Genomic DNA, 72,089 nt, shown 5'->3' on the forward strand with positions numbered 1-72,089 from the left:
TCATCATCCTATTTGTAAGTGAACTTTGGGAACCGGTAGCAAATTCCAGACTTCCACACGACACTAGTTTTAGTCGCCACCACAATCAGACAACGGCGCCGCCACCGTCGCCCGCCAAGTTCCCTTGCCGCAATCCTCGCTACAACTTCTACGGCATGAAAATCTAAGAAAAAAATCACTCATTCAACTACCATCAGAGAAGCTTTAAAGTGTTCAAGATTGGCGCATATATCAAATTAAAATGAAAGGGAAAAAAAGAATTTTGACCAATATATTTTCATAGGAAAAATGTGAAGAATAATTTCGTCACTGCAGCCCTTCTCTCTCTCTAGGAAAACCCTCCCCCTTCTCTCTAAAGTTCCCAAAGCTCCAGATCTGTTGAAAGGGGGTAGGAGCTTCGGCTCCTTGCCCCCCCTGCCCTCTTCCTCTTCTTCTCTGTCTTTTGATTTATGTGTAGTGTTTTTTATTTTGTTTTTGTGTTTTTAAGCCGAATAAGTGAGGATCGCCGTTCGAGTCTTTCCAGCCATCACATCTCTACACGCGCCCTGCCGGCATGACGCCCAGCCCCAATCTTCAAGACCTCCAAATCTGGCTTCCATCGGAGTGGAGCGTAGCCCTCACGCGCGGGACGAAGTTTCAGACAACGTTGGCGCGTGGCCTTCACGCGCCACCGAGGTGCCCTCTCTCAACGCCACGCTCGGTTTCTATGGAACCTCTGACTCCGGAACTTCTAAGTCTGACCGTCGGCTTTCCTCCCAGCATGAACAGTTTCTACACGAGCCAATGTCGATCATTGTGTACTGTTCATCCGTTTTTATTTTTTTGTTTCTTTCTTGTTGTCTGTTTCAATGCCCTGTGTTTGTTTTGTTTTTGTTTTTGGTGTTGTTTTTTGTTGACCCGAGTGAGGTTTGGGCCTTTGGATCTGACGTAATCCGGGGCAAGAGCTTTTTGAGAGTGGTGGACGATGCTACGGCCGGTGATTGTACGGCCGGGCTATTGTGGTCCGTACAAAAGCTGGGTGCTCATTCCACTAGGACTCGAGATGACGATGCTTGCGGTGGGCGTGTCGTCTGGGGCCTCACCAGTGCTTGTGGTCTTATAGTTGTTTAGTGGTTATTTGTAGTTGTTTGTTAGTTTTAGTTTTTAATAAATAGGATTAGGCTATTGGATTTGATGTCCATAGTAGTGTCCCGTACTCTTCTCCCCTGGGAGGATAAAGAGGGCCTTTAAGTTCTGTTTTTACAGAGCACTTTCTCTTATATGAGAGAGTTTGATTAAAAATTAAGACAATGTCTGCTACAAAAGAATTTATGTGTGGGGAAGCTCTAGAGCTGTTACGTTAGTTGGCTTATAGACTGGATTTTCCATGTATTAGATTTTCTTGTATTAATAGGTTACATTTGTAACTTCGATTCTTTAATGAAATGAGTATGTTTCTATATAAAAAAAAAATATTCGTCACTGATTGCCCGCTTTCTTTTATTCTCTCTCTCAAACAAGAAAAATTGATCTTTTACCAATCTGGCCTCATACGTGAATCTGCAAACTTAAACCTCTAAAAATTTCCCTCCTCGCGAAATATCATGAGCATTCACCATCGAATAGGTCCGGTTGCTTTCATAGCCCTAGTCTCCAAATAAAAGATGCTAAACATACTTTCTCATTGAAATTAATTAGCAAACCACAAAACACACATAAATTCTTTTTGAGTAGAAATTGCAATGAGGGAACTTGGGACAAAGAGGGAACTTGGTTGAGAAGAATTGAGGGTCTTGGGAATTTTTGGAAGAGAAACTCAATTCTCGAGATGATACAGTAGTGGTATACAAGTCTAGCGCACTCTTCTAAAAAATATGGTTCACTTTTAAAAATAATTTTTTCATAATGTGAGTACTTGGTTTGTCTTTTTTTTTTTTTTTTCAAACGGAGAATTGTAAGAAACTTACACACTTTAAAACTATATAAATACTTTATCTTTCATAAATAAGCAGATTCTCTTATCATTTTCATGCTCATCGTGACAAAATACTCTTGGTGATGCTTTGTTCATTAAACAGTTGAAACTTATGATATAAGCAAAATTATATCTACATATAGGAGTATAAATACGTGACACGACTCATGAACTTGACACGAAATTAATAAGTTTGAGTTTGATTTAAATGTGTTTGAGTCAAAATGAGTTGACTCGTTAAGACATGATTAATGGGTCAACCCACTTAATCAGATATCATCATTCAATAATCGGTTTTAATTTTATTTCAAAATTACAATTTTATTATTGTTTGATCGTAATATTTGTATTTTTTAATATGTTTATATTTTTATTGATGAGATTATAATTCTTCTAAATCCATGCTCATATTTGTTATTGTTGGATTTTTATTATTGGTTTATTATAGATTAAAATTTGAAAGATATTGATACTTTTTGTTTGTAGATAGTTTTTTTTAAGATATTGTAGCTACTAATAAATATAGATTTTAACTTTTATATGAAATTATATTAATTAGATCTAATGAGTTATGCATGTAGTTCAACTTATTTACGGGAAACGGATTGAAATGAGTCATGTCATATTGATCTATTTCTAATTAATTATTAAATGGATCAAAACAGGTAACAATACGATTCATTATTTAAATGAGTAATGCTATACACCATACTCTCATTCTATTTTAATCATTCTAATTGATATGTGGCACATTCATCACTATTAAATAATAAAGAAGTATGCAATAAATTATCATTTAATAGTGATAAATGTGTCACATCATACATAATGGGATGAAAATAAGATGATAGTATGGTGTATAGAAATTTTCTATTTAAATAAATCGCATTAAGGTTTGAAAGTATGATCAATTCAAATAATGTTTAGATTAATCCATATAATCAAATATCCATCACACAACGTGACCCAAACACGAATTGCCACCCATTCCAACATGCTAACCGCCTCTCTTATCCCAATGGTTCAACTTTAACTTTATTTAATCTACTGCTAACCGCTCTTATTATGTCTCGACCCTCACAAAACGAATTAAATGTATGAATTTGGATCCAATTGTGCTGTACTTAATCATAGTGCGATACCGCGCGCCTCGCCTTTAACCGTTAGATTATCTTTTATTTTCAAAATATATATTTAAATGATTCATGGATAATAACACATTTCGGTATAGGAATGAAATACGAGAAGTGGCAAAGATCTATACGCACGCTATGGTGCTAAAGCCCACAAGAGTACACTAACTTAAACCCCATTTTTTTTTAAACCCATTTAATTATGCAGTTCAGATGAGATAAGTTATTTTGAATAATAATAAAATTTTTGAGATAAAATAATTTATAAAAAAATATATATATATTTAAATAATGAGATGAGATGAGATAATTTTTAATTTTTAGAATTTGAAAAAGGTGTGGGTCCTAGTGTGTGTTAGAGAGTTGAAAAGTGTACTCTTTACACACTTTTCACTATCAATTTTCACTATTCACATAATATTCATATCTATTTTATACTACTCATACACAGTATTCACTTCTCATTATTCTTCATTTAAGTGGACCTTTTAAAATTTAGATACGAAATATAGTGTGTTTGGATAAAGAAAACTACTATACAGTACATATGTTTTCTGTATTGTGTAATCAAATCGAGCCTAAATCTTAATTTTTTTTAATATCTGTCTATTACTTAAAAGTGCCTATAATGTTACTGTTCAATATTGTTCATCGTGAATAGTAAATCTAAATCAGCTACTTTTTTTTTTCATATCTTATTACTGTTCATCGACAGTATGATGAACAGTAAATATATATATTTTTTTTGTCCGTGTGAATGCCAATGTGCGACATAATACCGCAATCGTAAATAGGGAATGAAAGAGTGGAAGAAAGAAAAAGTGAAAAAAATATTGATTTTTGAGTTTTAAATGATCACCAAAGAAGCTGTTTTTTTTTTCTTCGCATGTTTTTTTCGCATATCCTATTACTGTTTATTATATCATACACTAAAAATCAACTTTAATTTATAAAATACTAATTTTTTATCATTAAATAAATAATGAAATTTTACTGTACATTTTTAAGAAAAAAACTATCTAATTAATTTAAATTTTTAATATAATTTAAATTTCATAATAAATGATGAACATAAATAAATAATAATTTTATTCTTATACATTAGACTATTTTAATATTTGAAATTATACTTTTTTTTTCTTCAATTTGACAAATGTGGCAAACGTGCTTTTTTTTATCAATTAGAAAATCTTATGCCATACAGGATTTTACACAAGTACCACTAATTTCAAAATAACCAAGCCATTTATAAAATACTAATATTTCATCATTAAATAAATAATAAAATTTTGTTAAATATTTTTTAAAAAGTATAACTATATAAATAATTAGAGTTTTAACATAATTTAAATATGATAATATTCTTAATTAACTAAAGAGAACTGCTACAACTAATAAAAAAGTAACCTGAAAATATGTCATGAATGTGTATTTCATTTTTTTATTTTTATTTTCTTTTTTTCATGTATTTTTTTAATCATCATAAACATTTTTAAAAAAATAAAAAATTTACAACATCATTGGGTTAGGAGGGAATTGACAATGAGCAATGCTAGGTACAGTCCCCACTTGGGGACTGCATGTGCAGGCCTAGGCTATTTTAACTTTAAAATTTTATAAAATTACAAAATTATCCCTCCTAAAATAATGTTTTCTCTTATTTAAGCATGTGTTTGCACATGCAGTCCCCACTTCAGGACTGCAAATAGAATTTCTCATTGACAATCTATCTCTTCCCCAACAAAATTATTGAGTTCGAGGAAGAGATTAATAGATTTTTAGGTTTTCAGAAACTTTTATATATTTTTTAAAATATTATTTAAATATAAAATATTTTTTAATTTGTTAATCTAATCATTACAATTTTCTTAAATATAAATTTTTTAAATTTTAAAACAAAAACTACATTAAAAAATTATATTCCAATAATATTTTAACTTTTATAATATTTTTATTTTAACTTTTTTTCTCTCATTTTCTAAAATCAAATAAAACATCTTAATCCAAATAATTTTATATATTACTATTCACAAATCATGTCACTACTATTAATACATCATTCCAAATCATATCTAAGGATATGATGTCTACGTGTGTTATTTTTTGAAAGACGAGGCTGCTGCTGGTAAATTAAAATTTTTAAGATTTAAATTCAACCCTTCATTTTACCATTTCTCATTTTTTTTCTTCGGTTGGATTGCTTCGATTTATGCAGTGAAGTACTATCACTATCACAAAAATTCTCCACATCTCTTTTCACTTGTTAGGTGTAAAAATTGAGTTTATAAAAAATTCTCTATATACTACTTATTTTACTTATGATTATGTTTTTTTTTTAACCCAAAACATATTTATATTTTACAAAATAAATTATTTTTCAACCGGGCAAATTGCCCAACTGCTAGTGTGTATATATATATATATATCTATATGATCACTCTTACAATTTTCCAACACCACAAAATTAGATGAAAAACGATATTTAAAATCTTAGGATGTGCATATATCACTCACTCCATTTAAAAAAAGTAGGTAAATCTAGAACACACATAAGAAAATCATTTTTAAATGATGAATCACATTTTTTTTTTCAACATAACTACGCAAGACTTGCACACTTCAAAACTATATCAAGCATTACTCAAACTAAATATATGAGTTTAAATAATGTTAGATATAATTATTAGTTGTGCAAGTGCCGCATACTCATTTTGAAAAAGAGTGAAATCCACCATTAAAAACATAGTTTTTTTCATGTGGATCTCATATTTACTTACTTTTTTCAAAAGGATTGCATGACACTTGTATACTCTATGACTGCAAGTATCTTGAATTCTAATTTATGGAGGAATTAAGTATTCTCTGCCGAGTATGTGTTATTTGAAGACGTTTTCAGTACTACACATCATCCACGTTGTATAATTTGATTTGTAAGATTCAAATTTTAAAAATTTTCTTTCAAATCAAATTATACCACATAAATGGTGTGTGACGTAAATGCATTCAAATAAACTTATTCATTTCCTATCTAAGGAGTATCATTTTTTTCAGCTCTTGGTGCAAGTGCGAGAGTCATGAAATGAATAGACTTAGGTTATGTTTGATTGTTGAAACAAACTCAACTTATCTCAAACTAATCATTAATGGAATTTCCTACTTTTTCAACTTTCTATAAAAAGGTTAAACTCATCTCAACCTAAAAAAAGTTACACTCATCTCAATGGGACCTACAAATTGTTACTATTTACAACTCAACTCAACTCAACTCATCTCAATATCAAAATGTAGCCTAATAGTCATATTACAGTTTCCATCCTCCAATTAAGAAACTCATGATGTGTCATGCATGCGGGGAGAATGTAGCAAGTCTCTTAGTGTAGACCAAATATAAATATGTATTTGTTTAAATGAAATATTATAGGTGATAGATAAGGATAAACAATCCATCAAAAAATGTATCTATTGATGATATATAGTAATTAAGTATTGCTTCCTTGTAGAAAGATATATATCAACATCAATATATGGACTAGCTAGTCATAGTCCTACGACTATCATGCACCAGTCAGAAGAGTGAGAGAGAAAAAAAAAATCCTATCTCAAAATGCTTAAAATGCAAAAACATCATTATAATCTTCTTTCCTAAAATTAAGGAAATATAAAATATGGAGCACCAAAAAAGATTAAGATTGTTTTATTAATAAACTCCTCTGTAACAAAGATTGAATGCATGGAGGACTAACCTCCATATCCACAATTACATCAGAAATATTCGAAGCATTTTTGGCCAGGACATGGGCTATCTCAGCAGCTCCTCTTCTAACATGGTGTACTGACCAAGATGTAAAACTTTGGAGTTTGCTTCTAATGTCACTAACAAGCATCCCAGTACTGGTCCAAGACTCTCCAGCATTAGTGATGGCTTGATTACTTTAAGAGAGTCTCCCTCGAGTTTGATGTTTGTCAGCCCAGTTCAATTCCAAAGATGCTTGCTTGGGGAGCACCAAAAGCTTCTTCAAGGAATGGATCAAGAAATAAGCTTCTATTCATTCTCATAATGGCAACGACTTTACCTTCCCAGTCTCTAGCTATACTCTCAATTTCAATCTTGCATTTAGCTTTGTCAATTATAGCATCCCAATTGAGCTTAATGATACTATGGAGGAGGAGTCTAGGACTTAGGTTGATTTCTATTAGTTTATGATGAGCTTGTTCTCTCTGCCTGGACTTTCTTCATCTCCTGCAATATTTGTTTTGAACGCAACACCTTGGATCGTTTAAATTTGAATTAAAAACAAAACCATTGATTCTCAACCATATTCTTCTAGCAACCATAGCTGCTTCCTCAATTTGTTCCTTCTCAAAAGTTTTGTGGAAGTTTTCCATCAACTCCATAAAGCTCCTCTTAGGATTATTGCTTTTCATATTTGCTTGGAACATTGACTCCAGACATCTCGAGCTGCAATGCATCCCCACAAGGCATGATTCATAGACTCTTCAACCTCTAAACAGATAGGGCAATTTGAGTTATTAACAAATTCTTTATGAATAGATTCAAACTTGTAGGAATAGCTTCTAAGAATGCTCGCCACAGGAAGACTTTGTCTGCATTTCGTATGTTCAGCTTCCAGACTTTTTGCCACACTCTTCTCTATCTATTACTGCTAGATGGCTGCACTTTAGTATTTCTTTTTGCAGATGATAAACACTCCTTACTGATAAGCACTCCTTTCTTGTATTTCAACTGATTTTTCCTATTGGCTTTACAGAGCTGTTGTTAGGAATCCAGTGGTTAAGTACTCTAGGTCCTATTCTGTGGGACTTCTCAGTTTTCACAATGGCACTTTGGATCAAAGATTGATAATTTTAAGGGGCTGAATTCTAGGGGTTCAAAATGGATGGAAGGAAAAGACAGTTATTCATGGTCCAATTCTACAGTAAGGCCTACCAAATTTATTTCCAAAGATAGTCCATTCACATTACTAATGACACCTATACAGCCCCATTCACATTGCTAGCCCATGTAGATTACAACGCACGTGTTCTTCCCACATAATTTATACAATTTGATAAGAAAAATATCGAGCTTTGTCTTATAGAAATTTTCCTCACCGTCCTTCCACATCCCTAACCAAAACCCTCAGGCAGCATTATGAACTTAAAAAGCACATGGCTGTTCCATTAGCTCTTAGATCACCCATAAAAAAATAGTATCTTCCTACTTAAGAGAATTCTTGGACTTAATAGAAAAGAGAATTCTTGGTCTACAAAGAAACCTTACGAAAGCAAATTTACAAACTGACGTAATTTGATGTAATATGTTAAATTGTAAAAATATTTTTTATTATAAAGTTGATATGACGTATTACATCAAACCACATTATTATCAAAATTTACTATTGTAAGATTTATTTATAAATCTAGCCCTTCTCATGATTAGAAAAATCATTTTCCATGGTGGGAAAAATATTTTGTTAACATTATCGACTATCAGCATTGATTGAATAGAGGTCCTGGGCAGAAGTAGAAGAAGTTCCGGTCTAGTTCGGATCTGATGACGAATGAATAAGGTTCTTAGCTCCACTTAAGCTCTTCCTTACTGGTTGGATCTGATCAAACTGGCCTCTTAAAGCTTCAAACCTATATTCATCACCATATATACTTGGATCCATGATGTCTTCATTAACAACAGTTCGGCCTTCGAGCATGCTTACTACTGCAGACATGGTGGGTCTAAGCGCTGGAGATGGATTGGTGCAAAGTAGAGCTACTTTGATCATTCTAATAGCCTCCTCCTTGTTGAAATCGGAGCCTAGCTTTGGGTCTACTAGCTCCATTAGATCACCCTTTCTTTGTAGAACAAGGCCCTGAAATAAATAAGCATGCATGAAAGAATGGAAATGAAAAGTAGCGAATCAGATCGAAGAGAAAGACGTGAACTCATGCCTGATGTCAATGAGTTGAATAATATCAACCTAGTTTAGTATACTTTGTAGCTTGACTCTAGAGTAGCAGATCATGCCGACCAGATTGGGCGGAAAGGCACAAAGAAGAAAAATAACTCATGCCTGTGTTTTTAAATGCATGTAATTAAGGGTATAGATCAATCTTACCCAATCTAGAAGGCAAACATAATTCTCATTTGGTCGATATTTCATGTTGTTTTTCCCTGCGACAATTTCCAACGCAACTACTCCAAAACTGTAGACATCTGCCTTGTAGGTTAAATAACCCCATAATGCATATTCGGGTGCCATGTATCCTCTACAAAATGAGCGTTGCATATGACATGTAGTTCATTAGAATGAAGCTCTTATCGTTAATATTGGAAAAAATCTAGCATCTATGGAAACATAGTTACGGGGTCATGTTTCCTTCCCATTTACTCGTGTTCCATGAATAAAAAGCCAACATCTATAGAAACCTAGTAACGGGGTCATGTATCTTTTGCAAAATGAACATTGTATTATGACTTGTAGCTCACTAGTACGAAGCTCTGATCGCTCATATTGAAAAACAAATCCAAAAAATCCAACATCTATAGAAACATAGTCACGGGATCTGTTTCCTACCCATTTAGCATGCAATTATAAGGCATATGATTGAGCGGAATCTTCATGCCATGAAAGATAAAATAAATATAAATAAATAATAAATAAAATAAATAAATAAATTATCAGCAAGGAAGAACATTTTACATAGATGAGATGAGATAAAATGAGCGGAATCTTCATTTCCTTCCCAAACATTATTCAAACACAAACACTTTCAAACTGATCATTACAATTTTTTCAAACTAATCATAACTTTTTCAAATTTTCAAACAATTCAATTTTTTCAAATCCCAAAATAAAAATGATATTAAAAAATTATATATTCTAACAATATTTTGAACTTTATAATATTTTTATTTAACTTTTTCTCTCTCGTTTCTCAAAACCCAATAAATACTTAACTCAATATATTTTACTATTATTTACAAAACATTTAACTACTATTCACAAAATTCTCATCTTATCTCATTCCCCAAGCATCCCCCTTAGTGAGATAAGTTGTCAGGGCATCGAGCTCAAGTGTAATTTGCTTTTTTTGGGGGGTGGGGAAGGGCGGCTGCTTATGATTCTGCTAGATTTCAAGTACTAATTCCTTTTTTTTCCCTTTTGGTTACACGAGAGAATTTTGAAACTATCTTAAATGGTAACAACAGCTCAAGAAATTATCAATCAACGGCTAAAAGATAAGGCAAATTCCAACCAAGCAATGGCTAAAATATTCTTAAGGATATAAATGCGTATTATTTTCTTCTGTATAATCCATAACCACTTGTATAAAAAAACAAATTCTTCTCAGTAACTGTTTCTATACTTGTCTCGATAAAAACAGAATATTTGACACAAGTTTTACATGCTATGGTTTTTTCAATTTAAGAATAGGGAGAGGTTCCAGGAGTAGGATTTATGTTAATGGTTGAATACAAATCTCTCTCTCTCTCTCTCTCTCTCTCACAAAATGGGGCTGATTGTTTGTTGCATCAAAAGTCTGGGCATAAAAAAAACACAAGCAAATTATAGCTACATGCTTAATGTTTGCACTCTTTTGTAAATACTGAACACTGATTGGTAAATGAAAATAGAGTCTCTCCTCTCTCCTACGGAATGGGAGCTTGAGGTGGAGTAGTGGGGTCCACTAGATTCTAACAGAATTCAGGTGGTGTGTGTGAGTGCGAGGTGGTGGTGAGTGAGTGAAAAAGTGACAGAGAGTGAGTGGAGTACGGTGAAGTACGGTGGAGGGAGTTTTTTCTGAGGGTGTCTGCTGCCTGGAGGAGGTAGGAAAATACAAAAAATTTCAAAAGGGAAAGATCGAAGAATGGATGATTTAGAAAAGAAATGGAATAATCTACATCTACTGGAAGAAGAGGAAGCTGCTATAGTCTTTAATGAAGCTGTTGGAAAGGAGATTTCATACAAAGGGGAATGAAGCCTGGTGGGGAAAGTGTGCATGGACAGAAGAATTAGCAAGGAGGTGGTGGACAATACGATGAAGAGAGTATGGAAAATAAGTAAGCCTGCAAAGTTTCTAGAAGTAGATAATAATGTATTTACCATCACATTTGCAAATCAAGCAGACAAATATCGAGTATGGAGTGGAAGACCATGGTCTTTTGACTACCATCTACTTGCGCTGAAACCCTTTGAGGAGGATACACCACCACAGAAGCTGAGTTTCATGCAGGAACAATTCTGGATTCAATTTCATAAGCTACCTCTATATTGCATGAATGAAGATAGGGGAAGACAGTTGGGTAACACCATTAGTGTGGTGGAGGAGGTGGATGTGAAAGAGGATGGGAGTAGATGGGGAAGATACCTGAGGGTCCTAGTTGTGATAGATATTCAAAAACCACTAGCTAGAGGCAGAACCATCAATGTGAGAGGAGAGAGGCTATGGATTCCTATAAGGTATGAAAAGCTACCTAGATTCTGTTTCTCTTGTGGTTGCTTAATTCATGGAAAAGGGGTTTGTTTAAGCAAAAGTGATGGGGTTGAACAGTATGGGGTATGGCTTAGAGAAGATATGAAAAAAGGAGAAAAAACAAAAAGAGAGAGGGATTATGGTAATCTAAAAAAGAGTGATGCAGGAGAAGAGGGTTGTAATGTACATATGGAGAAAGATGAAGTAGGAAAAAAAGAAATAGGAAATGAGGGGTTAGCTGGGGAAAAAACTTCTGAGATGGAAAATAGTTTGTGTGAGTCTGAGTTTGAGGAAATAAGTGGTAAGGAAAAAGATGAGGAAGGCAGGTCTAATGAGGAAGTGCTGAATAAGGAGAAAATAGATGAAGCAGAGATATTAATAAATGGGGAGGGAGTAGTGAGGGAAGGGATAAGAAGTGAAGAGGATGCTAGAAATGAGGTGGAGGAGCAAAGGGGAGACCAGAATGAAACGATACAGGCTTTGATTATCAAGAAGGGTGAATGGAAGAGAAGGGCTAGAGAAAAAGGGAAAAAAGTAATTAGAATTGGTGAATGTTATGGCAAAAAAAGAAGTTATGAAGGTGAGGAGGGAAGAGAAACAAAAAGGCTGAAAGTTAAGAAACTAAGTAGAGATGGTGATGAGAAAGACAACAATTCCTCAGAAAGCATGGTGGTGGCTGTTCAATAGCCCCACCATTCCCAATGAAAATCCTTAGTTGGAACTGCCGAGGGTTTGGGAACCCTCAGACAGTTCAAGACCTTTGCCTTATGGTGAAGGAAAAGGACCCAGATGTGATATTTCTTATGGAAACTAAGCTGAGAAGTGAGCAGTGTGTGAGAATGAAGAAGAGACTTGGCTGTGTGGGTTGTTTTGTGGTGGAACCAATGGGGAAGAAGGGTGGATTAACTCTATGGTGGAATAACAGAGTTGAGGTAGAGATATTAAACTTCACACAACGGCATATTAGTGCCTGGATTTCAGGAGAAGGTGTTAAGGAAAGATGGCTGATGACTGGATTTTATGGTCACCCTGAAACTAGCAGAAGAAATGAAGCTTGGAACTTGGAACTTGTTAAAATCCTTAAAACCTAGGCCCAATCAAGGATGGTGTGTTTTAGGGGATTTTAATGAAATTACTTCAAATGATGAGAAGATGGGAGGTAGGCCAAGATCAGAGAGACAAATGGAAGGGTTTAGAGCTGCTCTAGAAGAGGGGAAGTTATTTGATCTTGGATGGAGAGAGAATAAGTTTACATGGAGTAATAAGCACGAAGATGAGACATTTACAAAAGAAAGGCTAGATAGGGCAGTAGCCAATTCAAGGTGGTCACAAATGTTCAATGATCATTGGGTGGAAGTGCTGCCAGGTAGAAGCTCAGATCATAGGCCAATCTTATTGACAATGAAGAAGCAAGGTGAAAAGGCTTGGAGGAAGATGAGAGTTTTTAGATATGAGGCTAGTTGGGCCAAGGAGGAGGGCTGTGAGGAAGTTATTAGAGGGGTTTGGCATTCAATGCAAAGGGATATGCAGCACCAAAAGATACAGGCTAAGCTAGAGTCATGTAAGGTAGGCCTTCAAAGGTGGAGCAGACAGATCAAGTCAAAAAGAACAAAAGATATTAAAGAGAAATCTGAATTACTAAAACAGCTTCAAGACTCAGAGAGCAGTCATAATGTTGAAGATATTAAAAGGGTTCAGAGGGAGTTGGGGGCACTACTTGAGAAGGAGGATCTTAAATGGAAACAAAGGGCCAAGAGAAACTGGTATGTGATGGGGATAGGAATACTAAATTTTTTCATGCGTGCATCTCAGAGAAGAAGGAAAAACGTTATCAAAAAAGTTATGGATGAGCAAAAACAAACTTTCAATAACCAAGAAGACATTGAAGGGGCTTTCAATAATTTTTTTTAAGAATCTGTTTACCTCGACAAGGCCAAGTGCAGAAGACATAGCAGTGTGTGTGCAGCAGGTGGAGTCTAGAGTTACAAGTGAGATGAATGGAAGATTGATCAGGCCTTTTAGTAGATTGGAAATTGAGGATGCTATCCAACAAATGGGTCCTTTGAAGTCACCTGGCCCTGATGGTTTTGGTGCTTGTTTCTACCAAAACCATTGGGACACTATAGGTGAGGATGTCTGCAAGGCAGTGTTAAGTTTTCTCAATGGTAATTCTCTGATCTCTTCTATCAACTTCACTTACATAGCACTAATCCCCAAAATAAAGAGCCCTTTATATGTTACTGAATTTAGGCCTATCAGCCTTTGTAATGTCATTTATAAAATTGTTTCAAAAGTGCTGGTAAATAGGCTGAAAAGAGTTCTATCGAATATCATCTCATCCAACCAGAGTGCTTTCATACCTGGTAGGATTAACACTGATAATATTATGGTTGCATATGAGGTTCTGCATACTATGAAGGTGAGAAAGAAAGGCAAGAAGGGAAGCATGGCCATCAAACTCGATATGTCAAAGGCCTATGACAGAATTGAGTGGGTCTATTTGGAGGCTATAATGGAAAAACTGGGTTTTTGCAGTGAGTGGATACAACTGATTATGAGATGTGTTTCATCTGTCAGTTACTCAGTTTTGGTTAATGGAGAGCCAGGTGAAAAAATCTATCCTTCAAGGGGCCTAAGGCAAGGGGATCCACTTTCCTCTTACTTGTTTATCATGTGTGCAGAAGGGCTTAGTGCTTTACTTAATAATTCTGATCAACAAGGTGTTACTAGAGGAGTTTCAGTTGTAAGAGGGGGGCTGAGAATCAATCATCTGCAGATGATTGTGTTCTATTTGGTAGGGCCAATGTGGAAGAATGGAGAAAATTGAAAGGGATACTCAGCACATATGAAAAAGCTTCTGGTCAATTTCTTAATAAGGATAAAACAACCATGTTCTTTAGTTCTAATACTGATACAGAGACTAGAAGACAGGTCTTGAGGGAAGGTGGGGATATGGTGAAAGGGAGTTATGAGAAATATTTGGGGCTTCCTAATCTGGTGGGTAGTTCTAAGTATAACACATTTAGGTGCTTAAAAGAGAGGATCTGGCAGAAGATAAACAATTGGAAGAACTCCTTTCTTTCATGTGCAGGGAAAGAAATCATGATTAAAGCTGTTTTACAGGCTGTTCCTTCCTATACTATGAGTGTCTTTAGGCTGCCAAAGAAGCTTTGTACAGAATTGAATGGTATGCTAGCTAAGTTTTGGTGGGGCAATCAGCAAAGAGAAAGCTATATTCAATGGAGGAGTTGGAAGAATATGAGGCAGTCAAAAGGAAAGGGGGGACTGGGATTCAGAGACATAGAGATCTTTAATACAGACTTGTTGGCAAAAAAAGGTTGGAGAATGTTGCAGAGTCCTCTTTCTCTAACTGCTAAGATCTATAAGGATAAATACTTTAGACATTCCTCTCTGTTGGAGGCAAAGTTGGGCCACTCACCTTCACTGATATGGAGGAGTGTATGGGGTTCTCTAGGCTTATTGAAAGAGGGATTAAGGTGGAGGGTGCGAGATGGTAACAGGATTAAGATATGGGGTCATAGATGGTTACCCACCCCTTCTTCCTTCTGTGTGCAGTCAGCAATTACTATTTTGAATGAAGATGCAAAAGTCAAGGAGCTTATGGTTGAAGGTGAGAAGAGATGGGATGAGAACTTAGTGAGATCTATATTCACAAGAGAAGAGGCAGATCATATCTGCTGCATTCCCTTGTGTAGAAAGGAAGGGGAGGACAAGCTGTTTTAGGGGCCTAATAGTAAAGGTTTGTTCAGTGTGAAAAGTGCTTATTATTTAGAATAAGGTAGATTAAAAAGGGCACAAGGGGAGGCCTCAAAAGAGGCATATTTAGATGGTCGATGGAACCATATGTGGAAACTGAACTTACCTGGGAAGTTGAAATTGTTTATGTGGAGGGCAGGTAATGATTTGTTGGCTACAAAAAAGAATTTATTTGTTAGAAAAATCAGTGATGATTCAAAGTGTCCCATATGCCTCCAAGAGGATGAGTCTGTTATGCATGTTCTTTGACAATGCCCTGCTGCAAATGATGTATGGGCGGGGTCTCTAAAGATTTTGCAGAAATGGAAGAGAGAAGATGAAGTAGATCTACTGAGTTTATAGGGGAGATTGTTACAAAAGCTCTGCAATACTGAAATGGAGGAAATAGCTGCCATAATGAGAAGCCTATGGATCAGAAGAAATGTTTTTATTTTCGAGAAGAAGTTCACAAGTCCAAGTTGTGTTATCAGATCAGCAAAGGATGCTTTGAATGAGTTTCATCAAGCTCAGTTTCAATTAGAGGGTCATGAGGGGAATAGAAGTGCAACAAGAGAGAAGAAAATATGGCTTCCACCAGAACAGAATATGGTCAAGGCTAATTGGGATGCTGCATTGGATGTTAAAGCAAGGAAGATGGGAGCTGGGGTTATAATCAGAAATGAAAAGGGAGAGGTCATGGCAACTTGTCTTGATCAGAAACAGAATGTTTTTGAACCAGCTCCAACTGAATGTTATGCTTTGAGAAAAGCAATGGATTTTTGCAAGGACCTTAATTTTGAGAAAGTAACATTTGAAGGTGATGCACAGGTTGTTATAAACGCTGTGAATGACCCAGTTGAAGATCTATCTTTAAATGGCAGTATCATTGAAGAACTGAAGACGATACTTAGAGGTTGGCAAGGATGGAAAGTCCAATTTTCACATAGAGACACTAATACAGTAGCTCACAAGTTAGCAAAAGCTGCTCTAAATTCAGAAGAGGAGAAAGTGTGGATAGAAGAAGCTCCAGTTTTTGTTTTAAATAGTTTACATTTTGACAAACACTGTATGGATCAGCAGTTTATATAAATGAATGAAGAATGGTTTATTTCAAAAAAAAAAAAAAAAAACATTGATTGGTAAATTAGAAAGGAATGAATTTCTCTACAAGCATGGTGGTGTTGCGAATATAGACAACCAACGTATGAAAATTCCTACCAACTACTGAATCCAAGAGTTTTCTACTGTACCTTCCATCTATGAATGTTAATAATATGCTAACACTTTAAATGCTACCCTTTCCGGCTTAGTTTTCTGGTACCATCTCAAAGTGAGATAAGCATCAATGTCTGCTCTGGATTATCTCCTAGCCAACAGCTAAGGAGGGAAAATAGAAAAGGAAGAATACAATTACAAGTGGGCTCCAAAGAAAGGATAGAGGGAAAGATTTAGCTTACATTGTTCCAGCAACTCTGGTGCTGATATGGGTGTTTTCCTCTTCATCGAGCTTGGCCAAACCAAAGTCAGAAATCTTTGGGTTAAGCTCTCCATCCAGTAGCACATTTGTAGTTTTTATGTCCCTATGAACAATTTTTATTGTTGATTCCTCATGCAAGTAAGCCAAACCTCTTGCAATCCCAACACATATTTTCCGCCTCGTAGGCCATTCCAAGTTTAATTGGTATTCCTCTGGACCTGCAGTTTTCATAACAACTCCAATGTGGAGTTCATCAACTTGGTTCTTAATATAAACAATATGTAGTTTTTGGTTCCCATGCTTTTGAAAGTCAACATAAAATAAGAAAGTCTAAGCAATAAACTTACCAAACAAAGCACGTGCTAAGCTATTGTTTTCCATATATTCATATACCAAGAATAGTTGACTTCCTTCAACACAACATCCATACAATCTAACAAGATTTGGGTGTTTTAAACCAGATATCATGCCTATTTCGTTCACAAATTCACGATTTCCTTGATTTGATCTCGAAGAAAGTTTCTTAACTGCAATGATAGTACAATCTAACAGTACACCCTGTATTCAAAATAGAAAAGTATCATCGGGCCTGTTTTCCAACATGTACTGAGAGATCAGTTGATATGATGAACAAGAAGGATATGAAAAATGGAAATCCTAAAAGCTCAGTGGGAATAACGTTAGATACCTTGTAGACAGATCCAAAACCTCCTTCCCCAATCTTGTTTGCAGGATCGAAGTTATTAGTGGCAGTTTTGATTTGCCTATAAGTGAAAAAACCAGTTTGCAAATCTAATCCTCTCAGTTCTGTAAAAGGAACAAAAGGATAGGGGAAGATGTCAGATTGCATCTTATAAATGATGAGATTACTCTTTTATTGCTATTTTGCATTCTTGACTAATCAGATGACTTTAGGGAAAATGAGACCACTAAAATGCAGTGAGAAGGAACAAAAATCTAGTCAATCAGCTACTTAACCCAAGCTGTTACAAGACAGTCTCATTTCATTTTCTATGTCTGCTAAACAATCACAGGTGTATTGGGAATCAAAAGCCAAACTAAAAAGAGATATATTTGATTGGTACATCCCTTAAGCATGATATGTGCCTTTTGGCTCTTCTTAGCATTTAAAATAAGATCATTTTACTGCTATATAAGAATATTCAACAGAAAAACTAATTCTCAAGTGACTTTGGGGCCATTTCGAAATGACTTCACTTAGATTTCACACAGAAGGAATGAGCTAAGACACGATTTGATATTTTTATGATCATAAATGGAAGTGGCTCCAATATATGAAGACCGCTTCTTACGCTCTGCAATGCAGCAATCCTATAGTTGCCTTCCACATTGTACTTTGGATTGCTGAGGCATGTAGGGTGATTGCAGTACATAGTTGGAGAAGATATTAAAAAAATTTATACCATCTAAATCATAATTTTCGCAGTGTTGAGTACCTTTGTCCCTTGATATCCTGCCTCCTATGCATCCTTTCCACCAAAGAAAGCCTAGAATCATAAGAATGAGGAATAGCACTGATACTACAGCTCCAATCACTATAAATATCTCAACCTTCACAGGGGGACTGAAATCTGAAGAAAGAAAAGGAGCCGAGTAAAGCGATTTTGAAGCTCCATACACAAAACTGATTTTCTGTATACTTTTGTTGTTCGCCAATCTAAGAAGTGTGAAACAATTTGGAAAGGATAGAAGAATTCTCATATTCCAGGAAACGGTTACCAGATTCCACAGAGATGGTTGATATGAGAGGACCATACGTTCCTCTCTTTGGAGCAGCTGTCGTCCCTTTCCCAGCCCAGTGGAAGCGGATCTGTAAAACTTTATTGCTCACAACTGCTTTATATGTCCTAGACACACTTTTATCAACCCCTTGTGCGGCATTTTCAATATCAAAATCCATTAACACCGGTTTTTCCTGTGACAAATTAACTAATTAAAATCCTGTTCTACATATAAAGAGAAACAAATAACTTTGTACGTACCTGGATATAAACATCAAATATCCGTCTTCCAAGACTGTAAAAGGATCTATTCTCCCTGAAAACTATCTCTGCAAAGGATAGTGTCACGCGATAATTCCCATTTGCCAAGCAACGCACATAATAGGTGAGAGAAAGGGGAGAGAGGCGTGCACTCGTGTATAATTCAGAACTGTTCATTCTGAGTGTTGATACATTGTTCGCTATGTATACATTTGAGGTTCTGTTGATATCCCAAAATTGTCCACTTGAACTTATTCCCCAGTTCTCACTCCCGAGAACAAATTTTGCCGGACCTGCTGGATCCAGATCCTCTTCATACTTTATGTTTCCACTGGTGATAGCTTTTCCGCCACAATTTATATGCACTGAATAACGCTCTACACAAACAACAGCTTGTGCAAGTAAGCATTATAGGTCAAAAAGGAAGAATTATTAGTTTTGTCTTCTTGGTTCATTTTCTTAAATATTTCACTGTATTTTGTTTTCTTATTTCTGAAAGCAGGCTGTATCAAAATGGAAGCCTCACAGCACAAATAAGGCATAGGCCTCAAAGTTCTATTTGAAGGTATGTAATTACCTTTTGTGCAACGAATGTTCTTTTGGCATGCTGCAGTATTTCTAGATTAGCGTAATACAAGAAGAAGCATGAGCTTATGCAAAATTATAGTTGAAAAGGAAAAGCTTTGGCAAAATCAAAGTGAGAGAGAAAAATTTTGGTTGTTCTTAAAAGTAAAAGAGAGAGAACTTACGAGTTGTCCCGTCCAAGAGAGCTTTCAAACACATTTCTGATGAAACGAGAAACTCATTATTTTTTGAAAAACTATAAAGCTTAAGTTTTTGGAGAGAAGTGTATGCAAAGGCCAGGTCCTACGATATTAAGGCTAAGAGTGACAAAGAAATGTCCTTACAGGGTTTCTCGACAAGTAGGTCCCACAGAGCTCTTTGAAAATTTATTGTAAGAAAGATCTAGTTGGCTACACATGAACATAATTTTCATTAAGAACTCATTATATATCCCAAAAGAAATAAAAAATGACTAGAGTTACAGGTTGTAAAACCAAACTATTTCATTAACTGAAACAGCCAGGAAGATGGCCCTTGAGGAAGTAGCATGATTGACCTCATCTAACATTGTAATCTAAATCAGCTGTGCTATGTATCTACCATATTGCATTTCCCTAAATCTATGCTTGGTTTTTGTTGATGTTAATCCAATATCATTCCGGTTCAGACTATCAAACATCTCTGGCCAACTTGACATAACTGTCAATATACTATTCAACTGATAACAGACTTAGCTACATAACAATGTAAAACAAGTTCATCTATTACTCCTTTCTACTGGTGACACATGGTGTATGATGCAAATTAAATTCTCCAGAAAAATTTCTTTAATCCACCCATTGCATATGATGAGTGAATAAGACCTATAGCTAACCATATCATAAGATGAATCAGCTTCCAAAGTGATTTATATTTCAACATTATGCATATTTGTAAAAACTATATATCCACCGGACCCTAATAAATTACAAAAAAATATTATCATGCAAATCTGGTGTATAATTTAAAATGAACTACATACTCGCGAGGATCTCTGTCTAGGACCCACTTCGGAATAGCCCCTGTGAGCAAGTTGCTTGTCAGAAACCTGTTCGAAGAGCAAAATAATCACATTCTGGTTAAACACACACTCATATCATTACTAAAGGAAGAAAACTGAGGAAAATTTAAGGTACTAATTTTGTATTCATCCTTACACACTCATATTAGAAGAGGGTGGGACATTTATGCAGCACATATTAGCTTCAAAGTCGGAAACAGAGTGAAGGTAAAATTTTGGCATGATTCATGGTGCGGCGATCGGGCACTCAAGGATGTCTTTCCACAAGTTTATAGCTTAGCAAGAAGGAAGGAAGCATTAATAGCAGATTTAGTCATCTTTTCCAATGGCCTTTCCCAATGGAACCTCACTTTCCATAGAGAAGCCCAAGATTGGGAGATGGATGACTTTTCAGCTCTTTTTGACCTTGTGTCCATTCGTGTGTCGGGGGAAGGTGAAGATAAGATATATTGGTGACCCTCTAAGAAGGGAGTTTTTACGGCCTACTCTTACTATCATTCCTTGAACATGCACAACTCAACCCCGTTCCCATGGAAGAGCATCTAGAAGACAAAGGCACCTCTAAAAGCAGCTTTTTTTGTATGGACAACCACTTTGGGAAAGATTCTTATTATAGATAACTTAAGGAAACGTGGCATTATAGCTATGAATTAGTGTTACATGTGTAAAAAGAGTGGTGAGTCCGTTGACCATCTATTACTACATTGTGAGATTGCTATGTCCTTGTGGACCGATGTCTTAGCATGAGTGGGACCAGCGTGGGTAATGCCGAAAAGGGTACGTGATTTTCTAGCCTTATGGAGAGGTATTAGGGGCAACTCTCAAATTGCATCCATATGGAAGATGCTACCTATTTGTCTATGGTGGTGCATTTGGAGGGAGCGGACCGCAAGATGCTTTGAAGATCAAGAGAGATCAATGGAAGAGCTTAGAATTTTGTTTTTCAATACTTTACTCCATTGGTCAATTGTAATTGATTTTCATGGCAGGACTTTTCATGATTTCCTTGTATCTCTAAACTAGACATAAACTTGCTCATGTATATGTCCCGTATACTTGGTCATTTTTTGTCTCTCTTTTGATCAATAAAAATTTATTTACCGATCAAAAAAAATATATTGTTCTTCAATCCAGTGGATTGGCACCACAGATGCAATTGTCCCGCATGAGTACACAGGGGAGTCAATATGCCAAGCTCCCAATCATGACTACATAGATGCAATTGTCCTATCTGACCCAACCATGTAAGGATGGGCATAGGACTTGCCGAACCATCTCACTTGTCATGGTGCGCTTTGAGCTGCTTCTTAATTGTTTATTTGAATATCATCAAAAAATAAATATATTTAGGGTTTTGATTCAACACATACATGTATTCCATCTTTGCTAGATCTTTAAAATCTGGAACATTTCCTTCTAATCTATTGAAGCTGAGATCTCTGCACAGATAAAAGGATAAAGTAGCTATATAATACTACATAAGAATAATAAAGCTGCATAAAAGTGAATATGGTAAACCTTATAAACAACATGTTCAGTTTTTAGAGCGAAGATAGAATCAAGAAGATATAATACACAGGAGAAACAAATTGAAAGAGATCCCTTGTCCATGTAAGGGTGGAGATAGCTCAAAAAAGTTTCTATAAAAAAGTTAATGTTTCTCTTATTTTCAGTCCAGTGAAAGAAATGTTGCATAGATATCTTGACAAAATTCTTCCTATTCATAGATATCTTGGGGCATCTGCAAGAATGGACCTAAGCAACATGACGTGTAGATCATTGCTGCTGTGCATTAATGTCCATGGGAAGAAAATTGACAACCGGACATAGCTGATTTCTAAAAGATGGTCTGTAAAGATTGAAAGCAATTATAATGTGTTTACCAGGCTAAAGTGGGAAAACAAATATTATTACATATTCATAAGCAGAACAATATTTCCCACTCCTGTTTCAATCCAATGTTGCTATAAAAGTAAAGTACCTCATAGTTAATGGTTTCAACATACGATCTTAATTCTACTAGAGAACTAGAAAAAAAAAATCCATATTGAAACAATACAACAACACATCTATCTATATTTATCAGTAATGAACAGGGTCTGTGCCAATTATCTGGAGTTTTCAGTTCTTCGGTTTTTTAGTAAATGAAAATAGAAAATAGAAAAAAACAGAAAGGATGAAGAACTACAAAATTTGGAGTTCTGGCATTTGTGATATATATGCAGGGATTGTTCCAGAGAGATTGCAGCTCCTTAACATTCTGCAACATTAACCAACATCGCCTAAGAAACAACTCTAGAAGTTTGTATCATTCAAGCTCCTAACATTTTGCAATTAAACAATGACTTACAATCTTGTCATTCCCCTCATGTTACTCAATGGTGGAAATTTAGAACCCTCACCATGTAGGTCACTAATTCTTCTGCACAAAATTGCATCATCAATGACAGTTCGTATCTTAATCAAATAAATCTTGTTAATTAGAGTACAAAGGAAGATATCGCAGAGAATTTACAACAGGAATCCTGAGAAGAGCAGAACTTACAGCTCAGTTAAATTACTATGAGAAATACTAGAAGGAATGGGCCCAGAGAGACCACTAGCTTGGATCTCCCTGTGAAGAAGATAAATATAATGAGTTAGGTTACACCTGAGTATTCTGCTAGAAGAGATTCAGGCAACATCATTAGGGTAAAAACACATACAATTTCTGAAGGTTTTTCCAACTACGGAAAAAGTCAGGTATTTTTCCGGTGAAGCTGTTACTGCTAATCTTACTGCACCAACTCAAAATAGAAACATTGAAACATGAGTTTTCTCAGGTAGGAATGTAAAATTAATATTCTAATAGAAATGGCTTAAAAGTTACAACCACTTACAGTTCCGTTAATTTGGTCAGATTAGTGAGAGCGAGTGGCAACTCCCCCGTGAGATTATTAGCACTAAGAATACTGCAGTCAACAAATGGCCGGAAGTTCAACATATTGGGAATTGTGAAATGAATCATCAAATGTGATTTCAGAACTAAAGGACAGGATGGTAGGAAATACTGACAGATTCTCCAAGTGAACCAAATTTCCAAGCTCACGGGGAACGCTTCCAGAAAACAGATTGGTCTCTAAGCTCCTGATATTACGACGGTCTTCGTCAATGTTAAAGCAAGATTTAAACAAAACAAACTATGAAACAATGTTACAGATGAAAATGGTGAGTAAAAAAGATAAAAGAAGAGCTTACAAATATACAAGCGTGGTCATGCTTCCCAGGGAGCTTGGGATCGATCCTGATAACTTATTTACACTAACCGACCTGTAGCGAATTATTATAATCACCATAGATATTAATGTAATATAATTAGTAGTCTAAACCCTTGAGCTTTATGATTTTGATTAAGGAATATCTCTGCAATGAGTAGTAACTCACAGATATGTCAAGTTTGCAGAAGCCCATTCGGAAGGTATTGTACCAGAAAGATAGTTTCGAGTGAGATCACTACAAACAACAAGAAAGAATTAGAAGCTTAAATCAATTTTCAAATACTAATAATTACAAAAAAGAATTAGTTGGGTTGATCTTCTTACAGCTTTTGTAGGAAAGGCAGCTTTACCAGAGATTTTGGAAGCTCACCAGAAAGATTCTGCCCTTTAAGAAATCTGTATGACAAGGATAATTGTACAACCTTTTATGTTAGAATTTCTTGGTGCATTATCTAAACACAACTCTATTGGTTTTTTTTTTTTAATAAGCGGGGGGTAAGTTTGACCTGAGGAGTGGACGATATTTCTTTAGAGTACTGATTGTCATTTAAAAATGATATAATGGGATAGTTGACTATGTAGCCTATAAGACTAAAGTTCTAATATTTGAGAATTTAAAAAAAAAAAAAAATTGTGCAAGTCACATAAAAAAGTACTCTAAAGTTTTAATATTTGAGAATTTCAAAAAAACAAGTTCCGCCCATTTTGAAAATAGAAAATATATTTATAATTATGAATTGTGTAATTGTCGCATAATCGTTTTGAAAAGAATGAATAAAACATGAGATTCATATGAAAAAAATTAATTTTTTATGTTTAGTTGTTAAACTAAAATCAACTCATTTCAACTCATCTCAACTAATCCTTGATTGGATCCACTAACTTTTCAACTTCCCATAAAAAAGTTAAACTCATCATAACCTACTTCATACATTTCAACTTAAAAAGTTAAATCTATCTCAACCTAAAAAAGTTAAATCCATCTCAATGAGACTCACAAAATATTATTATTTACAACTCAATTCAACTTAACTCATCTCAATATACAAACTTAGTTAAACGTGCATCTATGGATTGTGCGCATGTGTGGGAGAAAGAAATATTCTTTCTTCGTTTTTTGAATTTTATCATCCCATTCACATGACCAACTTATTTTGTTTTTGCAGTTGATCTATAAAATTATTTAAAATACGATAGTTATGTACAAGTCATATAATGAAAGACGATGATAAAGTTAAAAATGAAAAGTAACCAGCTATATATATATATATATATCCATACATACATACATATGTATACATCACCTTGTATATATGTACTTTGCAGCTGAAGCTTGAATAGTTTTCTAGCTTTGGTGGAATTAAGGAGGAAAATCTGGGTATAATTTGAAGGAAAAGGAGGAAGGGTACGTACAGTGAAACCACGTGACAGACAGTACCAGCTGCCGTAGGGAAGGAACAATTGCAGATTAGAGAATTGTTGTACAGTGCTGGCTTGGAACTGTAATCTGCTTCTGCTGTGAACCAACTTGATTCATTGCCGCATGGGTCCACTCTGAAATTCCAATCATCTTTCCCCAGTTGTGTAGCTATTTCCCTCAGGGCACCAACTGCATCATAATACATCGTCCCAACTACTCCTTTTTAAATTTTAAGAGTTTTTAATATTATTTTCTAAACTCTTGGGCACTGATCACGCCAAGAGTTACAAGAAAATCAAAACATTTTCGAAACTCTTCAAGGAAATTAAGCTAGACTTTCTAAAGTAAAGAACAGTACTACTGCAATTTTGAATAATTCTTAACTCGAAGATGCGAGTATTTTTATAAATTATTTTATAAAAATATTTTTCATTAATTGAAATATAGTTATGTAAAATATTGTGAAAAGTGTAATGGATAAATCATTTTCTTTATTCCAATCATGATCTGAATCTTGATCATAAAGATAAAAACACTCAATATTTTATTAGATTCTTCTAATTTTTGTGAAATTATTATTTATCTTAAAAGTTTGAGTAGACAGGAAGAGAAAAATTATTTATTTATATTATATTTTTAATACTCTCTCACGAGTAGATTCAACACGTGAAATATTTAATTAAATTTTGTAGAGCATAAAGTTAATATTTGAATCCAGGACCTCTATTCTGATATTATGTTAAATTACCACTAACTCGTCTAAAAAATTTAGACCGATAAAAAGAAGTAGATTTAATTATTTATATTATATTCTTAATAACCTATTAATCTTTGTTAACTTTGATAGTTGGAATACACTGATTCATGTTGTTTTCTTAGGCTATGGACCTATTCCTCACAAGAATATATTAAAGTTGATTTTTTTTTTTCGTAAGTGAGGGTACGTACACTTAATTACTATTACCAAGATTTCTCAAAAACTATTACCAAGTGATACAATTCTTTATTACTTCCTATCCTTATCCATTACCCATGATGTTACATTAAACAGATAATTATGTTAAATGTGGGCCCCATGAAGTCATATAAGAAACATGTCTTTAATTCTCCAATCGACACGCATGACATACTCGAATTTCTTAGCAATAGGATTAGGAAGGAAATCTCAATATGACTGTAAGGCCCGTTTGTATATTGAAATTCAAAATGATTTCAATTCTTTATTAATAGTAATAAGTTTAATTAATGGTAGAGTGAATTTTGTAGAGCTCACTTAAGATAAGTTTAAATGTGTTTGAGTGTTAAGATGAGTTTATATATATTTATGAAAAATTTAAAAAAATTGTAAATTCTGAGTGTAAAGAGCTGTTAAATTGAAAAAAAAAATTATAGGTCTTACATGTAAAGAGATTTTAAATTTAAATAAATTTAATAATTTGAGAGTTGGATATTTAAATATTAAACTTAATTTAAATTTAGATTGTCCAAATTTCAAATGGACCCTAAGTCTATTCCTTTTGCAGTATTCTCGCTTACGCAAAGAGTTCAAATGCAATAATTATGATGATAATATTCTTACAACGAATATAGCTTTTTTATTTATTAAGAAGCATTAAATTTAAATAATACTGCATACAGTCGTGGAGTATGTAAGTATCGTATAATTATTTTGAAAAAGAGTGAGGTCTATTATTAAAAAATTAATTTCTTTTCATGTGAATACAGTATTTATTCATTTTTTTCAAAGTGATTACATAGCACCACTCATAACTGTAATTATCATTTTTTATTAAATTTATACGCAAATTTTATATAAAAAAATTTATATATTAATGTGATTTAATATAATATGTTAAATCTATTTTATATAAAAAAAAATTACAATACGATGAATCACATTAGATATTTTTGTTTGCATATTATTTTAAGTAAAAATTTTCATTTCTATTTATTCGAGTCTCCGTTTATGACTTACGTGACATTTGTATTTAAAGAGGAAAAAAAAAAATCTTTACAACTTCCTAACACTCCACACTTCATTTTTTTTATTAAATATTTATTATATAAATAATGAATAGAAAATTTGAAATAATTTAAAAAGAATAAACTCAAAAAATAATTAAAAAAATATGGAGTGTAGAATGTAGAGTGTAATAGAAGTTGTGTAGCAAAATTCTTTTGATTTTGAGTTGACTCATCTCGTCCGAATCAACATATCATCATCTCCTCCCCTTCTTTTCTAGGAGGGAAAAGAGAGAGATATAAGTCCAAAACCTGGATTTAAAGCTAGGGTCCAGGGAAGGGTCATGGGTCGTCGAGAAAATCGACATCTTTTTCAAACAAAATAACGAATCAATGACCTTGAAAAAAGAAAACAAAACATTAATCATGACCCACGAATCAATAATCAATTGCATGCGATTCAGTACGTACTTTCAATACTGGAAAATTATCATCCACATGAACTCAATCAATAATGATCAGTTCATGAAAGAGAAGAAATTAGTAGAAATTAGAGTAGGTTTTAATTACCTTCATCATCAGGAAGACGCCCTGCTACTCCACCTTGTGCCTTCGCTAATTTGAATACTCCCACCAAAACAATTAGCAATACGAGCGTACCTTTAAGACTCAAGCCAATCGTCATTGCTACTTTCTGAGCTTGTATCGCCATTTTCCCCAGCTCCAACGCCTTGAGGTGATGATGATCTGCAGCTTCCAAACATGTGCTATATAGTACGCGGTATGGACAAGATGATACATACACATATATACACACACAGACAGCAGTACTGCTATAATAGTACGTGGCCGCCCTCTTAATCAGTTTGACTTTGTATGAAAAGGTGATACAATAATTAGAAATCTCCATTATTTTTTTTTTGTCTCCCATCCCCTAAATGAGATCTACAACCGCCGATATTTAAATGCTTTAAATATTTATTATCTGCTGCATGCAGTCGTTGTCTGTAAGAACGTCGTAGCTTATAAATTCTCTGCAACAAAAATTAATTGGGTTACCGGTAGGGGTGTAATCGGTCCGGTCCGGTTCAGTTTTGGATAAAATCTAGGACCGAACCGGTATGTACCGGTTTTATATTTTTCAAAATCGATTACGCACCGGTTACCCTCCTAAACCGGTACTTCCGGTTTTACCGGTTTTCGGTCTGGTCCGGTCCGGTTTTCCGGTTTTTTAAAAATATAAATTTCACAATTTGTCATTAAAAATTTGTTTATAAAAAAAAAAAAATTGATTTAAAAAAAACTGTTTTATACTTTTATTAATATATTAGACTATATAATAGTATTAATATTAGACTATTGGTATAGTTATAAGTTATATATTAGTATTAGTTATAAACTTTTAGTGATTTAGTATTAACATTTTATGTAATAATTTATAAATTATAATAAGAAATTATTTCATATATGAATATATATGTTATATATAAAATTTCACATAAAAATTTATAATTATACATTATATATAAAACTTATATATATTAATATTTAATATATATAAAATATTTTGTATAAAACTTATATATAAAAATATTATTTTTTATTTTTTTTAATCAACCGGTCCGGTCCGGTCCAAAAAATTCCGGAACCGGAACCAGACCGGAACCGGCCGGTTTTTACGTTTTAAAAACCGGTTCCAGACCGGTCCGGTCCGGTCCGGTTTTCCGGTTTGAGTTTACACCCCTAGTTACCGGCCTGCTTCGTTTGAATTGAAAATTAACTTTAACTAATCATTTTATTATTATAATTATTTTAAATTTTTATATAAAATATAATAAATAATTTAATTTTTTTTAATTGTAAAATAATTTTTTAAATTTTTACATAAAATATAATAAATAATTTAATTTTTATTTTACTATTTACAAAATACCTCAACTTATATATACATGAATCCAAACCTTAATTAACCCTGCCTTTTCAGCTAACAAAATTTAATTGGGTAACCCAGCTTATTTTCTTCTAACTAATTCCTCGTTTCTACCATGAGTTTTACTCGGATGTGAAGAAAATAAGGGAAAGTTTGAAAGTGATTTAAGGAAGAATTAGGCTGCATTTAGATGTCGAGATGTATTAAGTAGATTTGAATTTTTTATGAATAATAATGAGTTGATGGTTGGGTGAGTTTTATTTTATGAATAATAGTGGTTGAGTGAATTTTATGAGACATTTAAATGAATTTAAAATATATTTAAATATTTAGATGAATTTATATATATTTATGGAGTGTTGTAAAATCTGTAAGACCCACCACTGTTTTTTTTTTTTTTAAATCAAAGAACAGATATCTGTATATACTTTGAAAAGTGTCATCAATACAATGCTTTTCCTTTTCTAAAAGCCCTCTTAGCTAACATGTGAGCCACCTCATTTGATGTCAACAAACTGCACCTTCCATTGCTGCTGCTGCAACATCTTCTTTGCATCTTCAACGTACTCCCATAAATCGAGTAGTCTGTATTTTCTTCGTTAACAGCTTTCGCATCACCCTAAAAAACTACTGTGAAAAATCGAAGGTCTCTACAAAGCTTCAAGGGACCCACCACTGTTCATTTGCAGTGATTGTCCCCCTACACACGCCAGCTTGCTGTGAAAATTTGAAAAAAAAAAAAAAAAAAACGGTGTTGTGTAACGGCATCCGGAACCGTCAAGTAACGGAATTCCGCTCGACACGGCGCTCGAGCAGGACTTTTAAAACCTTCGAGCGACGTTTAATTACAAAAGAAAACCCTGCGCCGCTCGAGCGACTGCATTTCCTCCCAAACATCCATTGTTCTCTCCCCTTTCTATTCACTCGAGTGGGCTTTTTACACCATTTCTGTTCACAAATCGTCTTCAATCAACGGTAAGTTCATTAGCTCCAAAAAAAGAGGTGTTGAAGCTGTCGGCTGCAGCAGGTGGTTCCCGATTTGGAGATGGGCACCGGCGATTCAAGATACATAGAAGGGAAGGAAGCTTGCAGCTGGATGGAGTCGCAGGGGATTTTGTTCTCCTTAGCAAGAAGGGGGCTCAAAGGATACCTCACCCTGAGGAAGAAGAAACACGAGAGAGAGAGAGAGAGAGAGAGAGAGACGGAAGGCAATTCACCCAACGGAAAGAAGAAGCAGACGTGTGAAGAGTAACGAAGAATCTGCTTTAACTGCAAAAAGCAGTCAGGAGCTCAAGTCACGGCAAAGCACAGTAACGAGTCCAGCAAATTCGGAGTGAGCAGTCATAGGTGTTTGGATGGTTGAAGGAGTTTGGGAATACTCGTTGGCCCGTTGGGTTTGGGAATCAAACGTGGCCTTAAACAAATGTTACGAGCTGTTGGTCTTTTTTTTTTAAGAGTTTTTTAATTGTATAGATAGTTGGATATTGAAAATGAAAATAAAAATAATTGTTAGAAGTTGTTAGAAATTATAAAAGAGTTCATCTATACAACAGCCCACTGTTCATCCATCCTCCACACTCCATCCGACGTGTATATATATATATATATTTTAAATGAAAACGTGCGTCTTCTTCTTTAGTTTTATTTCAATTTCCCCCCGCTCCCCCGCCCCCCCACATTCTGCTTCGGCTCAGAAATCATTCCCCCTCCTCTTTCCCCTGCGAGAACCGTTCTCTCATCCACTCCCCCAGCTCGTGTCGCCGCCGGCCTGACCCTCTGCCAGCCCCATGCGTCTCCATCACTCCGGAAGTGCGTGGCTCCATCACGGCGGCACCGAGTGGCAAATATTCTCCACTGGGTTTTGAATTTTTGTACGGGTTGTTCAACTTCGCCATTTCCGCACGCTTCAGTCATCCACTGGTTTGCTGCTGCTGAGAGCCACCGTAGGTCGTCTTGCAAGGGTAAGAAATTAAAGAAAATGAATTTATATTTTTCTCTTTTCGTTGCATCTCCGATCGTCTTGAATATCCATTCCTATTTGTTTAATCTGTGTTTTGTGGGTTGTTGATGTTGTATGTTTTTTTGGTTGTTGATAACATCTGAAATGAGCCGATTTGATGTTGTTTGATCTGTGTTTTGTGGAGGTTTTGGGTTGTTGATAACATCCGAAAATATTTATGGAGACACCTACGGTATTGCAAGCAGTGGTCAACTGGTTGTGAATGCTAAATATTTGGCCCTTATTTTGTCTAGTAGAAATAAATTATCTTTAGAAGTTCTGGAATTTTTTACTTATAAGAAAAAGAAAAGAAAAGTTTTGGAAACAATTTGGTCCCATTAAGCCATCCTTATTGCTATGTATGAGGCTATATGTTGACCATTCATTTTATAATCTGTGCGCTTTGTATGTTGACCATTCATTTCAACTTCATTCATCACTTCCAAAATCTGAAAGTTTCCCACTTTGTTTGCCCTGCCATAACCTCCAATAGGTTGATTCTGCCAAAACTTATATATACATGTCAGAATAGTTGATAAGAACCAAACGGCATCACCCATTTGCTTCTGCAAGATTATCAACAAGATAGGAAATGCAAAAAGAAACATGTACATATTCCTATACATATATAATGAATCGGACTCAGATATTTAGAATACATTCACAAATATTTAAAGCACAGTGGGATGCGAACGCAAGCTTCTAAATCCCAATAAATAAAATATCTCCAAATATTGGCATGTTATGCTTGACTTCAAATGTAATTTCTGTGTGATGGGAAGCTAGCTCATTGTTAGTGCAGTTGTTTAGATTAGATAAAGGGCTATACTATATATACCCAGCTCCTATAGGACTGGAAGACACAACTGGGATCCGATGTTCAGTTGCATGTGGTAGACATCTGTTAATGTTAAAATATTTAAATGTCTCTGCAAATTTAGTTAATGACGTGATGATCCATTAAGTTATAAAACTCTTTTTATAATAAAGTAGATCTGACTTATTACATTAAACTAAATTAGTACATATACTTCATATAAGATTTATGTGTAAATCTATCCTCAATATATAAAAGGAACTGCCCGAGATCGGAATCCATATCCCATGCAACAAAAAGGCCATTAAATTTGAATCTCAGTTACTTTGGACCTAGTCTTAACTTCTTGAACCAATCAAAATCAAATCAGGAAAATGAAGTAAAGAAAAAGAAAAAGAAAAAGCAAGGAACAAAGATGGCTTCTTCCTTTTTTTCACTTTACAAGAAGTTCTATTTATACTGGAGGTATGAGAACTAGATGTCCATATATTATATATACATACATGTATTATGTATATAAAATGTATATATGGGCTGTGTTTATCATTACTTGTCATTGGTTAAATCCCATTACGTTTCTTAGTTCTAAATGCACATTTAATCATACAAGGAACATAAAAAGTAACTAAAAAGTATGCATTTTTTGGTTAAATACAGCCCATTGTACGTTGTTCATTGAGTTCTGCAATATGTTGGTCTGTGTCTCCTTTCGTTTTTTGGGCAAGGGATTGTTATATTTAAAAAAAAAAGAAGCTATTAGAATATTGAGACTCCTACAATCATCCTGTAGAGTAAAAATTGCCAGGAAAAGAAAAACACTCAATCAGATGGAAATGTTTCTTCTTTCAGGTATCAATTAGTAGTCTTTTGTTAAATTGCTTGATATAACATTTAATAGAAGAAGAGTTATACTTGTAAGGGGTGTAGATTGAATTCTAAATACAATGAAAAAACCAAAATATCTTAGAAGTTCTTGAAAATGCTCAAGAAAGATGATACCTCATCATTTATTGAATTAAATAAATGAATGAAAAATAATGCTGAGAAACTCTATACTGGCGAAAATTATCCCGTTGGGAATACATTAAGGCAACAATAAATAATAAGTTGGAAAAAAAACTCCTCAATTGCGGTGATTTCAAGTGACTACCTATCAACCAAATAATTGTAGAAAATATCATGAGCATTATGTCGATCTAGAAAGAGTAACGATGGACGTATGCAGGTTTTTTTTCCAGCCCTTAGCTTCTATACCTTGTGAATGCAGGTTGTGGGATTTCTTATGTTGATATAATATTGTTTCATCAATAGATATTGAATAAATTACGTGATGGGCGAAGAGGAAGATGGAAGGCCACCCAGGCCTTCTACATCGATTTCAGGAACCCAGGTATGCTACACATTGATTATTTATAAATATCGCAGCCTGGGATATTGTTAGCATTTACTTAATCCATTGTTTATTGATATATTATAGGAATATTATGGAAATGTAAATCCATATAACCTGCCATATATGATGCCTCCAAATCCATATCCACATCCAAATCCGTACGCTTGGGGTAGTCAGGTAAAGCTATTTTAGTATATTGATTTTTTTTTTATTGCATGGGTTTGAGTCATTCTAACAATAGCTTTTTTTGCAGCATTTGCCACTGCCACCATTTGGAACAACCATGTCATCCCCTCTGTCGAGTAATCCAGAGGAGTTGAGACGAGATGAAGATACAACCCAGGTAGTTCATTTGAGTCTCATTGTTGATTGTTTCATGTACCTTCGTATGTTGTACATCTTATAACGTGCATTATGAAAAAATGCAGAAGTCGGCGATGCCACCATGTGTGCCAACTATGCCCTACCCATCTTGCCCTAGTGAATCATCAACTATGCCATCATCCTCTGTAGCTGAAAAGAATTTAGGAGGTACACTTTTAACCATATCAGTTAACATCCACTAAATATATTAAAAATACATATATTGTTCCTAACCATGCAATCTTCCTTCTCAGGAACATATCCACATCCATATCCATATCCATATGCTTGGCCTAGCCAGGTAAAGTGTACAATGGATATTGATTTTGTTTAATGTGTGGGTTTGAGTCATTGTAACAAAGTAGATTTTTTGCAGCATCTGGCACCGCCATCCCCTTTGTCGAGTATTCCGGAAGAGTTGAGACGAGGTGAAGATACAACCCATGTAGTTTATGTGAGTCTATTTTTATGCTTGTTTCTTGTACCTCTGTATTTTTGGGTACTGAATAGCGTGCATTTCGAAATATGCAGCATTCAGCGATGCCACCACGTGTGCCAACTATGCCATCCAATTCTGTACCCGATCAGAATTTAGAAGGTCTAAATTTACATGCATATCAGTTAACATCCACTAATTACAGTAAAAATGCAATTTTTCTAACTATGCAATTTTTCTTGTCAGAAATTTCATCCGACATAAATATAGAGCCAGATGCGGAGGGGATGAATGAAGTATCAGATGATAATAATAGAGTTGAGCCTCCAAACGTTGGTATGCACTTTGCTACTGATAAAGAGGTTTTAGACTATTACAAACGATACGCCAAACAAGAGGGTTTTGGTGTTATCATAAGAAGAACGAAGAGAGATCTGGATGGGAGTGCAAAGTATGTGACAATTGGCTGTGCACGTGGTGGCAAATATTATCCTAGCCACAGTAATTTCTCAAAGCCAAGGCCAACAACAAAAACTGATTGTAAGGCGAAGATAAATGCTCGGTTTGTGAATGGGGTATGGGTGTTGACCAGTGTTGATCTTGTTCACAATCACAGTACGGTTAGCCCACAAAAATCTAGATTTTTTAGATCTCACAAACATTTGGATGAATATAGTCAGAGAATGCTCGATTTGAATGACAGAGCGGGTATTCGGATGAATAAAAATTTCCAGGCACTTGTGACTGATGCTGGGGGGTTTGAGAATTTAGCTTTCCAAGAGAAAGACTGTAGGAATTTTATTAACAAAGCTAGATACTTGAGAATGAGTAAAGGAGGTGGTGAAGCACTAAACGGCTACTTTAAGAGAATGAGGAAAATGAACGATGACTTTGTTTCCGTCATGGATGTGGATGATGAGTTTAGAGTTAGAAATGTGTTTTGGGCTGACGCACGAAGTCGGGCCGCATATGAGTACTTTGGAGATGTCATCACGTTCGATACTACGTACCTAACAAATAGGTACGGGATGCCGTTTGCTCCCTTTATTGGAGTAAACCACCATGGACAATCCATTCTCTTAGGGGCAGGCTTGATATCAAGCGAGGACACAAATACCTTTGTCTGGTTGTTTGAAGCATGGTTAGAATGCATGAATGGATGGGCACCCGTAGCGATCATAACAGACCAAGACAGGGCAATGAAGAATGCGATTGAGATTGTATTCCCGAATGCAAGACATCGATATTGTCTCTGGCATATAATGCGGAAACTGCCGGAGAAATTGGAATCTCACTCAGCATATAACGTAGGACTGAAGACTGCAATTATGAGTGCAGTCTATGATACACAAAATGCCGAACAATTTGAGGAGAAATGGGGGCAGTTAATTCATAACTATGACCTTATTGACAATTCATGGTTGCAGGGGTTGTACGCTGAGAGGTCATTTTGGGTACCAGTTTACTTGAAAGGTGTATTCTGGGCTGGTATGAGCACTACTCAACAGTCTGAAAGCATGAACGCTTTCTTCGACGGTTATGTGCATTCCGGTACGACATTGAAAGAATTTGTCGATCAATTTGACAATGCTTTGAGGAAGAAGGTGGAGGCGGAGACGACAGCTGATTTCCAGTCCTGTAACCAAACAATCCCATGTGTATCCCTATTCAAGATTGAGAGGCAGTTTCAGTCATTATACACGAATGCAAAATTTAAAGAGGTCCAAGCAGAGGTTTGGGGGATGCTTTTATGTAACCCTTCACTTGTGGGCACTGAAGGTAGCATTTCCACCTTCGATGTTTTAGAAGAAATCTCTACACCTGATGGACAGTCCAAAATTATTAAGTACATTGTTTACTTTAATGAAGACGAATGTGAAATTCAATGCACGTGTGCCTTGTTTGAGATGAGGGGAATTCTCTGTAGGCATGCATTTAAGGTCTGTCAGATGAAGTACATACATGTGTTGCTAGAGAAATATGTGTTGGATCGATGGAGGAAAGACTTAAAGAGAAGATACACACTGGTTAAGAGTAGTTATGATGATGTACGGGTCAATGCGGATGCACGACGCTATGAGCTTGTCGTACAAAGATGTCTAAGATTTGTGACGCGTGTATCTCGAAATGATGAAGATGTGAATGCATTCTTTCATATGTTGGACGACTTTGAGCATAAGTATGTACGATTAGAGCCTGAGTCCGGTTCTTCAAAGTTAAAACAGAATGTGGTCGCCGTCGCCGATAAGGATAAGAAAATATTAAGCCCGCACGTTGTTCGGGAGAAAGGGAGACCACCAACACGAAGAAAGGTCCCAATGGTCGAGAAGGCTACAAGGAAGAGAAAAAAAAAAACAGGTATTACATTAAAAAAAACACTTGTGTAGATATTGGGATGCATGTATATATTGTTCCTAATAGATGAAACTGATTTTATTTTCCAATCTAGACATACAGAAATCTATTTGACGATACATCACACAATGTTGACCTCCCGGTGTCAGAAGTTGGTGCTACTGTTGAGGAGGTTGTTATCCAAACCCAGTGTAGTACTCTAACACAAGCTTACTCGGCCAATGATGAGGTCTGAGGTTATGTCCACCTTTTGTCATTGCAATTTTTCTGTTTTTAATGTTATCTCAGATCATAATGTGTACATTATCTGTAAGTTTCAGGCTACGCCAAGCTTGCCCGATGGAACTTAGCATAGATATTGTCCCTGAGTCTTGTATATATATTTTGGAGATCTCAGGCTTTTGTGAACTGTGGTGGAAGATAGAGTAGAAGCTTGGGCATTTTGTATGTGCACGTGGGTGGAAGGACTCTGAACAATTTTTGTGCTGGTATTAGTTCTACTCAAATATATTGGGATTCCCAGGAAAATTTTGAACAGCTACTGCATGGGACGACAGAGTAGAAGCTTTTTGGTTGAACTGGAAACATTTTTTTGCCTTGTTCAGAAGAAGTATTCTTGTTTCATGGTTGGGGATTCCAAAAAAAACTGTATGCTGTTTCATTAGGTTCTCGTACAGTGAAGAGTTAATGTTCTCATCTAAGGCTTTATGATATTCTTCTCTATGCTAGGTGAGGGACAGAATACATAGTTTATTCAATGACAATTGCCTGTATAATCACGTTTTGGGTACCAGTTCTTGAGATTTTTATGCTGAATATGTGTTTAACTTCATCTGATATAGGGTTTTGGTGCAGGAAAATTATCCAAACTCGTAGCTTCTCTTCTCCCATTCTCTGAACAAGTGTTGACATAATCAGAGTTTGGGTACTAACAAGACTATTTTTGTACATGCTTTCTCAACTGATGGTGCCTATCTGGCAACTGTGGGAAGAGATGGTATAATTTTCTCTGGAACCAACAAGACTATTTTTGTTGTATTTGTTTATTTGTTCAATAGCAAACTCAATTTAAATACTAAATGCAGATTGTCTACGAATTTTTTGTTACTCAAAAGAACACCTCGTATGTGGTGGCAAAAGTTATTATGGTGCTCTGGAAAGAAGTAGTCTCATGCTCTGGAAAGTAGGTCTGTTGGTTTTAGCATTGATCGAAACTTCTTCTGCGACGCTTTCTCCAACTGGTATAAACTATGAAGGTTGGCTCTCCGCAGATTTTCTGATGATCTTCAATTGAACTTCTCTCTCTTATTCTTTTCCTGTTGAAGATTATTGAATTTATTTCTCTCTTTTTTTTTCCCTGTATATTTCATTTTCGAAATAACTACTGTTCCTTATAATTGAATTTAAGAGTTAGTTATTTTTGTAATTTCTATTTTCATTCACAGAATAACTCTATGTTATCATTTGCCCCTGAACTTTCAACAGTTGTAGCTTTGATGGCCATAAAAACTGATCTGATTGATCCGCATAATGTTCTGTAGAATTGGGACATTAATTCTGTAGATCCATGTAGCTGGAGGATGGTTACCTGTTCTGCCGATGGCCATGTTTCTGCTTTGTAAGTTGCCTGCATCTTCCTATAAACTTTGGTCAAAGAAAAGCAGGACAATACTTTTAATTAGCTCATTTCAGTTTGAACTCAGTTCAGTCAAGGTTCATCATCATTATTATTTTTTAAACAAGGGATTGCCAAGCCAGAGCTTGTCTGGTACCTTATCGCCAAAGATTGGAGACCTCACTAACTTGCAATATCTGTAAGTTATTACATCATTTTCACTGATTTTAGATTTGAAATTTGTTTGTTCTTGGCAGCTGGTTATGACTTCTGTTGTGTTGATTGTTTTTGGTCTTAATTTTTACTCCATCTTGTTTCAAGTATTAACACCAAGGTTTCTTCGACATAAGAGTTTTGTTTGGGTAGTGTTAAAACATTTGCCCCTGAATAATAAACTATGGTTCTATAAATGTGTAGGTTGCTGCAAAACAATGCCATTTCAGGTCCAATTCCAACTACCATTGGAACGTTGGAGAAGCTTCAAAAACTAGATCTCTCCAACAATACATTCAGTGGTGAAATACCTAGTGTAAGTGCTGCGGGGCCTCAAGAACCTGAATTATCTGTAAGTTTCAGAGACTTCATACTTTTTTTTTTTGTTTCTTGCAAAATAAATACCTTAATTGAATGTTGTCTAGTTTGCCACATGCTCAGTGCTAGCTTTCTGAACTCTTCTGGCTTTAACTTTGTTTTTTGAGCAAGTGAGGAGGTTAAACAACAACAGCCTTACTGGACCCTGTCCCGAGTCTCTATCCAATATTAAAGGTCTCACTCTCGTGTATGTACTTGTCCTTTGCTCAGTAGTTTACTCTGCCATCCATATATTTTATAAAAAATATGTATTCACTTCTATAGTTTGTGTAAAGGTTTGTAAAAACCACCGTAAATTTTAGGTGGATCACTTCATTTATTTATAGCAGTAGATTTACATTTACACGTGATGAGTTTAAGTTAACAAATACAAAAGGATCCGGTTCATAAATGATCTTGTTCTTGATCTTGAACTTGATTTGGTTCTTGAGCTTGATGAGTAACCGTAATACCCCCCCGCAAGCCTAGCGTTTGAGAGTCTCAGACGCGAAGCTTGGAACGAAAGAATATAAATGCAGAACGACTAAGGCTTTTGGTAAAAATGTCAGCAAGCTGGAGATTGGTAGGTACATATTGAAGTTGAAGTTGTCCGGAGGCCACCAATTCACGCACAAAATAATAATCGAGCTCAATATGTTTCGAGCGACTGTGAGAGACTGGATTTGCTGCAAGAAAAATGGAGCTTTGATTATCACAAAATATAAGTGGAGAGGAGGAAGATATCACCTTGAGATCATGAAGAAGATGGCCAAGCCACTTGACTTCAGCAGCGGTGCTGGCGAGTGCTCGATATTCTGATTCGCAACTTGAACGGGACACTGTCGGTTGTTTCTTGGAACGCCAAGAGACAAGGTTATCACCAAGGTAAATAGCATAGCCAGAGATAGATCGTCGTGTGTCAGGACAACCGGCCCAGTCAGCATCCGAGTAAGCGCGGATATCACGAGAAGAAGAGGGGGTGAATGAAAGACCATACCGCAGGGTTCCTTTAATGTAGCGTAGAATCCTTTTAACAGCCTGAAAGTGGCAAAGGGAAGGCTTGTGCATGTATTGACTTACGGCAGAGACAGCATGAGTAAGATCAGGCCGAGTGATAGTGAGATATTGAAGAGCACCAACAAGTGACCGGTAGAGTGAAGGATCATCAAAATCAGGACCATCAATGGATAGGTGATGTGCAACTACCATGGGAGTGCTGACGGGCTTACTATCAACAAGTTTGGCACGTTGCAATATTTCATGTGCATATTTGGCCTGACTTAAAAAGAGACCAGAGGAAGACCGATATGCTTCGAGACCCAGAAAATAATTTAATGAGCCCATGTCCTTGGTGGCAAATTCTTTGGAGAGTTTGCTAATAAAAGTATTAAGAAGAAGTGAATTGTTACTGGTCACGACAATATCATCAACATATAATAAAAGATAGATTAAATCAGTACCCTTAGAAAGAACAAACAAAGAAGAGTCAGCCCTACTGCAAATAAAACCAATAGCAAGAAGAAAAGTACTAAACCGATGAAACCATGCTCGAGGAGCTTGTTTGAGCCCATATAAAGCTCGACGCAACCTGCAGACATGAGAGGGATATTTTGGATCAATGTATCCGGGAGGTTGCTCCATATAAACTTCTTCCTGAAGAATGCCATTTAGAAAAGCATTTTTCACATCAAGTTGGCGAAGTGGCCAGTGGTTAGACACTGCCAAGGAAAGAACAACACGAACAGTGGAGGCTTTGACAACTGGACTGAAAGTGTCATTGAAATCAAGACCTGGTTGCTGGGTGTAGCCTTTAGCAACAAGACGGGCTTTGAGACGATCAACGGAGCCATTTGCAAGGTACTTGGTGCGAAAGACTCATTTGGAGCCAACGATATTTGTACGTGGCGGTCGAGGTACTAAGTCCCAAGTGTGATTTTGATGCAAAGCTTGAAGCTCCTCATCCATGGCAGCAATCCATCCAGGGTGTTTGGCAGCAGTCTTGAAGCCTTTGGGTTCGCGCATGGTGAGTAAGGATTTGATGAGATTGGAATTTGGAACCAGGCATGTATGAAGGGCCCGAGTAGAAGGTTTGAAAATCCCAGATTTGGCTCGTGTTTGCATTGGGTGGGTGCCAAGGATTGGTGCTGGTCCTGGATTTATAGCTGGGCTCGGAGCGGAAGCTAAGGCTGGAGTAGGCAAGGAGGAAGCCAAGGGAGATCCCGGCTCATCCATAGCAGGTACATGCACAACTGAAGTTGGAACAGAACTACAAGGGGAGTTAGTTAAACAAGAGCTACACAAATCCGGAATGGTAATGGGCTGTGAGGGAGAAGAGGTAATTATTTTTGGAGAGTGGGTTGCGGTCGGCTCTAGAAAGGTAGAAATGGAGGTAGTGTTTAAAGGCCCAGATTGAGTGTTATTTTGATAAGGGTAGCCATGGTCGTCAAAAACAGCGTGTCTAGAAATAAAAACTTGATTAGTGAGACGATCAAGACAGCGAAATCCATGATGGGACATACTATAGCCAAGAAAAACACAAGGACGACTACGGGGGGCTAATTTGTGTGGAGCATAATCACGTAAGTAGGGGAAAACAAGACAACCAAAAGGATGAAAATTAGAGTAAGAAGGAGGCTTACCAAAAAGAACCTCAAAGGGAGAGCGATTATTAAGAAGAGGTGTTGGCAAGCGGTTAATAATGAAAGTTGCAGTGCTAAACGCGTCAACCCAAAATTTAAGAGGGACATGAGAGTGAAAAAGCATAGCAAGACCTGTTTCAGTTATATGTCTGTGTTTGCGCTCAGCGCGACCATTTTGAGATGGAGTGTAAGGACAAGACATTTGATGACGAATACCCGAGGAAATTAAGTGACGTTGAAATTGATGATTAGTGAATTCAGTTCCCCCATCACTTTGAAAAATTTTGATTTTAGTAGAAAATTGATTTTCAACAAATGTATGAAATTGAAGAAAAATACGTAAAAAATCCGATTTATGTTTTAGAGGATAGAACCAAGTAAACCGGGAGTAATCGTCAATAAAGATAACATAATATCGAAATCCAAGATTTGAAAGAACAGGTGACGGTCCCCACAAATCGCAATGAATAAGATCCAAAACATGAGAAGAACGGTTTTTATTCAGAGAAAAAGGAAGTCTTTTACTTTTAGCAAGTTGACAACTAGAGCACACATTAGGATTTGGGAGTAAAGAGGTAACACATAGATGATGATTTTTATTCAAAAGAGAAATAATGCTATAAGAAACATGGCCCAAACGAGCATGCCAATCATCAAAAGATGCGCGCGGACAATTATTAGGAAGAACGGAAATGAAAGATTTATGACCACGTTCAAGAACATAAAGTCCATTTTCACGTCGACCGGTTGCTACCACTCTTTTTGTGTCGCGAGTCTGCACAGTGAATCGATCATTAGTAAAGGTAATAGAGAATGGAAAATCAGAGGTTAGTTTACTAATGGAGATAAGATTTTTAGTGAGACCGGGCACAACTAAGACATCTTTTAAAAGAAGAGAAGGAGTTGGAGAGAAAGTACCGGTGTGAGAAATGGGAAGAGATGCACCATTACCAAATACAACACAATCCTTACCAAGATAAGTGTTTGCCGTGTCTAATTGAGCGGCATCATGGGTCATATGAGCAGTGGCCCCAGTGTCCGTGTACCAGTCGGAGTCTTGGACGGAGTCTTGACCATCATTAAGAGAGCAAGAAGTGAAAGCTTCAACTAAATTTGCACTAGGGGGCCGAATGTAACGATCACGGCAAACAGAGGCATAATGGCCTTCACGACGGCATATTTGACAGCGAATGGGACGAGTTCTTTGAGTGTTTCATCCACCACGTGCACGTCCTCCATGAGAGGAACGGCCCTCTCCACGACCACCCGCATGTGATGCGGGTTTGGAAATTCTAGAAGTGGTAAAAGCAGCAGCAGTGGAGCCCAGAGGGGAGGTTGAGTCCAAAGATCGAACAAAGATCTCATGGCTTTCGGCTTTGGGTACAACATCATCAAATAGAGGAAGAGGAGACAGAGATAATTGAGTGGTGGAGAAAACTGAAAAAGATGATCCAAGACCACGTAAATACCAGTGAAGTTTATCAAGATCATCAACTGGACGTCCCATTGCAGCAAGTTGATAACAAACGGCTTTGAAATCACGGGAGAACTCAGGGACTGTTTTGTCATTCTTTTTCATAGTCTGAAGGTCATCCTTCAACCGAAGCTCACGAGACTTTGATCTGTGGCTAAACGTGTTTTCCAGGCAAGACCAGACGGCCCGAGATGAGGATAAGCCAACGACAGCAGACATGGCTTCTTCTGTAAGGGTGGAAAGTAACAGGCTTAGAACAAGTTGATCAATCTGTTTCCATTCAGTCAACTTCGGGTTTGCAGAAACAGAGTCGCCGTAAACAATGGTAGCAGCGGGCTCTGCGCAGGAACCATCAAGATATCCAAGAAGGTTCTGACTTTGCAGCAACGGTAGCACCTGACTGCGCCAGAGGAGATAATTTGAGGAAGACAACTTGATGGTGAGGAGATGAACCATGGTGGTGAAGGGGAGAGAGGGGTTGACGGAGGCCATTGGATTGCGGTTTGGATGTTAATCCGAGAAAGGGCTCTAAGATACCATGTAAAGGTTTGTAAAAACCACCGTAAATTTCAGGTGGATCACTTCATTTATTTATAGCAGTAGATTTACATTTACACGTGATGAGTTTAAGTTAACAAATACAAAAGGATCCGGTTCATAAATGATCTTGTTCTTGATCTTGAACTTGATTTGGTTCTTGAGCTTGATGAGTAACCGTAATAGTTTGAACATCTAGGGATCTTTCTTTTAACAATCTCAGTGGCAACTTGCCAAAAATATCAGCAAGAACATTCAAGTGAGCTACTTGTTCCACCTTTCTTTCAATGCTTAATTACCTACAAGAAGTTTGTTATTGTCAATGGTTGACATTCACTTTCTATTTTCTCTTTCAGAATTATCGGTAACCCTTTGATTGCCCTGTCTTGAAGGGAATATATTCTTAACATGTTTTAGTCCTCTATTTGTTTGAGACGCGTAAAACAGTTTTGTGGCCTGATTTTTTCTTCTCTGTTTCTAGTGTAAGTATCATTATTATTTATTTAAAGTTAGTGAATTTCTGTCTTGAAACTTTTGATTTAGTCACTTGGCAAAATTATCTATAGTGCCCTTAACGTGCTTCTTAACAGTTTGAGGTTTGTGTGAATTTTATAGGTACTTCATTATGAGGACAAAGAAGAAACAGACAGATGTAGAGGAAGACGTTGCAGCGACCCCCGTTTCAACAAAGGCTGCAACAACTACCATTGTTTCTGAAAATGATCAGCAGTTCGATATTTGGTTCTGGAGAATTGGAAGAGAAAAGGAAGATCAAAACAAAACATCCTGAACAACAAAAGCGCATTGATGAAGAGAAAGCCATTCTCAAACAATTTATGACTTTGCAAAATCTATCCCGAGTACCAAAGTATTGAACATTCACCATCAACTTTATAGACGACTAGAAAGTATCATCTGTTGGTTTCCTTTTTCCATGTTAATTGACATTGAATGTAGTTTATACTCTGATGTTGAATATCAATGGATTCCCAACTCTGTTTGAATGATATCTTCAAAAACTTCATCTAATTCCACTCGGCATGTTCTTGAAGTTATTGTTGTTTAAGTGCAATACAAGAATTCCTAGAAAATAACAAGCCATTATTTTTATGGGAAAGGTTTGAAACAAGCTGATAGTAACAAGCCACATCAACCAAATGTAGAAAATGATAATAACATCCCTACTCAGGAACAAGTGTTTCCACATCAACGTCCAAACTCCTAGCCTAGAATCTACACAAGCAACATTTGCATCTCCATTGTCTTCACCATCTCTATGACTTTGCAAAATCTCCATCAAGTTACATAATATCAATATGAGCACATATATGAGACAACATATATGGGGCATGAAGAGAACTAAGCTATCATAATTAGAATTCATCGATAATATATCATACACTTGTTAGGATCCGATCATTCTATTTACATTTAAAACTAACATGATACATTTACATTCACAACCAACCAAAAACTATTACAAGAGATACAATCCAATATAGACACAACAAAATTCGTACAACCCTATTCTCTACTAGCCTTCTTCGAAGTTCGTCCTCTTGCTTCTTCAACATTTTCTCTCTCTCTATTAGTTTGTCCTTTTCTTTTCGAGCTTCATGCTCACGCAACAATAAAGCATCCTCCCTCTTCCAAATTTCATTCTCTCTCATCAGGTTTTTCTCAGATACTACTGATTGCAGTATATCTGCCCAAATGAAGAATTGACATCTTGTTTCTTCCTGTGTACAATTCAAGAATTTCAATCTTCATGTATAAATAATTTTGTACATGCATTAAACATGCATTCAAGCAATACAAAAGTTTGCAATTGACTTACCGTTCCATAATTCGGACAAGCATAAAATTTCCTTCCAGGATTTTTGTGGGTGTGGAGATCCTTAATGGTGCTTTCAAACCACACCAACAACTCGGTGATTCCATTTCAACATCATTAACTACACATGATGATGATTGACTCGATGCCATAGTTGATCTACGTGATGATTGACGTAAAAGTACTGTAAGTGTAAGTGCTGAATTAATACCCACACGCTGAATTAATGTATTTTGTTTCACATCAATTCAACATTATTTTTTTCCTCCAAACCAAATAAAAATCTATCTACAACCAGATAAAATGAATGCTAAAATGCTAACAACCAAAAGCAGTTTGAATGCTAACATCTGGGCATAGTACTATCTCCGATCCCTATTAAAAGTTTCTGCCTTTCAAAACAGAACAAGACATAGTACTTGAGACAATTCCCAAAACGACTATATGAAGCTAACCATCACCTCATTCTCTAGATAAAATTAAGTCGACTTAAAATTACCGAAATTTAAAGATCCAACCCCACAATCCTGATTTCAACAGGATCTGTTTGCTGCTTTTATCCAACCCCACAATCCTGCTTTAGCAATAAAAAGATTAAGCAATATATTATGCTACAGCAGAGAAATATTTTCAACGATGTCCATGTTTTTCAGACTACTTTAATTTAGTGTAACATGGATATCATGGATTTTTTCTTGTAAAAAATGAAAAAATGGAGGAAATGATTTTCTTCTAGAATACTCAATTATTACATTACATTAGATGTGGACATGAATTTTGATGAATTCTCTCTAAACAAAATAATAACATGAGAAAATAAACAACCATACACTGAAGCATCTTCCAAAATTTTCTTTTGTTTTATATGGATGTTGAGTAGATATCTATGGATGTGATATCTATTACAAACATATCTATTAAATATAAACTGTATGGAAGCACAAAGCTTTGCTTTTGTTTATACACATCATCTTTTTCTTGACGATATTTGATAACCGTCAAACTTTCTAAAAGTTATTAGGCTTCTAATTTCCTAATGCATGCCTTTTGGTTTTTTAAACTTCGAGTTTTTTTAATCTAGTTTTCTAACCAAAAGGTTGATAAGGGTTATTGAATTAACAAAAAAGGTTATACAACTTATACTACTTGCAAGTTGTTACTGTTGATATACAGAGTTGTTTTGGCACACCATGAAAAAGCTTCTTATTTTTTTCTCTCTATTCATGAATTTCTTACAGGGTTTCTCATCCCTAACATATGAGCATAAGATAAATGACGAGGATCTTATTGACATAATGGTGGATGTGAACTCAATTTCTGTTTTTTTTTTTTTTTTTTAACTTTTCCTCACATAATGTCTAAGAAATAACTTAATACTTTACCAAATTTTGTTGCTACTCAATTCTCACCACAAATTTTATTGACAAAGCTAAAACAAAAATAAAGTCCATTTTGAGGGCATCACATTATTCTCATGGGTGCTCCCTTTTTAATGCTTTTCTTAAAACTGATTGATCAAAATGGTTGAAATTCATAAGCATATAATTATAAATGATGACAATATTAGAGATATTAATAAGTAGTGTTCAAAGGAAAAACTAAATAAAATGAAAAAAGAAATTTGCCCTACTTCGTGCTACATAGGATATATCCACATTTAAAGGCAGAAGTTATTCCTAATCCGCCACTAGAATATGTCTTGGCAGTCGCCAAAATAGATCCATATTCAAACATCGCAGATGAGAGGACTGAGAGGAACTCCTTGGCTTAGAGCTCCGAGAGTTCCAAATTTCTTCTGACAAATATTCATTTCCTCTAGCCAACGTGCCCAATTACCTAGATCAAAGATTTTGTGTAATAAACAATCTAAAGGGTTTTTTAATTGGAGTAAGAAAAATACTAGGGTTTTGGTTCGGCTTTTGTGTATTGTGCCATATAAATGATAAATGGCCCGTAACAATTGAATACAGAGCTTCCCAAAATTTGAAGAAAGGAAAGGGACACTGATACAGACTTGTAGTTACCAGTAACCATGTTGAGGGACTTCCCTGAATTTTTTTGCTAAAAAATGTGCGACTGAGAAGTGAGTCCCATTAAAGTGCAGACCCACAACAAAATGCAGAAACACTGAGGGAGAGACGCAACATTGACACAAAGGTAGACATTAAAAATGAATTCGAAAAAAAAAATTACTTACCTGTGTCCAGACTGTCGAGGACTGCGTCGAGTGAGAGGAGGGAGAGAATGGTTTCGACTTAGATCTTCCAGCAAATCCAGACGGAGAGTACTGTCAAGTGAGAGGATGAAGAATTTTTCTAGGGTTCGGGACTGAATGGGGTGATGGCGTCGGGGTGAGAAAGAAGGCGTTTGGTAGAAGTGACTGAGGTTCAAGAGGGAGAGTTGAACGGTTTGAGGGCGAACGAGCGAGGGTGAGAGGTCTGTTTGAGTGCGAACGAGCGAGGGTGAGAGAGGACTGAGGGATAACTCGGTGAGAGGACTGAGAGAGAAGAGCCACTCGAGAGGCAGTTCGTGGGTAAACCGTGACGTGGAGAAGGATAGAGTCGAACCGGGTTCGGCCACGTCAGGAGTGTGGCGTGCGGTTCCAAAACCGGAGGTTGAGTAGACTTTTTGATTATAAAAATGAAAACAAAAAGTATTTAAAAATATATCTATTAAAAATAGATTAAAAAAATTAATATTTTATTATTATAAAAAAAAGGAGATAGTTAGTCGAATATGAAATTAAAGTTTTCACTAATTTGCTAAACAAAAATAACATATTAAACAACTTTAATTTCTAATGTAAGAGAGACTTTTAACGTACATTGACAAATTAAAAAAAATAAAGAAAAAGAAAATAAAGAAAAAGGTACATTGACAGGAGACTGATCAATTTCATAATAAATGTTTATTTTTGGAATTCGAGTTCTCCACGACATCAATCACTTTCGCCATAAATGCAGATTAAAATATCCAAATTTTATGGTAAAATGTAAATAAATATCAATTTCCAGGATCTGAATAATATCAATTCTTCCCTCTTTATTAATATATTTCCGGATGGTATAATATTTAAGTACATTACAGAAAATCCATGTTGCAAAATCTAATTTTAATGTAAGCTTTCTTATTCATCATTTTTATATATTATATATTATATATTTTTTATTTTATTCCTTTTAAATTAATTTAATTTTTTCATTCATCATCCATATATCATAATATTTTGTAAGAAAAAAAAAATAAAAATGACATGGGATAATGTATAAAATTTTTCTTCCAATATTAATAAATAGTTCACAGATTTCGTAGTATGACGAGAAAAAACCCTATTGCAGGGGACAGTTATGTAGGACCTAATGTTTTATGGGCAGTTATAAGTTTCCTACTTTATTACTATCTATTTATCATTTAAAATGCATTTAAAAGTTTTTTATTTTTTATTATCATTTTTAATTATTTTTTAACATTTTTAATTATTAAAAAATTTTAAAAATATATATAATTTTACTAATAATATATTTTTTAACTATTAAGTAAAATTAAAAATTAAAAAAATATAAAAATAATAATAAATGAGTAATAGAAAAGTAATAACATTATAATTTTTCATGTTTTTTCTATTTCTTCGACTTTTTAACTCTTATGCCGACATCTTTTGGGATGAGGGTCTAGAGCTCTTAATAATAATAATAATAATAATAATATTAATATATTATTATTATTATTATTATTTATTTATTTTTTATTAATTTAATCTTGTTTTGTACTTAAAATCTTTAACCCATTGAACTTGAATTTGAGAGGATAATACTATTGATATAGCAAAGTTTCTATCATTGAATTAAGAAAAAAAAAAGTTGGGTTTTGGATAAATTTACTTAATATAATACCTTAAAAATTCTAGGAATTCAAAGGCACGTTCAGACACGCTGAGAATTTTTTGTTTTTAAAAATAAAATAAGCTCATCTTCATTCCATTACCTCAACCATTACAAGACTTATCTTTCAAAAGGAGGTTGATAGGTCTCAGGTCCTTCCTCTATCCAAACAAACTTTTATACTTAATAGCCAATTTGACTAAAGCATGAGCAACATCATTTCCTTCAATAAAGTGAACCATGAAAGTTGAGTAGATAAGATTTTCTTCGTGTCTTCAATCACTTGATCCATCCAAAAAATATCTTCAGTCTCAGAGTTCACAGCATCCAACATTATCTTTGCATCTCCTTCAAAAATAACTTGTCTTAGCCCCAACTCTTCACACAAACTCAATATTCTGTTCATAGCATAACATTAAGTAAGGAAAGCTGAATTGACATTATCGCTGGATGCACTTAATGTCGCCACTATAAATCACCATTACAATCCCTGATTACTATGCCAATTCCCATCCTCTCACTGACCTTGTCAAAAGCAGCATCAAAATTGGCTTTATAATAATGACTAACTGGCTTTTTCCAACACTGCCTATCCCCTCTTGCTACCTCCCTCGTTAGTTTGCACTATCCCTTATGTTGAGCTAGTTTAAATTCTTCTAGTTCATCCTCTGCTAGTCTCATAACTGCAGTTGGACTTCTAAATTTATCTTCAAAAACTAAGGCATTTCTTCTAGACCATAACTTGTGAAAAACATATGAAACCAATTCTAGTTTATCTGTAGCTAATAGAGTATACAACTCAAACCACAATTTCATAAAATCCTCAGTTCCATTCTGCCATTTTTTTTACAGGACTTGCCTCTTCAGCCCAAACATCTGCAACTATAGGGCAGCTCTAAAGGGCATGAACAACTGTCTCCTCCTCCATGCAACATATATGACACATGCTACTCTCCACTATTTTCTTCTAATGCAAATTGACATGCTAAGAATTCTTAAAATCATTAAAGCTTCTTGTAATTTTATTTCTAAACATCACTCAAATACAAAATAGTTTTTAATTCAAATTTCAATTTTTTTTATCTAATTATTACCTAATTATTATTAAAAAATAAAACTTAATACAACCTTTACAAATTTCAGAATAAAAAGAAAATATATTCAAATAACTTTTAATTTTATAATATTTTTATTCAACTCATTTTCTTTCCTTTTTTAAAAGGGCCAAAATTTAATAAAATATTTTTATTCAAATTATGTCACTATTGTTTATAAAGTTTTAAAATATTCTAGACGTACAAATACTATAGTTGTGAATTTCGTACCGTACCGGCTGGTATGGCCGAAATTTTTCGTACCGGTCGTCCGGCCGGTACAGGTACTATATCTATTTCATACCGGCCGGTACTGGATTTACCGGCCTCAATTTCGGCCTGTACCAGCCTCAATTTCGGCCGGTACTGGTCGATATTTCGGCCAGTGTTTTTTTTTTTCAAACTACTAGCTTATTTTTTAACTCTCAATTCAGACTAGACTATTTATAATTTATATATATGTATTTATATATAATTTATTTATATATAGACTATTATTTTGGAATATAATTTTTATATATAATTTATTTATATATCGACTATTCCGAAATGTTATCTCGAAACGCTATCCCGAAACAGTACCGGTATCGAAATATTTTGTTCCAGTGTCTTGACCGGTACATCGTCCAGTACGGTATTCAAAACATTGACAAATACACCCTAATCTTCCTTTGTAAAGCCGAGCAAAATGAGAAGAAGAGGCGATGGTTGAACCATAATCTCCTCCTGCCATGAGTGTAATCAAGCGGAGTTCAAGTGAATTGTGGTTGTTCTAGTTATGCTCAAACTCAACCCGAGCTTGTTTTATTGTAAAAAAAAAAAAAATGGCATTGCTAATAAAGATATTGGCTTTCGTCCAGTTAAAAATTGTTATGTTAAATTGAATATAAGCCAAATTCAATTAACAAGATATATTTAATAAATTTCTCTTTGGATGTAAACGTCTAAACTCATATATCAACATGAAATAATAATTATGGTTAGGATCTGCTGATTTTAGAAATCATTGGTATCCTCTTAGAAGTGATCTTAAAATCTGATGATTTATGAGGCTGCCGGGTGGCTTTGCGCTAAAAGGTACTGTTTCAAATTTTGTCCCAAGAGTTTTCATAGGCAAGCATAAGAATATGTTTGGATAGTAAAAATATTTTAAATTTAGATAAATTTAATGATTTGAGAGTTAGGTGTTTGAATATTAAAAAAATTCTAAACCTAAAACGAAAACTGAACTGAATATAATCAAAGAACTAAATGAGCCAGTAACTTAGTGCCGACGAGATCATGATTAATTATTAATTATAGTCTCTTACAACTTTTTTTTGTCCATATCCACATATATAAGATTTTCCATTATTTTCTAAAATAAAAGAAACCCTTATACTACATAATAAATTTTGATTAGAGAGCTGTCTTGTCTTTCTTGTAAGGATTCATCCAACCAAATGGGTGGAAGATCAAACAACTTCCATCCTCATGAAATACATGACAATTATTCTTGACTTAGAACAATTCTTTGCATATAACTCATCTTCTCAAAAAAATTGTGGTCTAGATCATGAATTTTTGTTGTATATGCTTTTAATTAATTATGCATGCTTGCTTTGTTACCATTATGTGACGAAACCAACAAGCTTGCTAGCTAGCTTCTACCTACTGCATGCCAGCTTTTCCAAAATAATAAGTTATTTAACTACTAACTACAGCTACTAATTATTGTATATTTAATGAGTGATGCTAGTTACTGTAATAACCGGGCTTTAGGCCCAACCCCTTTGAAGTCAGGACGAAGCCCAGCCCACGAGCAGCATGTGATGAGATGCACGGCGTCGTTTTGGGGTGAGTTCACTTTTCTGATGCACTGTTTTTCTTCTCCACGGGTTCTCTCATCTGCACTGCATTTTCGCACTTCACACAACCGTGCGCACCAACCCACGACTTCAGCAGTTAATTTCTCATCTCCTTTCACGCTCAAGGTTCGGCTTCATTCACTTGTACAGATTTCTCAATCGGGTTCTCTCTTTATTTTTTTTCTTCTTCTTCCCCATCTCTTCACCGTCTGCTCTACTCAAGGGTTTCGAACTTCAAACTGTTTCTCCACTGCAATTTCGTTCGGCTTTTGAACAAAACTTGGTAATTTCTTCTTCTATTATGGCTTTTCTTTCTTCTTTCTTTTCCCTGTTCTGCTAGTTTTACTCGTGCGGGTCTCCTTACCATTTTCGGTTTTGCTCTGTTTTGACCGCACACACGCACGCTGCTTGTTTGGCCGTGCATCACACTTAGTCTTAATTTTTTCCCTTTGCGCAGACCACTAATTCTTTTCAGTAGAAGGTTTTGTGAAGTTTATATTTGGGTTGATGTATTATTTGTTGGAGCAGTGGAGTGTGTTGGAATTATGGATGTTGAGGAGTATAGTTTCGGGATGTTTCGTGAGACTGTTTTCGATTAATAATTTTAGACTCTTTGGTGTAAAATAATGAATGTTTTGGAACTGGTCGTATTAAATTTTCGTGCAAGTTTTGAATTGGTGAATGATTAGAGTATTGATGCGTGCACTGAAATTGTTTTATTCGAAGGTTGGAAGTGAAGTTTGGGTTGGGTTATGTTTTAATTATTGAAGTTGCTGTTGTTGGTTTTGGAAATAATTATAGTTGGTTTGGTGGTAATAGAAGATGATGGTTGTTTTGGGTTTTAAATGAGAGAGAGTTGTTCGGGTTTAATTATTAGGATAGTTATTGAGCTGTGAAGGGACTGTTTTGATTTATTACTCAATAAATAGCAGCCTACTAGATTGGTTATTAAATGTTGGATATATGTTCTTTTTATTTAGGTGGTGTTACTATTAGAGTTCCGGCTCAATATGTTGATAATACAAAGAAGTCAGGTAAGCGGGGTTCATATACTAGTTTTGCATAAAAGAAATAAAATGAGGTTGACCTTGAAAAATAAGCATGTTTGTTTTGAAAAAAAATTATCTAAAAACAACCTCAGATGTTTATTCTGCATATGCATAAATTTAATATAAGAGAAAGTGTTTTCTGTCATGACTGGTGTAGACATGAGCTAGTTTTGTGTACTTTATTTCTGAACTATGTAAAAGAGCGAGTATGAAAATCAAAAAGTTATGTTATGAACATATGAGAATATTTTGTTTATATTTATCTCGAACATGTGAAATGATCTGAAGCTTTTCAGTATTTTGTTTGGAAATGATGTGTCATCTGAAAACCTTAGCATGAAATTCTGATTCTGTATATGATTGTAATCGGATTTTCGATGAAATCTGTTCTGTTTCTGTTAAGGCCCAGCTACGGGTATAATGGTGGTTTATAACCCTACCACGAGGGTGAAACATGGAATACAGCCCAGCCACGGGTATAATGGTGGTTTATAACCCTACCACGGGGGTGAAACATGAAATATGACCCAGCCACAGATATAATGGTGGTTTATAACCCTACCACGGGGGTTAAACATGGTATTGTCCCGATGTGATACTAAACGATGATATGATTATAATGTTTCAGTTTAGAAATGCCAACGGATCTTCTTTTTGGAATAAGTTTATTTTTCTGAAAATTTCGCTCTAATGTTTTTTTACAAGTTTTGTTTCTGCATTCTGAAAGTAAATGTTTTGTTCGGCTTATCAAATGTTATAAATGCTCATGTTTACATGCTAGTATATGCTCTCTGCTTGCTGAGTTGTTGATAACTCACTCCGTTAATCTTCATAATATTTCAGATGACATCGATGGTTCAGCTGAGGATCAGTATTAGAGTCTATGGAGAAGATTAGAGTCTATGCTAGTTGTTATTTGAGACATGAAGAAGAGTTGATTTTATTTGGGTTGTTGGATTGAATATTGGATAAATGAGTTTATATGGTTTATTTAATTGAAGTATTTACGTTTGATTTGAGGTTTGGGAAAAAAATATATTCTTGAATTTGGAAGTACTCTAGCCTTGTTAGAGTTGATTATCAGGTTATATGAGTTAACTCTCCGGACCCTCTGGGACGGGGCGTTACAGTTACCGTCCAGTTTTGACAACTGGCTGTATCAATTAGTATAAATTTTATTTTATTTTATTTTCTATTTTACATTTTTTAAATATTTTTAAAAAATATAAAAATGCATTAATACACTAAAAGTTGCTTCCTTAAATATCAAGTAAAAAAATATTTAAAAATAAATAAATATATAAACGGTCAAAATGAGAGATAAAACCAAACGGCATGCTAACATTTTTTTATATTTAATTAATTTTCCTTGAATATTACCACACCTTTATTTCGATATATATGTTTGAGTACTGTATGTTCTATCCCTGGTTGTTTCAATTCTTGGCTGAAATAAATATTTGTATATTGTCTGGTTGTATTAGTTTTTTAGTCGTGTGCATGGAATTCTTCTAGCTAGACCTATTTGGAAAGATAGAAAAGCGTGTCATGAATGCTGAATTTCTACGATTCCATCAAATATTTGAGTATATATATTTAGCATATAAATATATATATATATATATATATATATATATATATATATATATATATACTAGTAAGGGTGGTATGTGCAAGGCATGTATGCCCCTTGAAAAAAAAAATATTTTCACATAAGTAAATTACAGTAATAATTCATCTAAATTGTGTGAAATATTAAAAAGTCGGCAAAATTTAGAGACAAAAACGTAAAAACACGAATAAAACAAAAGGGAATCGAGGGAAAAAATTGGGAAACAAAGAAAAAAAAGGGGCAACAACGTAAATATGCGAATAAAACAGAGGGACATAAAGAAAAATAAAAAGTGGTTGAAAAATTACTGATCATGGGACTAAGGGACACAAGTGTAAAATTCAAATAAAACAAAAGCAAACTGAGGGACAAAAAGGAAAAAAAACAAAAAAGAGGGGCACAAACTTAAATATATGAAGAGATCAAAGAAAAGCAAAAGGATAAAAAGGGAAGACCACTAAAATAGAATGGAAAAAAGGGAAAAAAATGTAGTTGAAAATCTACTATTCATTTATGGATAGCCTCTTTTATTCATAGAATATATATATATATATATAATCTTTATGATCCCTTCTTGATCTCAATGTGATACCCCATATGATAAGGATAAGCGTAGGTGGTGCATGAAATCTCATATTGTTTGGAAAGAAGAAATTATTGCTCTTTATAATGTTCCAATAGGGCTTCAATTGTATTTTCTAGGGTTGTACAAGAAATCGTACAACTGAATGGGATTGACTTAGACCAGCCGCCGGAGCTTAGAATCGGCCGAAACCGGCATAGAACCGGTAGGCCAGTGGTTGAATTTGGCCAAAACTGATGTCCAACGGTTTGGTCCCGGTTTGGGCCTTGACCGAACCATTGAACCGACTGATAGTTTAATTTTTTTTTTAAATTATACATATATGAAACAACGTTGTTTCGCTTAAGTGAGAAAAACAACGTCATTTTGGGACTTAGTGTGTGAAAAATTATAAAGGAAACGGCGGCCGTTTCACTCTTAGGTTTAAACATCCGCACGCACCTTTCTTCTTCCTCATTTCTTTCTTCTTATTTTAGTGATTTCACAGTGCCACCCCCTCTCTCTCTCTCTCTCTCTCTCTCTCTCACAAATCGCACCTTGTGGCGTCATCTCTCTCTGTCTCTCATTGAGTCACCGCGATGTCATTGCTCTCTCTCTCTCTCTCTCTCTCTCTCTCTCTCTCTCACCGTGGCATCATCGCACACAGGGCCACCTCCATCGCCACTGATGTTACGCCGAGACCGATGTAGACGATTTTCTCCCCTCTTCATTGGTCAATTTCGGTCGAGATTTACACCATTTCAAGGTATCGATGCGATTTTAGTTTTTGACTAAAGCTGCACCGATACCTTTGGTTTTCACCCCTAGTATTATTGCCTAGTCATTTCGGAGTATATATCATGTGGTTTAAGCCTTCTATTGGGGCATTAAAGTTGATATCAGAGCCAGGTTTGGGGTTTTGCAGACTATATCATATGAGGTGTTGGATATTTGTGGTTTTAGGAAGTGATTTTCATATTTGAAGGAGACAATTACATTACTACTTATAGTTTCAAAAATTGCAGATTTTAGAGATTAAGTTATATGATATATGAGGACTTAGTTTTGTGAAATATTGGAGAACTGTTTTCATGGTATTTGAGGTATTAGGTGGGTTCTAATGTTATAGTTGTACATTGTCTTGAAGAATACTAGGCTTCAGAATTGGTAAACTCTAAAGTATGAGTAGGTCGATTCTGAGGTTTAGATTTTGATCAAGAATTGCTCAAACTGTTGTATATATTCACTTTTAATAGATACAATTATGTTTAAATTATTATTTTTGAATACTTGTGTGAAATGTTTAATCAAGTGTGGATCTTTCAAGATGACAGCTTGTCGCCATGTACGAAACATTGCAGACTTGAATGCAATAAGTAACGATGGTGGATGTACCGTAGAGTAGTTTAATCGGATGCACCCTCCCACTTTTGATGAGCGGGGCAACCCAACTTTAGCAAAAGACTTGATTCAAGACATTGAGGAAATACTTCATGTCCTAAATTGTACTAATGAACAGAAGGTGCTATACTCTACCTTCAAGCAGATAGGAGAGGCAAAAAGATGGTGGATTTCTAAGAAAACTATTAGAGAAATTGAAGGGATAGAAGTAGTAAATTGGCCCCAATTTAAGCAAATTTTTCTGGAGCACTTATTCCCAAGCTCGGTCAGAAAAGTTAGGGCCATGGAATTTGCCAGTTTGGTGCAGGGAGCTATTACAATGCACCAGTACATGGCCAAATTTACTGAGCTGTCAGGATTTGCCACATATCTGATCCTTGATGAGGAGAAGAAGGCTCGAAAGTTTGAGCAGGGGCTGAACGATAAGATTTATGAATGAGTGGTGGGGTTTCAGATCCGAAGTTTCTTGGAGTTAGTGAATAAGGCCATGGTATTCGAACAAAGCCTCCAAAGAAGTGTTATGCTGCAAGATCAGAGGAAGATGACTACTCCTTTGGGGTCTTATTCTGTTATGGACCAAGGCTCGTGGAAAAATAGGAACGAAGGCAGTAGCTCTGGTAAAAAGTAGGTTCAGGGCAACCAACAAGTATATCAGTGTTGGACATGCAACCGAGTACATGCTGGAGAGTGCAGGAAGGAGGCGGGACTATGTTTCCGTTGTGGCAAGCCGGGTCACTATCCCAAGGACAGTGCGAGGTAACAATTAGTGCACAATTGTGCTTGCACGGGTTTTTGCACTGATGCCTGGAGAGGCCGAGAATAGAAATGACGTGATCACAGGGACAACTTCTTTCATTTGCTCTAAGAAATTAACATGTTGTCTGATGTTAAGTCAATGGCTATTTAATTCATGGATGATGCTGAAAATGATCACAGGTGCCCGTACCTTATTTTCCAACAACGCTACTGTGTTGTTTGATTCGGGAGCTACACATTCATTTTTTTTCTATGGGTTATTCTAAATTTTGCACTTTAGAAACTGAAAAGCTGAAGTACAAGTTAGTTGTCTCGACCCCAACAGGAAATTCTATAATCTGTGAGGAGTTTCTATCATTGTGCCCATTATCCATTGAAGGGAGAATAATGCTAGCTAACCTAATAGTATTCCACATGGTCGAGTTTGATGTAATATTGGGTATGGACTGGTTGGCTTCCCACCACGCTAGTGTTGATTGTTTTAAAAAGGAAGTGGCATTTAGACCTTTGAAGGAGATGAATTTTGATTGGCGAGGTTGAAAGTGCGATTGCACCCACCAACTATATATGCTATTCAGGTTGGAAAGCTATTGCGTGAAGGTTGTCGTGGATTCCTAGCCTGCGTGGTGGATGCACCAAAGGAGGAGTTGAAGTTAAAGGATATCCCTATCGTGAGGGAATATCCAGAGGTATTGGGATTACCACCGGAACGAGATTTGAAGTTTGCTATTTACTTAGTTCTGAGCACGACACCTCTTTCTATGGCTCCTTATAGAATGGCTCTTTCAGAGCTCGCAAAACTCAAAGAACAATTGCAAGACTTATTAGACTAGTGTTTTTATTACTATGGGGAGCCCCAGTTTTATTTGTGAAAAAGAAGGATGTGACAATGAAGATGTGCATTGACTATAGGGAACTTAACCGAGTGACTATAAAGAATAAATATCAACTCCAGGGTGCACAAGTATTTTCAAAAATCGATCTTCAGTCGGGATATCATCAATTGAAAATCAGTGAAGAGGACGTACCCAAGATAACTTTCAAGACTAGATAAAACCATTATGAGTTTCTAGTCATGCCTTTTGGTCTGACTAACGTCCCAATGGTATTCATGGACTTGGATAACCACAAATCCACCACCACACTCAAGATCAAATCTCATTCAAAGTCCATTGAAGTGGACGTTTTGTTGGCCGGAAGGTTTCCATTATTAAACTAAACCTTAATCAACATGAACTTAGTTCCTAGTCCTGTGAAATACCACACCTCATAGTTATTCCTAAAGCCTGCGAATTCTAAGACCTCCCACATCAACAATATTCAATCCTATAGTTCGTTTTACTATCATAATAAATCGGCAAAAAATTTCTTAAACACTATCTATATTCTAAAATATTTACGTCCTATGAACCCACATAAATCTAAACCTCCAAGGTTTATAGTATGCAGAATTCTAACTTGTCTCTCATGCCAACTGTAACGCCCCAGTCCCGGATGGGTCGGAGAGTTACCTCTTAACACTTAAAATCATATCTCATTGTACAAATGTAAACTCCAATTCCTCATTTACTCATAGACCTCATTTCTTTAAACCATCTACCTCAAAATAAGTAATTAAGATTACGCCGAAATCTCAACATAAAAGTCAACTTTCCAAAGTACTAAGTCAACAGAGCCAAACGAAACTATTCAATGAAATCCTCCAATCATAAGTACCCTCTCTGTATTTAATAGACCATGCTCACAAGGCCTTATCCATGCTTCCTATTATTGAACCTTCGCTGAAATATCCAATATATTTGAAAAATGTTGTAGAGATAAGGGGTGAGTTATCAACAACTCAGTAAGCAGGAGTCATATGCTAGCGTGCAAACATGAGCATTTATAAAATAGAGTACGCAGAACAAAATACTTTCTAGAGTTATCATGCAGGACAAAACATGTTTTCAAAATAACAGAGCGATGGTTTTAAGACAATAAAACCCATAGTACTTTGGCATAACATAAACTGAGTATCATCATCAGATCAAAACAGAGCATCAAACAGAGCAGAGACCATGTTTCACTCCCGTGGTAGGATTGTGCTAATCCCGGTGGCCAAACCAGGCAGAGACAGAGGTGAAATCTTTCCTTTATTCTTCTCGGAGCCCCGAGTGTGCACACAAGAAAGACCACAATAAAACCACTTTGTTTCCAGAGTGGGTGCACTCAGAGACAGAGAAGTTGGTACCAACCCAAACAGAGTAGAGCATAACAGAGCAGAGTAGAGCAAAGCAGAGACAGAGTCAGATACGAAAACCAGTACACCATGCCAAAGGTTTTCAAATGTTACATCAAAATTAGGTACCAAAACAGAATCAGACAGTTTACCCACACTGAACACAAAAGCCAGAACATCTTTCTAAATAAATGCACAACTTTTCATATTCTCAGTATCACTCCTTCTTCAGATTTTAGAAACCACATGACAGAATTTAGCTCATGTCTACACAATGCATGTCAAAACATATTTTTCCTTTTCCACATAGATTTCATGAGTATGCAAATAAACAACCGAGGTTGGTTTTATTTTTCCCAAGTTCTCATTTCATCACAAAAAATATGCAAAGTTTTTAGAAAATCCACCTCAGTCTCAATAATTCGTGTAAAGCCTAGCATAGGAACCCCGCTTACCTGACTCCTGCAGCGTTTTATCTATGACTTGCATACCGTCTCTATCCGTCTCGTCACCTATTCATAAAATAATATAAACTAAATATTAAAGTCCAACAATACACAATTGGCCTTAAACAACTCAAGACCCAAACTCTAGACCATAATTCAGTGAGTTTAATCAAACTTAAATAGCCAAATAACAATCCGGACAGCCTACACTTCGACCCAAAGTATTCTATACCAAACTCAGTATGTTGGTTATATGTGGAGACTGGTTTGGAGCTGAAAAAGTGTTTGCTGAAAGTTGGCTCGACAGTTGGCTCGAGCCAAGTTCGCTCAACTTCGCTCGACATACCGCTCGAGCGAAGGCAAGTCAGAGAGGTTCGCTCGACATCGCTCGACATACCGCTCGAGCAAAGGCAATTCAGAGAGGTTCGCTTGAGTCTCGCTCGACACTCCGCTCGAGCGAAGGCAAGTCAGAGAGGTTCGCTCGACACTCTGCTCGAGCCAATGTTCATTTGGTTGTTCGCTCGAGTCGCGCTCAATAGTCTGCTCGAGCGAAGTACGCAGATTTTGCCAACTTAACCTATTAACACTACACAAAGCACACTTATTTCCATTCCCAACTCCATAACAGAAAATATAAATTAATACTTCCAAATATTTTCTCAACCACCAATCCAACAATTCCACTACAATGTAACTTCAAATAATCCAAACCTAGGACAATTCACCACAGGAAATTCATTTCTCACAAAAATTCAATGAGAGGAAGTGTAACTGTGTGTGAGTGTGTGCGGGAAACAGAGGTAAGCAAAACTTACCCACGACAATAAGGATTTCCAGCAAAGGTTTCAATGCCTACACTAAGCACATCAAACCGAAGACTCACCACACACAAAAATCAGAACCCACGGCCACAAACAAAACTGCAGAACAAAGGAAGAGAGGTCGGCTAAGAAAATGAAACAAAGTGGAGGTTTGTTGCAGAAGTAAAAGAGAGGGAGAAGAGGTCACCTGAGGTTAAGCACAGTGCAAGGAGGAATGAGAAGCCGAGATTGCAGAGGGAGAGAACCAACCGAAAACTGAAAGGATGAGAGAGAGAAACACCCAATCTGCAGAAAACACCCAATCTACAGAAAATGGGAGAACGTGAGAGAGAGAAACAGTTTATGAGAGAGAGAGACCGAATGGGATGAGAACAAAGTGGAGAGACGTGCGAGAGAGAGAGGTGCGGAAGAAACTGAAATTTAAGTAGAGAAATGCGGAAAGAAAGGAGAGAAAGAAACAAAAGTTGAAGAAGAAATACCCACCTCCAAAACTGACGTCGTTTGGGACTCTTACTAAACACTAAAATGGCTTGGCCATTTTCATGCACTAATCCGGACCTCACAAACGCTCGGGCTTTACAACTAAAGCCCCAAGTATCATCGTTCATGACAACAAATTTTGCCGCACCTCCTGGGTCTAAATCCGCTTCATACTTGATTCTACCAATGGATGTTACATTTCCACCACAATTTATATGTAACGAGTAATGATCTAGAGAGAGGGACATTTAGAAGGTAATCAGATTCAAAAGAACCTAATAGAACACATTCAATTATTTTATCCAGAAAAGATTGACCAAATTCTTCTCCTTTCTGCAATAAGCAATACTGAAGAGGAAAGCCTAATATTATTGAAGCATCTAATTCTATTTTGGTTCTGACAGATATATACCTTTTGAGCATGGATTGTGTTGAAAATATTTTCAAAATAATATATATAATATTTATTATTAATAATATTTTTGAGTTATTTTGGAAGTTGTGAATTAATTTGGCAAGAGAGAAGATATGGAAAAGTATAACGTTTATTATAGTTTGGGTCTACACTCAAGCCATAAGCCTTTGATTGGCCTAGTGGTATTGTAGCTTCTTATGTAACGGCCATGGGATGGGTTCGAGTCACACCTCTTCATTATTTTAATGATTTATGAAGAGGCCCAAGAGGCATGCAACGCATGGGCTCAAGGACGCACTGCATGCGGGCATGCACGAGGCGTAGCAACGCATCAGGAGGGGCTCCTTGCGCAAGGCGCTGCGATGCTTAGAAACAAAACAAATTTAATTTCCCAAGCGCGCACCCGGTGATTCGAACTGGTGACAAACAGTTCGAGTGGAAGCAAGGCAACCATTGGACTAAGTCCAACTGTTGTGTCCTTTGGCAACAAGCACAATATATGTACTGGTTCTGAATAGTTTTCAGAAATACAAAGAGTTATAACTTTTCGTTCACAACCTTTGGTTATCTATAAATAGACCCATTGGTCTGCCATTTGAAGATGACAGAATATAATTTCGAATTCTCTCTCTATCCCAAGTTCTTCACTTATTCATATTATTAGAACTTGTTAGAATCTGTTTGTTCTCGAGAGAACAGATTTCTAATTTTCTTGGTTGAATAGCAAAATCTGAGGGTATTCGGAGTCTAATTTCGTGCATAACGCAGTTAGACAAACAGACTTGTTCTGGGCTTCATTGTATCTTGGAGGTAAATTCGCTTGTAACCCGTGTGCATACCGTTATTGGTGGGGGCGAATATTGTCTTAAGGAAAGCGACATTGTAACGTGCCTTGAAGCAAACTTTCTCTGACTATTGTTTTTTTTTTTTGCTGCCCCATTTGTACCAACAATCTTAAGACAATAATCGATTACTAATGGCACATAGTTTGAGAGAGTTTGCTGCGGATTTTGTTAAACTCGAACGTTTTGATAGAGCCAATTTTCGACGCTGGCAAAAGAAGATGCACTTTCTCCTGGCCAGTCTTAAAGTGGTGTATGTTCTAACCACTCCTAGGCCGCCTGCAAATGAGGATGAGACAATTGCTCAAAGTCGGGCAAGAATCAAGTGGGAACAAGACGACTACATCTGCAAGGGTCACATCTGCAATGCAATGTCTGACACATTGTTCGACGCGTACCAGAACAAAGCAACAGCCAAGGATCTGTGGGACGCACTTGAGGCTAAGTATCTTTTAGAAGATGCTACAAGTAAGAAATTTCTGGCTACCAAATTTTTCAGTTATAAAATGGTAGACTCTAGGCCTATTGTTGAACAACTCAATGAAATTATGCATATTCTTGATCAATTCACTCAACACAATATGAAGATGGATGATTTTATATCGGTTTCATCCATTATCAATAAACTTCCTCCATCATGGAAAGACTACAAAAGAAGTCTAAAGCATAGAAAGGAGGAAATGTCTCTGGAAGATCTAAGCCAACATCTTCGTATAGAAGAGGAAATAAGGCTCAGAGATGGTAAAGAAGAGCGTGACTCTTTGACCTCTAATATGCATATGGTAGAGGAAGGAAAGACTCACAAAATTGGACAACTCAAGAAATCTGGATATGAAAACCGGAAGAGAAAGAATGACTTTGGAAGAAAACAAAGTTACTTCCAAGGCAAGAATCAGAAGAAACTGAGTGTAAATTGCTTTCAATGTGGAAAGTAGGGGTGTGCAAAATTCCAAAAATTCCGACTCCGTCCGACTTCCGCTCCGACTTCGTCGGAGTCATCGGAATTCGGAGTCAGAATTCGGAGTAGCTCCGAATATCTATTCGGAGTCGGAGTCGGAGTCGGAGCTCCAAGAAGCTCCGATTCTGACTCCGAAATTTTTTTTACTGTACACTTTCGCTCGAGCGAGGTGTCGAGCGCAAGTCAAGCACACGTTGTATTGAACATTGGCTCGAGCGAAAGTCGAGCGGAAGTCAAGCGAACCTCGAGCGCACGTCGAGCGCACGTCGAGCTCCGATCTTATGTCGGAGCTCCTATAGGAGGTCGGAGCTCCGACCTCCGATCGGAGTCGGACTCCGACTCCAGTTCGGACTCGGAGTCGGAGCTCCAATTTGGCTTCGACTCTTGTCGGAGTCGGAGGTCGGAAACGAGCACTCCGACTCCGTCGGAGTCGGAGACCAGCCCTAGTGGAAAGCCAGGCCATTACAAAAGAGATTGTCGTTTCCTTAAAAAGAAACAACAAAACTCTGACTCCAAAGAGAATTTTATGGCCATGATTTCTGAGGTCAATATTCTCGAAGGAGACAACTCTTGGTGGATTGACTCAGGAGCAACAAGACATGTTTGCAAAGACAAGAGTTTGTTTAAAAAGTATGAGTCGGAAGAAGATGGATGTGTTATCTACATGGGAAATTCATCCACTGCTACAGTTAAAGGCAAAGGCACAATAGATTTGGAGTTCACTTCTGGAAAAATGCTTACTCTCATGGATGTATATCATGTACCAGAAGTTAGGAAAAATCTTGTATCTGGTAGTCTTCTGAATAAGTATGGGTTTAAATTAGTCTTTGAGTCAGATAAATTTGTTCTGACCAAAGGGGGTAATTTTGTGGGGAAGGGATATCTGAGTGAAGGCATGTTCAAACTTAATATTAATAATAAAGTGAATGTTTCTGCTTATATGATTGATTCATATTCTTTATGGCATTGTCGTTTAGGACATGTTCATGCTAGAAAGCTTGATGACATGGTTAATTTAAGTTTAATTCCTAAATATGCTAAAGATGTGATAGATAAATGTAGAATATGCATGCAAACAAAAATTACAAGAAAACCTTTTTCTAGAGTAGAAAGGACTTCATCTTTATTGCAATTAATACACAGTGATGTATGTGACATGCATAGCACGCCTACTAGAGGAGGTAAAAAATATTTTGTGACTTTTATAGATGATTTCTCTAGATATTGCTATGTTTATTTGATGCATTCAAAGGACCAAGTTTTGGATAATTTTAAGGCATATAAAAATGAAGCAGAAAATCAATGTGATGTCAAGATAAAATGTCTTAGATCCGATAGAGGAGGTGAATATCACTTTCCTGCTTATTGTGAATCTGTAAGCATTATTCATGAAACTACTATGGCTTACACTCCACAACAAAATGGAGTGGCAGAAAGGAAAAACAGAACTTTAGTAGAAATGGTTAATGCCATGCTTACTAATTCTGGTTTAAACAAAAGTTTTTGGGGAGAAGCAATGCTGACAGCATGCTATATTTTGAATAGAATACCCCACAAGAAAATTAAAGTTTCTCCATATGAATTATGGAAGAAAAGAAAACCAAACTTAAATCATTTTAAAGTTTGGGGTTGTCGAGCCATAGTTAGATTACCTGAACCTAAGATAAAGAAGTTAGGACAAAAAGCCATTGAGTGCATTTTCTTAGGTTATGCACATCACAGTGTTGGCTATAGATTCCTAGTTGTGGAACCTAACGGTTCTGTTGATGTCAATACAGTGATTGAATCCAGGGATGCTGAATTTTTTGAAAATAGATTCAGTGAAATTCCACTTTTTAATGATAAAATAGTGGAATTAGACAGATCATTTGAAAATAATGGTGAATCTGGTGAACCATTTGAACCAAGAAGGAGCAAACGAGTCAGAACTGAAAAGTCATTTGGACCAGATTTTGTTGTGTACTTGGTAGATGGTACAGGAGATTCATCTTGTAACCAAATCATGATTACACACAATGTTGATAATGATCCTATGACGTATGAAGAGGCTATGAAGTCTCAGGATGTAGCTTTTTGGAAAGAAGCTATTAATGATGAAATGGATTCAATCACGGGTAATAATACTTGGAAATTAGTAGATTTACCTCCTGGTTCGACACTTATTGGTTGCAAATGGATTTTTAAAAGAAAACTGAAAGTAGATGGAACAATTGAAAAGTTTAAGACAAGACTAGTAGCAAAGGGTTTTACCCAGAAGACAAGGTTAGATTATTTTGATACCTACGCACCAGTTGCTAGGATTGCTACTATCAGAACTTTGATTGCCTTAGCAGCCATCTACAAGTTTGAAATCCATCAAATGGATGTTAAGACTGCCTTCTTGAATGGTGAATTAGAAGAAGAAATTTACATGGAACAACCCGAGGGGTTTGTCATGCTTGGCCAAGGACATAAAGTTTGTAAATTGGTTAAGTCACTTTATGGACTTAAACAAGCACCAAAACAATGGCACGAAAAGTTTGATAAAGCTGTAGTGAAAAATGGTTTTAGGATACATGAATCTGATAAATGTGTCTACAGCAAGTTCAATGGAAATAAAGGTGTTATAATATGCTTATATGTGGATGACATGTTGATTTTTGGCACTGATAATATGAGCATTGAAAGTACTAAGAAATTTTTGTCATCAAATTTCCATATGAAGGATTTGGGTATTGCAAATGTGATTTTGGGTATTAGAATTATAAGAAATGATAATGGTATAACTCTAACCCAATCACATTATATTGAGAAAATATTGAAAAATTTTAATTACTTTGATTGCAAACCCATGGCTACACCTTTTGACTCAAATTTAAAATTGTATCCTAATACTGGGAGAGCAGTGGAATAACTTGAATATGCTAGAGTTATTGGTTGTCTAATGTATGCTATGACATGTACTAGACCTGATATTGCATTTGCAGTAGGCAAACTTAGTAGGTACACTAGTAACCCTAGTCATATTCATTGGATAGCTGTACAAAGAATTTTCAAATATTTGAGAAATATCATAAATTATGGTATTGAGTACAGCGGATTTCCTTCGGTAGTAGAAGGATACACAGATGCAAGTTGGATAACTGAGCATGATGATCACAAGTCAACCAGTGGGTGGATATTCACCCTTGGTGGAGTAGCAATCTCCTGGGGATCAAAGAAGCAGACATGCATAATTGACTCTACCATGGCAGCAGAGTTTGTAGCATTGGCTTCTTGTAGCAAAGAGGCAGAGTGGCTGAGAAATTTATTAATAGAGATTTCGATTTGGCCAAAACCAATGCAACCAATATCTTTGCATTGTGACAGTCAGGCTACACTGTCGCAGGCCTATAGCCATATATATAATGGCAAGTCTAGGCATATTGGTTTACGACATAGCTATGTGAGGCAATTACTCACAGATGGAGTAATTACAATTAATTTTGTGAGATCTTGTCAAAATTTGGCAGATCCATTAACTAAAGGACTTGCAAGGGATTTGATGTGGAAGACATCAAAGGGGATGGGTTTAAAGCCAATACAATAAAATCACCAATAATGGAAACTCGACTCAACTCTTGAACATATCAAGACTTGAGTTTAATGAGCAAAGTACATTATATGTTCGTGATTTGTAAGCACTGTGATATTTAAATTAGTTTTCAAACTAATTTAATCATCCCAAGGTTTGAAGTGCTTGGTACTGTAATGAAAAGGAGAGGTTGAGCAATAAGCTCTTAATAGACTTATAACATGGTTATGTTAAAGTGTTTAGTTACAGGACACTTTTGATAAGTCTACCTATATGAGTGTCGGGGGTGGTGCCGCCTCCTATGCGAATTAAGGTTTTGTCACTAGAGCGCTCATGAAACCAGGATATAGACACAAGGCCAATCCACGTGTCGGCTTTTATGAACTACCCAAAGAGAAGAAAGTTTATATGTGAGATATATCCGGCTAATCGTATAGAATCGCTAGTTCAAAGCATTGTCTACTATGCCATTCTGGTTAGCTTTGATGTATTTTCACTATGTGAAGGTTCAAGTCCAAAAGATACCTTCATTTATGTATAAGTTTTCCTATTCTAACCAGGATGTATTTTGAAAATGGCGGGGGATTGTTGAAAATATTTTCAAAATAATATATATAATATTTATTATTAATAATATTTTTGGGTTATTTTGGAAGTTGTGAATTAATTTGGCAAGAGAGAAGATATGGAAAAGTATAACGTTTATTATAGTTTGGGTCTACACTCAAGCCATAAGCCTTTGATTGGCCTAGTGGTATTGTAGCTTCTTATGTAACGGCCATGGGATGGGTTCAAGTCACACCTCTTCATTATTTTGCGGATTTATGAAGAGGCATGCAAGATGGAATTATTTCACCCATTTCACAGGAATGTTCTCCAGAAATAACACCAAAGGAGGTCACATGATGAACCCCCATCCAAAGTAGGATTTCACGTATATGAATTTATTATTGGCACTGTCTTTTGAATTATTTTAAACTTAAACTAGCAAATTTATGGTGGTTTAATGTAGAAATTGATGATTTGTCTCAAAAGCTAGCTCCTCATTCACAAATTCTATATGTTATATATAACTTAAAGGAATATGCTTCTGAGTACCAAATATCAAAATACAAAAATGGATCAAAATATCATGCAAACTTTATACAGAAGTTCGGACGGAAAACATACTAGCGGTAATCTCTTCCCTTGATCCATTCTGGAATAGGCCCATTGAGCAAGTTAGCTGTCAGATATCTATCCAATGATCAAGAAAATCACAATTTAGTTAGAAACATTCGTGTTGTTCTTAGTTCAAACTATGTACAAAAAAGAACATTTTGAACTCTAATCTTTTATGACTGATTATACATGTATGAACATTTCAGACGTGTGATTTGGTATCATAATGCTCCATTCCAAGAGCATGAATGTTAAAACTTTTGTCTCATCTCTTCCGTAAGCTACAGTCTTAAGGGTGATGATTCTGTGAATATGAGCTAGTTGTGTTCTTTTAATTGTATAGTTATTAGTACATAGACAAGCTGCTGCATTAATTTTTTTTTAACGAACTTGCAAATAGTCACAGTACTTGAATGGATTAAAAATTAAACTGGTACCAAAGCCTAAAGCTATTAGCTAGGGTTCATCATGATGAACCAGAAAAAAAAATAAGACCAAAAAGATTTAATCATTTTGGGAAATAAGACAATTTCATATTTCAAGCTTAACACATGCGGAAAAGACCCTGAGTCATCATTTTTTGTAAGTTAGTGACCCTCATGAATTAGATTGCATACATGGTGTCCAATTTCGTTAGACCTCCAAAATCTGGAATGTTTCCTTCCAATCTGTTGAAACTGAGATCTCTGCCAAAAGGGTGGAATTCGATGTTATAAGAACACAAAATTATTAAATAACTGTTCAAGTGAACATGGAGAGCAATGCATGTTCAATAAATGAGATGAAGATTTAAAATTTAGAGAGAAAAATAAAGCAATTAAAGATAAAGAAAATTGATAAATCTGGATTGAGTAGGCTTCTTTGACAGATGGCTTCTAGATTTTGAAGTGCCAGGGTATTCTCCTTTCTTATATCCATGTATAGTACATAATTATTATCATCAGTAGAAATTAATATTCAGTATATTGATACCATAGGGCTATACAAATATGGGTACAACAGATTGATAGAGATGTCGATAAAATTTTCGACTACTTAAATCTCTGGAGATGTAACTATATATCATAGTTTCTTTTCAGGATCCGCGAATGCCTAGTATGGATCGGATGAGAAAATAGTTGCATGGAGTAATCCAAGTGCACACAAATGGTACTTTTAGCTATAGCAACAGTTGAATGGGCTGAAGCAGCTTGAATTCTTTCATTCACTCACTCTCCAAAAAAACATTCATGTGATATGCCTAACATAAATTCTGGATCTGCTTGTCACTTTCATGTATCATGTAGTTATGCAGTAAAACACTCTTAGTCATCAAACACAACTAGGAGAATGTAATCAGCTTCATGTAATACCAAACTACAGCGATGGACAGGTGTACAAAAACCAGGCAATTTATTTTCATATAGTCTATTGGCTTACTTGGCATTAAAAGGTCTCTAATTTCTACAAATTTCTAGTATTAGCATTTAGTAACTTATCAAATTGCAAGAAGCTTCACCGGTGGGATTATATCTACACGTTTCAACATAAAAATCATTCTAAATGTCTTCATATCCATTCACTTCACTAAAAATTATAGAGAATAATGAACCAAAGAATTACAATTTATTCAGGTGTGTCATATTTGATATATATGGAGGGATTTTTCCAGAGATATTACAGCTCCTCAACATCCTGAACCAGAAACCAAACAAGATGTAAGTAAAACTGCTAAAAACTGTGCATTATTGTAATTGCATGGTTCTTTTCCAAATAAAAACACCTTACAAGTGTTTCATTCCTCCCATGTTCTGTAATGGTGGAAAAAGTGAACCCTCTCCACGTAAGTCACTAATTCTTCTGCACAAAATTGCATCATCCACAACTGTTATTGTCTTAAGCAATAGAATTTGCTGATATAAAAATCAAAAGAATGTATGATTTTTAGAACTCAACAACCGTCATACTTAGAAGGAATAACTCACAGCTCGGTCAAATTACTCAAGACTGAAAGGCTAGAAGGAATGGGCCCCTCAATACCACTAGCTTGGATCTCTCTGTAAGAACACAATTTGGGATCAATTTAGATTTCACCTGGTGTTTTTCAGTAAAAGAGATTTACAATGTATTGTAGGAAATCACATACAATGCCTGAAGTTGTTTCCAGCTTCCAAAGAACTCAGGCATTCTTCCGGCAAAGTTGTTACTGCTAATCCTCCTATATATGGGTCAAATGAAACAAAAACCCAAACGTTATCAAAGAAAAATCTGAAGATACTGCTTGTAAACAGATGGAGAAGTTTACAACCACTTACAGATTTTTCAATTTGGTCAGATTTGTGAGAGTGGTGGGCAACTCTCCAGTGAGATTGTTGGCATTAAGAGTGCTGCATCCACCAGATTGAAATTTAAGACTGATTCAACTAATTCTACTTTTAGATTATTCAATAAATCATAAAAAAATATCAAAATGATTAAACAAATGTCATATGGAAAAAGACAAGGAAGGAAAGAAACGCTGACAGAGTCTCCAAGTCAACCAAGTTCCCAAGCTCTGGGGGAATAGGTCCAGAAAACAGGTTGCTTTCTATGCTCCTGAAAAGTAGTCCTTTCAAATTACAGAAGTGATAAACCAATTGAAACTTTTCAATAGTTTAACAAAGTGATCCAGAGCTTACAGGGTTTGAAGAGTAGTGATGTTTCCCAAGTAGTCAATACGTCCTGATAAGTTGTTGGCACTGATGGACCTGCACTTGATTCATTCCATTAGTTCAGTAATTAGCTTTTACAGACTAACCTTGGATGTGAAAGTTGTAACACCCCGATCCCGTAGGTCCGGAGAGTTGGCTCTTAATACTTAAAATTTATTTAAATAACACAACTATAAAATCCAGAAATTCCATAAAATATTAATCCACTTAATCAAACCAAAAATCTAAGTTCCTTTATGGCAACAATAAAGAAATCCCCAATAACATAAATTAGAAATTCTCCAAAAACTCGAAAACATCATCAACTCATCAAATCAAATACCCGAAAAATAAATCAGTCTACTAACTACGACTCTCAAATAAGCATTTGTACCCTCAGACACTTATTCCACTACGATCATCACACCTTGCTAAACTTTCTACTCTTGTTCTCCAGCTGAATCATCAAAATTATCTGAAATATATATGGAGATAAGGGATGAGTTATCAACAACTCAGTAAGCAGAGGACATATACTAGTGTGTAAACATGAGCATTTACAGAAAACAGAATGCAAAACAAATATTTTCTTTCAGAATGCAGAAACAGAATAATGTTTTCAAGATGTAGCGTCATAACATGTCATCAAAAATATCAGCGCGAGAGATCGAAAATATTCATAATCAAAAATTCCTTTGGCATAGTATAAACTGAAACATCACATCTTATCTTATCAAATCAGAACAAATACCATGTTTAACCCCCGTGGTAGGGTTGTGCAAACCCCGGTAGCTAACCGAGCAGAACCAGAATGTGAATCTTCCCCTTATTCATTCTCGAAGCCCCGAGTGTGCACATAGGAAAGACCACCCAGAAAACCACTTTGTTTCCAAAGTGGGTGCACCAGAAACAGAAAAGTTGGTACCAACCCGAACAGAGGCCACAGTTTTACACCCGTGGTGAGGTCAGAACGGAACAGAAACAGAAACAGAATGTTATGCCAGAGGTTTTCAGAAATCACATCAGATCATATCAGAGTACAGAAAATCTTCAGGATAGAACAAAAATCATATCACAACATAATTTAGGCACAAATTTCATATTCGCTCTATTTTTCAAAGTTTAGAAACAGAATGTCAGAAATAAGCTCATGTCTATACCAGTCATGACAGAAAATAATTTCTTCTTAAACAAAATCTCATGAGTAATGCAAAACAAATAACTGAGGCAGTTCAAATTTCTTTTCAGTATCAAATATGTATATTTTTCAAAAATAACCTCAGCTCATTTTATTTTAAATGCAA

At 35.7% G+C, this 72,089-nt stretch overlaps 4 protein-coding genes and 1 long non-coding RNA gene across 12 annotated transcripts in view; 3 read left to right on the forward strand and 2 right to left on the reverse strand.

Annotated features, from left to right (window-relative positions):
- Positions 1–8,552: 8,552 nt before the first annotated feature.
- LOC108998078 (probable leucine-rich repeat receptor-like serine/threonine-protein kinase At3g14840) lies at positions 8,553–27,781 on the reverse strand. The gene is made up of 24 exons (XM_018974531.2): positions 27,629–27,781; positions 25,090–25,285; positions 24,001–24,072; positions 23,843–23,911; positions 23,657–23,728; positions 23,474–23,545; positions 23,299–23,370; positions 23,125–23,196; positions 22,965–23,033; positions 22,770–22,841; positions 22,608–22,679; positions 21,790–21,858; positions 20,381–20,446; positions 19,704–19,769; positions 19,545–19,580; positions 19,373–19,413; positions 18,796–19,172; positions 18,533–18,728; positions 18,250–18,384; positions 17,481–17,599; positions 17,140–17,350; positions 16,773–17,028; positions 9,201–9,351; positions 8,553–8,954 (listed from the first exon to the last, which is right to left on the reverse strand). Exons 1-24 carry the CDS (start codon positions 27,768–27,770, stop codon positions 8,628–8,630), a joined length of 3,030 nt encoding a protein of 1,009 aa, XP_018830076.1. The 5' UTR covers positions 27,771–27,781; the 3' UTR covers positions 8,553–8,627.
- A 2,902-nt stretch (positions 27,782–30,683) lies between these two features.
- On the forward strand, positions 30,684–37,964 carry LOC108998079 (protein FAR1-RELATED SEQUENCE 5-like). Of its 6 annotated transcripts, none has more exons than XR_004801089.1 (14): positions 30,684–30,949; positions 33,116–33,194; positions 33,282–33,374; positions 33,451–33,540; positions 33,626–33,728; positions 33,815–33,861; positions 33,937–34,014; positions 34,092–34,158; positions 34,243–36,354; positions 36,454–36,580; positions 36,672–37,080; positions 37,194–37,348; positions 37,437–37,607; positions 37,837–37,964. XR_004801089.1 is itself a non-coding variant. In XM_035688099.1 (11 exons), exons 2-10 carry the CDS (start codon positions 33,135–33,137, stop codon positions 36,552–36,554), a joined length of 2,751 nt encoding a protein of 916 aa, XP_035543992.1. In that variant the 5' UTR covers positions 30,684–30,949; positions 33,116–33,134; the 3' UTR covers positions 36,555–36,580; positions 36,672–37,183. The 6 variants fall into 6 exon arrangements, 2 of the variants coding, with proteins under 2 accessions (XP_035543992.1, XP_035543993.1); XR_004801088.1 differs by having other exon boundaries at positions 37,207–37,348; XR_004801090.1 differs by having other exon boundaries at positions 33,629–33,728; positions 37,207–37,348.
- Positions 37,965–38,092: 128 nt separating this feature from the next.
- LOC108998080 lies at positions 38,093–44,193 on the forward strand. 2 transcript variants are annotated; one of them, XR_004801093.1, is made up of 6 exons: positions 38,093–38,165; positions 38,384–38,531; positions 38,669–38,744; positions 43,386–43,445; positions 43,543–43,668; positions 43,802–44,193. It is a non-coding gene; the product is annotated as an uncharacterized LOC108998080 (long non-coding RNA). The 2 variants fall into 2 exon arrangements; XR_004801092.1 differs by having other exon boundaries at positions 38,384–38,744.
- Positions 44,194–62,578: 18,385 nt separating this feature from the next.
- On the forward strand, positions 62,579–63,379 carry LOC108980991. Its single transcript, XM_018952060.1, has one exon. It carries the CDS (start codon positions 62,579–62,581, stop codon positions 63,377–63,379), a length of 801 nt encoding a protein of 266 aa, XP_018807605.1.
- A 6,243-nt stretch (positions 63,380–69,622) lies between these two features.
- Positions 69,623–72,089, reverse strand: part of LOC108998042 (probable leucine-rich repeat receptor-like serine/threonine-protein kinase At3g14840) — a 5,228-nt gene continuing 2,761 nt past the window's right edge. The window contains exons 4-10 of one of the 2 annotated variants that reach the window (XM_035688101.1): positions 70,774–70,842; positions 70,619–70,690; positions 70,411–70,482; positions 70,242–70,313; positions 70,081–70,152; positions 69,884–69,955; positions 69,623–69,790 (exon numbers count right to left, since the gene is read on the reverse strand). In XM_035688101.1, coding sequence (XP_035543994.1) covers positions 69,715–69,790; positions 69,884–69,955; positions 70,081–70,152; positions 70,242–70,313; positions 70,411–70,482; positions 70,619–70,690; positions 70,774–70,842 — 505 coding nt within the window. In that variant the 3' untranslated portion in view covers positions 69,623–69,714. Of the gene's footprint in view, positions 69,791–69,878; positions 69,956–70,080; positions 70,153–70,241; positions 70,314–70,410; positions 70,483–70,618; positions 70,691–70,773; positions 70,843–72,089 lie in introns of both variants that reach the window. The other variant, XM_035688102.1, reaches the window with a different exon arrangement.

The sequence above is a fragment of the Juglans regia genome, chromosome 3 (assembly GCF_001411555.2).
Source record: "Juglans regia cultivar Chandler chromosome 3, Walnut 2.0, whole genome shotgun sequence".
Taxonomy (NCBI): Eukaryota; Viridiplantae; Streptophyta; class Magnoliopsida; order Fagales; family Juglandaceae; genus Juglans; species Juglans regia.

Coding starts and splice junctions, on each gene's coding strand:
- LOC108998079 (XM_035688099.1), top strand. CDS start 33,135: ATGGGCGAAGAGGAAGATGGAAGGCCACCCAGGCCTTCTACATCGATT. Junction 33,541..33,625: donor GAGATGAAGATACAACCCAG/GTAGTTCATTTG, acceptor GAAAAAATGCAG/AAGTCGGCGATGCCACCATG. Junction 34,159..34,242: donor ACCCGATCAGAATTTAGAAG/GTCTAAATTTAC, acceptor TTTTCTTGTCAG/AAATTTCATCCGACATAAAT.
- LOC108980991 (XM_018952060.1), top strand. CDS start 62,579: ATGGCACATAGTTTGAGAGAGTTTGCTGCGGATTTTGTTAAACTCGAA.
- LOC108998078 (XM_018974531.2), bottom strand. CDS start 27,770: ATGGCGATACAAGCTCAGAAAGTAGCAATGACGATTGGCTTGAGTCTT. Junction 23,371..23,473: donor TTGGTTCACTTGGAGAATCT/GTCAGTATTTCC, acceptor TGTTGACTGCAG/TATTCTTAGTGCTAATAATC. Junction 20,447..21,789: donor CTAGCAAAGATGGAATACAT/GTATGTGTTGAA, acceptor CTCTTCGAACAG/GTTTCTGACAAGCAACTTGC.